Raw genomic sequence first — 69,224 nt, forward strand, 5'->3', positions numbered from 1 at the left:
CCTCCTACATGTTCACTAACCTCTAAGAGAACAGATTCCTGACTTATAAATGAAAATACTGGGCCAGGATAACGCAAAGAAAGGGCTTATGTACGTGCTTTGCATGCAGGAGACCCAGGCTCAATACCTGGCATTGCATGGTTCCCTGAACTCTAGTAGGTAAAGCCCAAAATTCCACAATAAGTAAATGTTGCATCATTATAGGATGGTGGTAAGGCTTATGTCAATAAATCTAAATACCTAGCCAACAGCCAAAATAGGTGGCTCTTGGGGCATCTGGAGTTAGGCATCCGGTCCTCCTTTCTCCTTAAGCCAATAATACAGCAAGTAGAACACTTGCCTTGCACGCAGTGGACCTGGGTTTAATCCCTGGCATAGTATATGTTCCCCTGAGCACTTCCAGGAGTGATCCCTGAGCACAGAGCCAGGAATAAGCTCTGCGCACTGTTAGGTGTGGCCCCAAAACAGAAGAAAACCAAAAAAGTAGCCATAGCCATCACTATTTGCATATAGGCATTTGGGATACGTTCATTAACTCCCCACAATTCTGTAAGGTTGTTTTTAAGAACTGTTGGTTCTCTGTTACATAAATAAGGAAAGGTCCAGAGAGGTGAAGTTCTTGGCTAAGTCAGATGGCCATCAAGTGACAGCTGGGGTTTGGGCACTGGTCTGTGAGACTCCACAGTCTCACGTGGCGGATGGAATTGCTGAGCTGCCTTGCCTGCCACAACAAAGGCAGCTGAGGCATATCCCTGGAGACGCTAATTATCCCTGGTCCTTAGCAGCAGCTTCCTAAATATATGTGGATGGATGCATGGATTGATGGATGATGGATGAACAGATGGGTGAATGATGGATGAATGGATGGGTGGATGGATGGATGGATGGATGGATGGGTGAGTGAGTGAGGAATATATGGATAGACAGATAAAAGGGTGTATATTTCAGATATGTTCAACATTCGTTAGCAAACTTGACCCTAAATTGATCCTTAACTATCTTCATATTCCCTGGATAAATTTTCTTACTATTTTTTGGGGAGGGGGTAGCCAGGGCATCATGCCAAGTACTGCTTGTAGCACCACGTGGTGCTGCAGATGAAGCCTGGACCTCCGGCATGCAAAGCTTGCCCTCCAGCCCTCGAGTTAGGCGTCTGGTCCTCCTTTCTCCTTAAGCCACTAGCTCTTCAGTGGCTTATTCAGGATTTTTTTTTTCGCTTTTTGGGTCACACCCAGCGATGCACAGGGGTTACTCCTGGCTTATGCACTCAGGAATTACTCCTGGTGGTGCTTGGGGGACCATATAGGATGCTGGGAATCAAACCCCGGTCAGCCGTTACCAGCTCTGCTCCAGCCCCATGATTCAGGAATTTCTAACATGACTTGGAACTGTCTCCCTGCATACAGGCAAGAAAGGCCTGCAGCCTGCATCACCTCCACCCTACCTAGGGTCCAGGATGGTGCTATTCTAGCTTTGTCTGGCAATGACTTTTTTTTTCTTTTGGGGTCACACCTGGTGATGCACAGGGGTTACTCCTGGCTTATGCATTCAGGAATTACTCCTGCTAGTGCTCAGTGGACCATATGGGATGCTGGAAATCGAACCCAGATCGGCCACGTGCAAGGCAAACGCCCTATCCACTGTGCTATCACTCAGTCTCAGCCCTGACAATGACTTTTAAAGAAGGGTTTCTTGCACCCTGAGCCCTTTCATGATTCCTGTCTTTTGGTCACCAGCTCCAGACACTCTTCAGAGATGTATCCTTTCTGGCCCTGGAGCTGACCCCAGCACCTTTGCACAGAATGGAGGGGTGAAGGGGGCAGGATAGTGCTATGAAAGAGCACAAAGGGCCGAAAAGCTTCCTCCCCAAGGAGGAGGCTAACGCAAAGGAGGGGCTGGCAGGAGAACTGAGTTTTAGAGCCAAGGACTGTTCTGCAGTGCAGGGAGAGAGAGGCCAGACAGTCTGGGACAAGTCAAAGAAGGAAAAGTTCCCTCTGTCTGTGAGCCACGCCTCGCCTAAGTGGACAGAGAGCCTCGAGGCTCATTACTCAGTCTCCTGCCTATGGACACAACAGCTACACACAAGCACCTCCAGAGAGGCTGCTTAAGACCTTCAGTTAGCAGAGCAACCCAGCACAGACACTTAAATTTCATGGGCAGATCGACCTGTCCTCCTCATTCTGTTCCTACACCGGGTGACTTTAAGTGGGTCAATTTTCCTTTTTGACCCTCAGTTTCCTCCGTGGTAAAGTAGGGGTGGCAGCAGTCCCTGTTTCTCAGGGACAGTTTGAAGACAGACAGTATGTGTCAAGTGTGTGCTGTAGGACTTGGCACTTCTATAACGTAAATGATCCTGACGATGGTGCTTGTCTTGCATGCAGCCAACCCAGGTTTGAGTGTGGTTCCCCCCAAAAACAAAACAAGAGTGTGAGCTGTCTGCGGGAACAGGAAGATAACTGAAGAACAGGAGAGAGACACAGGTGGCTTGACCAGAAATATGGGGGGAGAGTGTGTGTTTAAAAAAAAAGTATGATAAGGCGGGAGCAATAATACAGCGGGAGAGCTTTTGCTTTGTTTGTGGCTGACCCAGGTTCAATCCCCGGCATCCCATATGGTCCCTCAAGCACCACCAGGGGTAATTCCTGAGTGCAGAGCCAGGAATAACTCCTGAACATGGCCAGGTGTGGCCCCCAAAACAAAATAAATAAGTAAATAATAAGTTAAAAGTATGAGGAGAGTGGTCAGACTGGACTATTCAGAAGGTGCGGGTGGCACATTTGCTAACTGAGTGAATATAGGGTGGAGGGGAGAGCAGAGACACACGGAGGACTGTGATATCTGTGGCATGAATAGTGGTCAGAAGAGATTGAGGGGCAGAGGGAGATCCACAGGCCAAGCACATGCTCTGCCTGCACAAGGCCTGGGTTTAATCCCCAGCATCACATGGTCCTCGGAACACTTCCAAGAGTGACCCAACCACAAGCACCACGCCAAGCTGGGAGTGGCCCCCCGAGTGTGGTTCAAAAAGAAGCAAACAAACCCAACCGAGAGAGAGAGAGAGAGAGAGAGAGAGAGAGAGAGAGAGAGAGAGAGAACAAAAGAATAGGTAGAGATGGAAGAAAGCTGGCCAAAACAGAAGCAAAAAGTTGTTTTGGCAAAGCCAAGTTCACGATGCCTATGTTTGATAACACTGCAAACCAATGCCAGTGTTAAATATGAGTTAGATGTAAGTGTTCTGGGAAGATATCCAATTTAGAGCTATAATTTGGGGAGTCATCAACTTAAGGTTGACATTTAAAGCCAGGAGGGCTGGGTGAGATCACCAAGGAAGGATCGGCATAGATGGCAGAGGGAATGCTCACTCAGTTTGCTGTCTCTGAGATTTCTCCCTGGGCTAACCCCTGAGGGAGGTGTGAGGTGAAGAGTTGTGCCTCCCTTGGCATCTGCCCATGAGAAGCCCCGTTGCTCATTTAATTTTTCCTGCCTAAGTGCTTTGGCTGGCTAGAATTTAATCATTGAGAATGCCTTCCCTGCTTCTTAAGTCACACATTCGATTTTCCATTAGACACCTTGTGAGTAACCATTAGGTAGGAGGCCCCCATCTAGACACTTAGAGAAAGGCAAGTCACACATGGCCTGTACCTTCACCATTTACATTTATGTATGGCAGAAATAGTAAGATGCAGCAAAAGATAACTGTGGTGACAAACGCAATGGAGAAGGATGGGCTGGTGTTTGAGCTGTTAATGGGGACTCTGCCCTTGCCTGGCAGGCAGGAAAGTAAGTCACGCTCTGGTAAGTCACCTGAGAAGCAACCTGAGGAGCAGGACTGCTAGGCTGAGGGAGGCTCCAAAGTTGGAAGGCATCTGACAGCTGAAGGAAGGTCCTCCTGGTTATGGTGATCTGGGTGTGGGAGAGGAGGCTGGGGGCAGGCAGTAGTCAGAACTTCAGGGCCAAATGAGCCTGATTACACACACAGATGCTAGGGCCAGAGAGAAGGAAATGTGGGAGGTGTAAGACACTTGCCTCACCTGTGGCTGAAGCTAAGTCAATCCTCGGTACTGCATATAGTCCCCTAAACCCTGACTGGAATAACCTTTGTGCACCACTGGGTCTGGCCTAAAGAGCCAAACCTCCCAACCTCTAAAAAGGAAATGATAGGGGCTGGGGCAATAGCACGGTGGATTGGGCGTTTGCCTTGCACGTGGCCGACCCGGGTTTGATTCCCAGCATCCCACACGGTCCCCCGAACACCGCCAGGAGTAATTTCTGAGTACGTGAGCCAGGAGTAACTCCTGTGCATTGCCGGGTGTGATCCAAAAAGAAAAAAAAAAAAGATAAACTGGCTTTGTCCTACCCTGAGGCTACCAGTGCCCAGTGCCTAAGCGGGGAACCAGTGTGGCACAGAGAAGACCAATGAGAAGTTCTTACTGTTGCTCTCCTTCTTCCTTTTCTTTTTTTTTTTTGTAGGAGTACTGCTATTTATTCAGCCACTGATTAGCTGATTGAATTGTGCATGAACTCCACCTTACTTTTTTTTTTCTTTTTCCATTTTTTATAATTTTATTTATTGAATCACTGTGAGAGCAGTTACAAAGCTTTTGGGTCTAAGTCTCAGTCATACAATGAAACACCCTTACCTTCACCAGTGCCCATTCTCCACCACCAAAAATCCCAGTATACCCCCATCCCACACCCTCCCCCTGCCTGTGGGGCAGATGATTTCTACATTACTCTCTCTCTACTTTGATCACATTCACTATTTCGACACCAGACCCACCATTATTTAATATTTTACCCCAACACTCAGATCTGCTGAAAAGGCAACAATAGACAATTTGTGTTCTATTGCTGGTTATGAATAACATATGATGTCGTGTGGCTGCAGTAGGGCCATGTGGTTTTGAAGTTCTGAAATTTTAACACTTAAATCTGGAGGGATTTCTGCCAAAAGTCACTGGGTTTAGAGATCTGCTCCTGAGTCTTTGGGATCATGGCCGTTGAGCAGTTTGATGAGGAGCCAAAGAGGCCATTCGTGGGCGATGACTTGGGGTCTCATTGGGGTGGGGAAGACAGGCCCGGCTCCACCTCCCCCCCCATCCCGTGAGACCCAACAAGTTTCGTCACTGTGGGCCCAAGCCTGACTGTCCAATGGCCTCTGGAGGATGACAGCCACCAAGTCGCCAAGAGGGAGCAGGCGGAGGGACAGCACCCATTCCCCCCTGGGGTGGCCCGGTGATAGTAACCTACTGCGGGGTCCGGACACATTTCTGACAAAAGCCGCTGGGTTTCAAGATCTGTTTCTGAGTCTCTGGGATCAAGGCCATTGAGCAGCTTGATGAGGAGCCAGAGAGGCCGTTTGTGGGTGATGACTTGGGGTCTCGTTAGGGTGGGGAGGACAGGCCCGGTTCCACCTCCCCCCCCCATCCCGTGAGACCCAACAAGTTTCGTCACTGCGGGCCCAAGCCTGACTGTCCAGTGGCCTCTGGAGGATGACAGCCACCAAGTCGCCAAGAGGGAGCAGGCGGAGGGACAACACCCTTTCCTCCCTGGGGTGGCCCGGCGACAGTAACGTACTGTGGAGTCCAGATGCATTTCTGCCAAAAGCCACTGGGTTTTGAGATTTGTTTCTGAGTCTCTGGGATCATGGCCATTAAGCAGCTTGATCAGGAGCCAGAGAGGTCATTCGTGGGCGATGACTTGGGGTCTCGTTGGGGTGGGGAGGACAAGCCCGGCTCCACCCTCATCCCGTGAGGCCCTGTGTGTCTCGTCACTGGGGGCCCAAATGTGACTATCCAGTGGCCTCAGACGGATGGCAGCCACTGGGCCTCCAGGGGGAGTAGGCCAAGGCACGAAACCTATTCCCACCTGGGTTGGCCCAGCACCGGTAGCCTACTGCAGAGACCAGACGCATTTCTACCTAAAGCCACTGGGTTCTGAGATTCGTTTCTGAGTCTCTGGGATCATGTCCATTAAGCAGTTCAATCAGGAACCAAAGAAGCCTTGCCTCCAATTATATAGCTGAGCCGGAAGTGGTTTGTGGGTGTGTTTCCCACATACCTAACTTTTGGCCGTTTACTTTCTTGGTAAACTTTGCCCCAAGTTTTTGGGGTCTGGCCAAAGGCACAGCAGCAATTTTTGGGGTATCTGGAAGTCTGAAGGCGCCATGAGGCTGCTGATGCACTCGCCTCACAGGTACAGACTGACCTGCTGGCGGCACCATACCCCCGACCTTCTTCCTTTTCTTTACATCTAAGTGCAGTCAGATCTCTAGAGGGCAGAAACCAAACAAAAGAAGCTGTCATTCTCTCTGTAAGAGCAAGGTCTTTTCGTTTGTTTGGCATTTTTGGTTTGTTTGTTTTGGTGCGGGTGGGATTGGGGGCCATACCCAGTGATGCTCAGGGGTTATTCCTGGCTCTGCACCCAGAAATGATTACTCCTGGTGGTATTCATGGGATCAGATGGGATGCTGGGGAGATCAAAATTGGGTGGGCCACGTGCAAGGCAAGCGCCCTTCCCACTGTGCTATCTCTCTGGCCCTGCAAGAACACAATCTGGACAATAAAACTTGTCACCTGAAAGTACAAGGCTGGAGTTTAAGGCTAACAGTAAAACGTGTTTCTTGTAGGCTGGGGAGTATGCAGCAGTCTAGCAGGTGAGGTGGTTGCCTTATACACAGCTGACCGGGACCCATCCCTGCCACCCCACATGGTCCCTCAAACCTCACCAGGAGTGGTTCCTGAATGCAAAGCCAAATGCAGGTCCTGAGCACTGCTGGGTGTGGTCGCCTCCAAAAACAAACAAGAAAACCCAAACTCTAATGTGTTTATTGCGCTGGAGAGATGGGCTCACTGTGAATGCTTTGCAGCCTGGAGTCCCAGGCTTGATCTCCTGCATCTCATGGTACCCTGAGAACCTCTCTGGCAGGCACTGCCCCACCTGATCCCAAAAACAAGCTAACAAATCTGCCCCACAAGATTACTCTGCCACATACATACCTCCCAGAGCCAGCGTGGCCCAACCTGTCATTACAGTCTGGCCACTGGCTATGGATTGGGGTTCCCAAGACCCTCTCTTTGGGTTTGCTTAATTTGCTAGATCTCATCACAGAACTCATGGAAACTCATGTTCAGCATCTCATTCAGGGATGCAATAAAGAATACAGATGGGGAGCTGGAGAGTAAGACAGGGGGTCGGCGCTTGCCTTGCACACAGTACCTCAGATTTGACCCCCAGCACCATATATGGTCTCCTAAGCCCCTCCAGGAGTGATCCCTGAGCACAGAACCAGAAGTAAGTTTTGAGCACAACCAGGTGTGGGCCCCTTCCGCCTCCCCCAAAATCCCCAACAAAATAAAATGTAGGTTGGGGAGATGATTCAAAGGGCTGGAGTAACTACTTTGGATATGGGAGTCCTGGTTCAATCCTCAGTATCACATGTTTCACTGAGCACCACTGGGAGTTATGCCATGAGCACTGAGCTGGGAGCAGCTCTCAGGCACCACCAGATATGACCCACAAACAAACAAAACAGACGGGCCAGAGCAGGTAGTACAGCAGGTAGGGCGTTTGCCTTGCACACAGCTGACCTGAGTTTGATCCTTGGCATCCCATATGGTCCCCCAAGCACCGCTAGGAGTAATGCCTGAGTGCATGAGCCAGGAGTAATCCCTATGCATCACCAGGTGTGACCCAAAAAGCAAAAAAAAAGAAAGAAAAAACACCAAAGAAAAAAACCCAGACAGAAATATGTATGATTAGATGAAGAGATCCAGGGAGCAAGATCTGGAAGGATCTGGAAGGGTCCTGGGCATAGACATTTATTTCTGTCATTGAAGAAATAGATAGGGCACATTACCCTCCTGGTTCACCTGGAAGGAACACTCTGTAGAATCCCCACCTACTGGGATTTGGTGGGACCAGAGAGAGTCTGTACCATGCACAACTTTTGTTCTCCTCTCTCAGGTCTTCTCACCTGATTCCTGCAAATCTCTTCGTCACGCACCATCACTTTCCCCTGTCTACTGGGTGATTCCCATCCGTGTATAAGCATGCTGTGACATTCTCCATTCTTTTGAAAAATAATGAGGGGGCAGAATGATAGTACGGCAGGTAGGGCACCTGCCTTGCACACGGCTGACACAGTTCAACACCTGACACCTCATATGGTCCCCAAGCCTGGCCAGGAGTGATCTCTGAGTGCAGAGCCAGGAGTAAGCCCTGAGCATGCCGCTTACACTCCTCTTCCCCCCTAAAAAAAAGTGGACAGAACCGTACCTCTCTTTTATTGTTTGTTGGCCTTCGGCCATGCTTGGTAGTGCTCAGGTCTTTGTCCTGGCTCTGCACTCAGGCTTCACTCCTGGAGGGACTTGGGATCCATGTATGGTGCTGGGGATCGAACCTAGTTTGGCTACATGCAAGGGAAATGCTGTTCCTGCTAGACTATTTCTCCAGTCCTTCTCCTTTAAAAAGATTTTTTTTTTTCTATTTTAGGCCAAACCCTGATCTGGAGCGATAGCACAGCGGGTAGGGCGTCTGCCTTGCACGCAGCCAACATGGCCGACCCGAGTTCGAGTCCTCCGCCCCTCTCGGAGAGCCCGGCAAGCTACCAGGAGTATCTCGCCCGCATGGCAAAGCCTGGCGAGCTCCCCGTGACGTATTCCATATGCCAGACACAGTAACAACAAAGTCTCCAATGGAGACGTTACTGGGCCCGCTCGAGCAAATCGATGATCAATGGGAGGGCCTGATCTGATGTGCGGGGCTTACTCCTGTGCTCAGGAATCACTCCTGGTGGGGTTTAGGGAACCATATGCAGTACCAGTTGTCAGACCTGGGCCAACTGCATACAAGGTAAGTGTCATCCCTGATGTTTGATTTCTCTGGCCCAGCCCTGTGCATTACTTTGTTTGTTTGTTTTAGGCCAACACTTAGTGATGGTGCTCAGAGGTTATTCCTATCTCGGCATCCAGGAATTAATTACTCCTGGTGGTGCTCAGGTGACCATGTGGGATATTGGGATTAAAACCCAGGTTAGGGGCTGGAGCAATAGCACAGCGGGTAGGGCGTTTGCCTTGCACACGGCTGACCCGGGTTTGATTCCTAGCACCCCATAGGGTCCCCTGAGGACCGCCAGGGGTGATTCCTGAGTGCAGAGCCAGGAGGAACCCCTGTGCATCGCCGGGTGGTACCTAAAAAGAAAAAAAAAAACCCAGGTTAGCTACATGCAAGGCAAGCACCCTGCCAGCTATACTCTCCAGCCCTCAGACCTGTGCATTTCTTAAGTGACAATTCTCTTCTGGGTGGACTGGAAGTGAAGTCCACTTATTTTTTTTTAATTATTATTATCAATGAATATCGTGGTATTGTGGAGCGATAGCACAGCGGGTAGGGCATTTGCCTTGCACGTGGCTGACACGGCCGACCCTAGTTTCATTCCTCCACCCCTCTCGGAGAGACTGGCAAGCTACCGAGTGTATCTCGCCCGCACAGCAAAGCCTGGTAAGCTACCCATGATGCATTCAATATGCCAAACACAGTCACAAGTCTCACGATGTTACTGGACCCGCTTGAGCAAATCGATGAACAATGGGAGGACAGTGACAGTGACAGTGAATATTTAGGGGTGTTGAGCCACAACCAACTGTTCTTGGGAGTTATTTCCAGTTTGGTGTTTGGGCGTTGCACCCGGAAGTATTCAGGAGTTCTGGGGATCAAACCTGGGACTCTAGCATGCAAAACATGCATTACAGTTCTTTGAACAGCCTCCTCACACACACACACACCCCGCCCCCCCGGGTTTCTCGGTGAGCTTTCTTTTTTTCTTTTGGGCCATATTGGTGATGTTCAGGGGTCACTCCTGGTGGTGCTTCGGGAACTATATGGGATTCTGGGATCGAATCCTGGTCAGTGGTGTGCAAGGTCAGTGCCCTACCTGCTGTACTCTCTCTCCAGCACCCCTGCCCTGGTATTTTGAATACTGCCCCCCTCCCCTTCCTCGGGCTCAGAAGGGATCACTGGATTTTGGCCGGTCCAGTTTTCCTCTTGACTCCCACACATGCACCCTTCGCCTTTGGCTTCCACAGGAGACTGTGGGACTCTCCTCTGAGGCTCTCCCCCGCCCCCCCAGTCGTCGCAGTTTGTCCCCTTTACAATCATCCTATTCAGGGACAGACAATAAACATTTGTATGGTAAAGGCAGCGCACACTGATTCACACTGAACAGCTGGAATACTTAGCACTTCACATGTAGAATTTAGGCCAGCCAGGCTCTGATTTGGAGTCCTAGGTCCTAACTTGGCTGAGCCATTTAGGGTTTCCAAAGCAACAAATCTTTTCTGCTCTGGGGGCCACACTTTGTCAGTGTTCTAGTGTCGCTCCCAGCAGTGCTCAGGGTACTGGGATGAGCCTAATATCAAGCCCACTCTCCAGCCCATTGAGTCTTCTCTGGCCCCAACTAAGTTCCTTTCTGTCCACCCCTCATTCTTTTCTTTTTTCCTTTTTGGGTGACATCTGGTGATGCACAGGGGATACTCCTGGCTCTACACTCAGGAATTACTCCTGGTGGTACTCAGCGGACCATATGGGATGTTGGGGATCGAACCCGGATCGGTTGCATGCAAGGCAAACACCCTCCCCGCTGTGCTCCAGCCCTGCACCCCTCATTCTTTGCAAGGCTTTTCCTTCGGCTGCAGTGGTCCTCTGCCCTTCCTCATTGACCCAGCTAACACCAACCGGTTCTTCAGGTCTCTGTGGAGAAGCTGTTCTCTCCAAGACATCTCCCCTGAACACCTCCTTCTCCCCTCTGAGTTACGAGCTGCAGAAGCACCCTGTATTTCTCAGAACTCCTATCTCACTTTCTTGTCACTAACTTTTTCGTGGTTCATGAATGGCAAAAGGCAGACTTCATGTCTGCTCTCCTGTTTATGTGTCGTGATGACCAAGACTTGCTCACACGCTGGGTTATACACACACATCTTTATTTGTATTTACTTATTTGGCTTGGGGGCCACACCCAGCAGTGCTCAGGGCATACTCCTGGCTCTGCACTGAGGGATCACTGATGGCAGGCTCAGGGGATCCTATGGGGTTTCGGGACTGAACCTGGGTGGACCGCATCCAAGGCAAGCGCCCTACCCACTGGACTATCTTTCTGGCCCTCCATTTTTCAGGGCACACAATCTTTAGTACTGGTGCCAACCGGGCAGGGCCGCGCATCAGAGCAGAGTGCTCTCCTAGGCAGGTACTCTCTCAATTGCGCTTGTATCTGTGCTTGCCATGGGTCACAGTCTGAAGTGTACAAGTTCTGGTTCTGGTGCCCACCAGGGGTTGCTATGGTGCTCACACACTTGCTCATCAGGGATGTCACTTCCTTGCCATTGTGCTCACGCATCTCTCATTAGTTTTACTGCTCACCAGAGTCATACCCCTTTTGTGTATCTTGCTGGCTGCGGAATGGCCAGCAATTGCTTGTCCCTGCCAGGTTCAATGACCACAGAATGGCCAGGATTTCACTCAGTTCATGTGGTGGCACCTGCAACTTGAACTCATGACCAGATGCTTTCAAAGCACCCATTCTAAGTCACTGCACGATTCCTTCAGACCCTGGCACCCAACACAACTGCGTGGTTCTGTGGCTCAACAGATACGAGTTGAATGAATGAACAAGTGTGAAGTGACCAAAGCCTGGGGAAGTCAACAAAGCCCCGATGCTGCCTCCAAAACCTTGGACTCTCTTGGAGCTGGATGTCAAAGCAGTCTGTGAGGGGGAGAACCCTGGTCTCCTCCTTCAAGGAGTGCATCCCAGCAGGCCTGAAGGATGGAAGAGCAGAAGAAACCTGTCCCCAGCTGCCTCGCTCCAGGGAATGTTTGTCATGTGACATTCACAGAAGCCCAGTACATGTGCAGGCTGGCGGAGTCTTACCCAAATGCCTCGCTCAGCTCCTGCGCATGTGTGGGCAGTGGGCATGTGTGGCTCCCGAGCTCCTTGGCTCCTCCTGGCTGCTTGTGTGTCTGTTTGTTTTTTGCTTTTTGGGTCACACCGGAGCTGCACAGGGGTTACTCCTGGCTCATGCACTCAGGAATTACTCCTGGCGTCACTTGGGGGACCGTATGGGATGCTGGGAATTGAACCCTGGTCGGCCATGTGCAAGGCAAATGCCCTGCCTGCTGTGCTATTGCTCCAGTCCCTATTTATTTATTTTTTTACTTTTTATTTATTTATTTATTTATGCTTTTTGGGTCACACCCAGCGATGCACAGGGGTTACTCCTGGCTCTGCGCTCAGGAATTACCCCTGGCGGTGCTCAGGGAACCCTATGGGATTCTGGGAATCAAACCCCGGTTGGTCGCGTGCAAGGCAAATGCCCTACCCACTGTGCTATCGCCCCAGCCCCTATTTTTTTACTTTTTTAAAAAGCTCAGTATTTCTCATATTTTTTTATAACTTTTAAGGAATGTGTTTACCTTTGAAGTGATGTTTCCAAATTACTCATGAAGAGAAAATCTGCTTACTTAAACCTATAATATTATAAATCAATTTAGTTTATGAAAACAATTTTAATCAGCTTAGTACAAAATTGATCTGAGTCCAAAAAATGTTAGGGTTCAATTATATAAATGCATCCTTTGGCAGCAACAAAATAGCTAATTAGGGGCTGCAGATATAGCTCTGTGGAAAAGCATGTGTCTCATATATCTGAGACCTTGGGTTTGATACCTAGCGATTGGGGCTGGAGAGATCGGATAGCAGGTAGGGCATTTGCCTTGCACATGGTCGACCTGGGTTCGATCCCTGGCATCCCAGTGGTCCCCTGAGTACTGCAGAGCCAGGAATAATACCTGAGCATCACCAAGTGAGACCCAAAAAGAAAAAAAGAAAAGAAAAATCCGCAGCAGTCCCCAACCCCTGCCAAAATACTAGCATGATATTTTACCATTTCATGCCCCTTCTATCCTTTGCTGATATTTCTGGCTTCCAAGGAATACAACAGTGGGAAAAGTATAGGGAAAGAGTTCGGAGTGGACAACAAGGAAGTCCAGGTGTAGGGTGGGCATAAAATGTAGACCAGGGACGTTCCTTAGATGTAACGCAGACGCTTTGCCTGTGTGAAGCCCTTGGTTCAATCCCTGGCACCAAAGAAAGAAAAAAGAAAACTTGGTGAACTTGAGGAATTCATTTATCGTTTTGTACCTTAGTCTCCTCTACCCTCACCTTTTTTTCCCCTCTGGAATTAAGAGTGATTTTTCCAGAAGTTGTTGAGGTGGGGTAGGGGGAATGAGGGGACACTAAGACATTAGTGGAGGAAATGAATGCTCTGGTGTGCACTTGGAATATTCATGAAATCTTATCATTGCCAGTGCTGCAAGATTGCAAATCACAGTGATTATAATTTTTTAAAAAAAATTTAAGAGTAACTTGGGGTTGGAGCGATAGTACAGCCAGTGGATAGAGAATTTGCCTTGCACGAGGCCCAAGAGAACTTGGGTTCGATTCCTGGCATCCTATATAGTCCCCTAAGTACCACCAGGGATGCAGAGACAGGAATAACCCCTGACTGAGCATTGTCATCATCAGGTGTGACCCAAAAAGTCAAAAATTAAATAAAAAGAGTAACTTGTTGGTGGGGGGTGGGGTGAGGAAAACTGGGGGTGTTGGTGGTAGGAAATGGACACTGGCAGAGGGATGGGTCTTGGAACGTTATGTGGCTAAAACCCAACCAGGAAGTTTTGTGACTGTGTATCTCATGGTGATTCGGTTTTTAAAAAAGTAATTTTTCTTCATGTACCAATTTATAAAACTAGACACCCCCCTCCCACAGAGGATTCTATGACTCCTTGTGAGCTTAAGATTGTGAGTTTGATCCTTTGTGCTACTATGTAAGCCAAGTGAAATCCCAGAAGCTCTGCGGTGTGTCCGGTAGCTCCGTTGTCCATGATCCCAGCATTACAATAAATTTTTAAAATCTATTTTGGGGCCACCAGCTGGAGGCGTGCAGGGCTTCCTCCTGGTTTTGTGCTCAGGGATCATGCCTGGAGATGCTCTGGGGGACGAACTGTTAAATTATAGGTTAACCCCTTTTCTTCTGGGGTGTGGTTTCTGCCCCTCGGGAACGGTGGACTACACTGTCCTGTACGCTAACCACTAGCCATATTTGGCTATAATTTAACAAATACATTTGAAAGTTCCATTTTTCAGAGGCAATAGCCATATTTCAAGTGCCCAGTAGCCATATGTAGGTAGGGGCTACTGTAGAAACACAGATGTGGGGGCTGGAGCGATAGCACAGCGGGTAGGGCGTTTGCCTTACACGCAGCTGACCTGGGTTCGATCCCCAGCATTCCCTATGGTCCCCCAAGCACCGCCAAGAACAATTCCTTGTGTAGAGACAGGAGTAACCCCTGTTCATCGCTGGGTGTGACCCCCAAAAGCTAAATAAATAAGCAAGAACACAGATGTGGAATGCTTCCATCATCACGCAAAGTTCTCTTGGAAAGCAAAACGTGGCTGTTCTCTCCAGAGTAAACACTCTTTTCTTCGCCTGTATTCTGCCTCAAGCTTTGCGGGATTGGGGCAGTACTGTGCCTTTGTGTCTTGAAGCCCATGCACCTTTGAGGATTTCATCTAGAGAGCATAACAAGCTGAGGAAAAAACAAAGCAAGGAAGCTGCTACAAATTCGGTATGCTCAGCGCTCTAAATGCAGGGGCCAGGAAGATGGTTCAAAGGGCTGGAGCTTTGCTCTGATCCCACTTGGCCCCTAAGCAGGTCTGAGTATAGCTCGAAAGAAGCCTATTTTTACTTAAAACCAGACCCTCCAGTTACCTTCTGGCTCCTTTCGAAGCAACATCACTCCATTATCCAAAAAGTAAATGAAAAATAATGGTAAGGATTTTCTGCAGTTTCTTAAGAAAACATCAAAGGAGGAGTAAATTGCCAACACGGCAAATCTTCATATCCATCATTCTCTTGTCATCCTCCCACACATGGCACTGATTTCCCTAAAACTCCCTTGCGCCCCCATTCCAGACTCTCTCCAAGCCTCCCAGCTCTGCTGTTGCCTCTCCCTCCCTCCCCACACCCCCCTGCAGCCTGTCTGAATATATTCCCTTTCTGGTTTTGTTTTGATCTGATTGATTTGGGGGCCAGAGTCATGGAACTTCTTGCTCCATGCTGAGTGGTTACCCCTGGTAGTCGGGGGGCGGGGGGGGGGGGCACTGGGTGCCAAGGATGGAAGCTAAGGCTCCTGCAGGCCAAGGATGCTCTCTGGCCTGTGAGCTCCATTCCCACTCCTAGAATATATGTTCCTTTACCCATCACACGCAGTCGGTGGCAAATAACCAGAGAAAGCTCCCAGGGTGCCGGGACTAGAAACACATTCCACGGCAAACCAGCCCACGGCTCTCCCTGCCAGCCTGGACCAGTTTCTCCAAGATGACTCACTTTCGCACTGATGGTCTACACCCCCATCACTTCCGCTCTGCCTACCACTCCCAAGGGCCAGGGTTTGGGAGGAGCCCATGACTGGGCCTTCCAGAAAAAAAAAAAAAAACCAAAAAACTTCTGCTGGGCTGCAGAGGAGACTGATGTCATCAGGAAGGGAGAAAACCAGCCTAGCAGGCTCACAGAACCTTTTATCCCAGTGTTAATTGTTTTCACTATTATTTTTTATTGGGCAGGTCCCCCTCCCTGATAGTGAATAGCTTACTGTAGGAAGTGCGTTGAATCTGAATGGTCAGCTACGGTCAAAGGCTTCTTATTGATTTGAAGATATCTAGGAGTGCCATTCTTTTTTTTTTTTTTTGAGGGGGTGGGGTGGGTACATCAAGCCATGCTCAGGGGCTACTCCTGGTTCTGTGCTCAAGTATCTCACATAGTCCTCGGAGTCCCTCCAGGAGTGATCCCAGGCACAGAGCCAGAAGTAAGCCCCGAGGAGCTGGAGCAATAGCACAGTGGGGAGGGCATTTGCCTTGCATGCGGCTGACCCGGGTTCGATTCCTAGCATCTCATATGGTTCCCTGAGCACTGCCAGGAGTCATTCCTGAGTGCAGAGGCAGGAGTAACCCCTGTGCATCGCCGGGTGTGACCTAAAAAGCAAAAAAAGAGTAAGCTCTGAGCACAGCTGAGTTTGGCCCCCAAACCAAAGCGAATAATCTCCTGAGCACTGGCAGGAAAGGCCCCTGAGCACTGCCAGGTATGCGTCCCCACTGCCCCCTACCCATCTAATCTCCCTAGTATCTCTCTCTCCTTACTTTCAGGCCACAGGCTTGTCTGGCAACAGTAGTACTGTGGTCTCTGAGGCCTGGCAGGATCCGGTTCCTTTTCTCTCTTTAAACTTTTGGCCCCAGCTACACGGCAGGGTGGTGGGGGTGCGCCTGGCCCATCATGCTCCCATCTATCTGGGCCAGAACTCCTAATGCCCTTCCTTTCTTCCTATGGTTAAGTCCTACCAGTCTCTCAGCACAAAGCCTGCTGTGTGTCTGTGTGTCTGTCTGTCTGCTGTTTGTTTTGGATCATACCTGGCAGTGCTTGGGGGCTACTCTCAGCTCAGTGTTTAGGGTACTCACTGAGGAACCCTGCAGTTCCAGGGATCGAATCTGGGGCCCAAGCATGGAAAGCATGCCCACTAGCCCTTCGATCTAAATCCACGGCCCTGGAAGCCATCTTTATGATCTTTAAGACTGCATTCATGGGGGCCGGAACGATAGCACAGAGGGTAGGGCATTGCCTTGCATGCGGCTGACCTGGGTTCAATTCCTCGCATCCCATATGGTCCCCTGAGCATTGCCAGGAGTAATTCCTGACTGCGGAGCCAGGAGTAACCCCTAAGCATCACTGGATGTGACCCAAAAAGAAAAAAAGAAAAAAGACTGCATGCACGGGCAGGAAGTGACCCCCTGAGCACAAAGCTAGGAATAGCCCCTAGGCACTGGTGGGTCTTGCCCACCCCACTCCCAATAAACAACTCTATTCACTGGTCTCAGTAACCATACCTGTCACAATTATATTCTAAATAATGCAACTTGAACATCTGCCCAGAGTTGTATTCCTACATGCTGTAGGCTATATGCAGGCCTAAATTATAGTATGATATTAAATAACTAGAGGAAGAAAAGCTCAAAAGTGTATCCCTTGCCTGAGGTTCGTGGGCTTAGTACATGGATCCCTCATGCATGAAGTCACAAATTTCACCTGGTTTGAAATTCAAACCTGGGCTTAAAGGAACAAAATCCACCTCTGTCTGTGTAGGGCTCAGCCCACTAAGCCATCTCTCTGCCCTTGTTTTGTTTCTGCTTTGGGCCACACCCAGTTAGATACTGAGGAGGATTGTTACCTGCTGTGAACCCAGGACTCCCAAATCCCATGCTCCAGCCTTCGGAATGATCTTTCCCCACTTTCCCCAGCCCTTTAGCTGTGTAGCTTTTTTTTTTTTTTTCTCTTTGGGTCACACCCGGCCTTGCACAGGGGTTACTCCTGGCTCATGCACTCAGGAATTACTCCTGGCAGTGCTTGGGGGACCATATGGGATGCTGGGAATCGAACCCAAAATAACATGCAAGGCAGACTCCCTACCCACTGTGCATCGCTCCAGCCCTAGCTGTGTAACTTTTAATCGAAAAAGGCTGCATGTGCCCCATTCCCACATCTGGGCACATTTCTCTTTTCCTTTTGGGCTTTTGAGGCCACGCCTAGTGATACTGCTCAGGGCTTAGTCCTGGCTCCACTCAGGAATGACTCCTGGCGGTGCTTGGGGGACCATGAGATGTGGAGATCCAATTTGGGTTGGCAGCATGCAAGGCAAATGCCCTGCCTGCTGTACTATAGCTCTGGTCCCCTGGGCACATTGTCTGGGTTAGGTCAGACCCCTTTAGCAATTACCCACTTCTGGATAGCACAATACGAAATGAATCCTAACTACTGACCAGCAGCTTCTGCCTCGAGCACCATTAGGCCACATGGCTGTTTCTCCCAAGACTACCCAGTTGTCAGCAACAGCTCCTTCTACCACCACACTCTTAAGCCCCATCTTTTGCAGATGACAACTCCATAAGAGTAGCAGGACTCAGCGTCACTCACACGCCTTGGCACGCCATCCAAAATGAGCAAGCGAGCATGGTTTATGAGGCTGTGCACTTAGACTTACGATCATGTGTGTCTGATTTTTTTAGGTGGAGGAGGGCCTTCCCAATGACACTGGGAGCCTTTGGCAAACATGAACTCCGGTCCTTTCAATTCTCTCCCCTGTCTTTTTTTTTTTTTAAGTTTTGGGGCCACTCTGGTGATGCTCAGGGCTTACTCCTGGCTCTGTGCTCAGGTATCACTCCTGGCAGTGCTCAGGGGACCATATGGGATGCCAGGGATCACACCTGGGTGGGCTGCATGCCAGTGCCCTACCTGCTGTACTACCCCTCCAGCTCTCCTCTGCCTTGTGGTTTATTTCAGAGCTGGGGATTAAGCCCAAGACCTGACACATGCAAGGCATGTGCTCTACTGCCTATCCATATCCCTGGTCCTCACGATATCCAGCCCGGAGCTAGGGCGATAACTCAAAGGGTTAGTCAGTACACTTGCCTTGCATACTGGGCAATGCTGAGTCCCAGAAACAAGCTGGATGGACCCCTAGCAAAGCAGTGAGAGAAGCCCACAGTCAGGTGTGGAGTCCAAACTAAACAAAATGAGATGACCCTTGGCCAGGGCGATTCCCCTCTTGCCTTCGTCTAGCAAAAACAACTGTCAATTTGGTGGGGGGGGGGAGAGAGAGAGAGAGAGAGAGAGAGAGAGTACAGCAAGTAGGGCGCTTGCTTTGCAAGTGATCAACCTGGGTTTGATCGCCAGCACCACATATATGGCCCTCCTTATACTCCCCCGAATCAGCCAGGAGCGATCTTTGAGCAAAAAAACAAATAAACAAAAAGACCAACCCCTCCAAAAAAAACCCTCACCCAAAATACTAGAAGTTTTACATAATCCAGACTATAATAGAGGGTCCTGTTTTATTTTAGACATAATTTATTGTGTCTCAATTTAATTATAAAAGCAGTACACATTAAATACAATTTGACAAGCGCGGAAAATCAATAAAAACTAAAATACAGAAATAATTTCCAGCAAGAAATGTCTCCACAAACACTTGGAAAACTGTCTTCTATGTTTCATTACAAGTAGTGAACAAAATATTTGGGTTTTTTATTGCGGGGGGCACGTATCTGGAATATGGGCTTACTCCTGGCTCTGTGTTCAGGAAACACTCCAGGTAAGTGCTGTAGCAGTTGTACTATCTCTCCAGTCCCTATGTATGTAAACATAAATTCTCTAATTCAGAACGGAGGTAATAGTGTATAACATTTTCATTCCTTTATATATATATACATATATATATATATATATTTTGGCTAGAGCTATAGCACAGCAGGTAGGGTGTTTGCCTTGCACACAGCTGACCCGGATTTGATTCCTCCGCCCCTCTCGGAGAGCCCGGCAAGCTACCAAGAGTATCTCGCCCTCACGACAAAGCCAGGCAAGCTACCCGTGACATATTCAATGTGCCAAACACAGTAACAACAAGTCTCAAAATGGAGATGTTACTGGGCCTGCTCGAGCAAATCGATGAACAACAGGAGGACAGTGCAGTGCTATGTATATTTATTTTGGGGGGCAAACTTGGTGGTGTGCAGGGATTACTCCTGGTCCTATGCTTGGGGATCATTCCTGGTGGTGCAACAGGGACCATCAGTGGTGCAGGGATCAAATCAGAATCCACCAAGCCAACTGCCTTACCCCATTTTGGAGAACATAGTTGCACTGTATTACATCCACAATTGAAATTGCATTCTTTTTGGGTTTGTGGGCACCCGCGGTGGTGTGCAGGAATCATTCCTGCAATGCTTGGCAGAACTTATGCGGTGCTAGGGATTGAATCTGGGTTGGCTGCATGCAAAGGAAGTGCCTTAATCCCTTACTATCTTTCTGGTCCCCACAATTTTATTTTTTAGAGACAAATGGCATTTCTAAAGTTTATTTATTCTGGGGCTGGAGAGATAGCACAGAGGGTAGGGCATTTGCCTTGCACGCGGCGGACCCGGGTTCGATTCCCAGCATCCCATATGGTCCTGTGAGCACCGCCAGGAGTAATTCTTCAGTGCAGAGCCAGGAGTAACCCCGAGCATCACCAGCCGTGACCCAAAAAGAAAAAAAAAAAGTTTATTTTTATTTTGGGGCCACACTCGGTAGCGCTCAGGAGTTACTCTTGGTTCTGAACTCAGGAATTACTCCTGGAGGTGCTCACGGGACCATATGGGATGCTGGGGATTGAACCTGTGCTGGCCGTGTACACGGCAAGTGCCCTACCCACAGTGCTATCTATCTCTCTGGCCAAACCTTCAAAACAATTTTATTGAGTGACATTCAGTATTATTGTTCTGAGCCACTCCCTTATTATCAGGAGTTAAGTTTTTAAATTGCACATAACACAGTGGACATACATAATTTGTGGGACTTTCTTATTCACTGATGATAAAATTCCACAAGTAGAATAACTAGATGGAGAGGTATATTATCAGGGTCTGATTTAGACCATCAAGTTGCCTTCCAAAAAAATGTTACATGCTTAGTAATTATTGTAGGTGCCTATTTTTGCTGGAGTGATAGTACAGCCTTGAACATGGCCCACCTGGGTTAGATCTCTGGCATCCCATATGGTCCCCTGAGCACTACCAAGAGTAATTTCTGAGTGCAGAGCCCAGGAATAACCCCTGAACCTTGCGGGATATGACTCAGAACGCAAAAAACGATAGAAAAGAAAAGAAATTACACATCTCAGATGCGTCATTTACCTCCAGAAAAGGCGTTGTCTGAATTAGGGCAGGGAGGGGCACCCTATGCTGTGTAGGGGATCCTCTCGGTTCTGCCTTGGGATGGTGTTGGGTGCTGGGGCAGGGGGCATGCAACCATGGGACCAAATCTGGCAGTTGCTGTGCGGTCCTGAGCCCCAGTACTACCTCTCAGGTCCTTCTATTTGTTTTTTATTTTTTCGTGAGTGTGGCACACCCGATCTAGCCCAGGGCCTCCCAAACTGATCAGCCCTTGGGCTATGCCCTACTCCCTCATTTGGATTTTAAAGGGCTTGAGGGTAGTATGAGGAGAAATCAGCAACTTCAGATGAAATATTTGGTTTTATTCTTTTGCTAGTGTTTATTGCATTGTTTTTAAAGTAGGCATTTCAGGCTGGAGGTATAGTCCTGCGGGGAGGGCATTTGCCTTGCACCCACGGCCAACCCGAGTTCAATCTTCCACATCCCATATGGTCCCCGGAGCACTGCCAGGAGTGATCCCTGAGTGCAGAACTAGGAGTGAACCCTGAGCATCACTGGGTGTGACCCAAAGAGCAAAAAATTTAAAAAAAAATTTAAAAAGAAAAAGAAGCTTCCGAACGCCAGAAAGAAAGTACGGCGGTAAAGGCGCTCGCCTTGCAAGTGACCAACCTGCGTTCAAAATACAGAAAGAACTGCGTGAGGTGCAGGAGGTAGGAGTAAGCCCTGAACGCAGCTGGGTGTGTTCCCCAGATCCAAACAACAAGAAAGTCTCCCCTATTCCCCTCCTGTCCGCATCGTGAAAAATGCAAAATGCACAGGAAGAAGGGCACGGCGAAGGCGCGGAGTCCAGCACGAAGGCACTGAGTCCAGCACACGAAGGCACGGCGTGCAGCAACCGCGGGCGGGACCCGCTCTCTCCGGCAGGCGCCCACTCGGGGCAGAGGCCGGGTTTGGGCTCGGAACCGCGTGGGCCGAGAAGCCGCTTCCATCGAGATGATCCAAGCGGGCAGGCAGGTGCCACGCGGGGCTCCGCGGTCGGCCAGCGCGCGGGGGCGCAGGGCGGGGCTCGCGGACCCCTCGGGCCGGGCGCGGACCCCGGGCACCGAGCGCGGGGCGGGCGGCCCCAGCGGCGCACGCGGCGACCCGGGTTCGATGCCGGGCATCCCGTTCGGTCCCCAGAGCGCCGCCGGGAGCAAGTCCTGAGTGCAAGAGCCAGATGGACCCCTGGTGGACGCCGGGATCAACTCCCGAGACTCGCCGGGACTGCTATTCCTGACAACCGTCAGGCGTGGCTCCAAAATAGAGACAGGGCAGAAAAAAGCAAACAAGAAGAAAATCGGTCCATAAAACGAGGTCAAGTGCAGGGTCAGCGGTCTCGTCCTCCCGCCCCGCCTTGGGGAACGTCCAGCCGAGTGCTCCGGGGACTCGGACGCCCCGAGCCGGGGTGACCCGGGGGCGGGAGGGGAGGGTCTCTAAGTGCTACCGACCGGCGGCTGGGGGCGCGACGGCCCGCCCAGCCCGGCCGTCGGGGACACGCGGGACCTCGTCCCGGCCGCAGCGGGGTCCGAGGGGCGCCCGGATCGCCCCGGCCTCGCGGGCGCTCGCAAAGGCCGGAGGGCAGCCGCGCCGCGGGGGGAGCGGGCGGAGGCCGCGGCCGCGGGGCCCCGGCTCGCCCGCCGGGAGGGGCCGGGCGCGCGCCGCCGCCGCCGCCCAGTGCGCAGGCGCCGGCGGGCCGCCGCGCCGCGGCCCCTTTAAGAGGCTCCGCGGGCCGGCGCCGGGCCGGGGCTTCCGCTCCCCTCCCACAAGGCAGCGCGGCCGGGCGCCTCGGAGCCGCGGGACGCTGCGGGGCCGGCGGGCGGCGGCGCGGGCGGCGGGGCCGGGGCTGCGGCTGCGGGCGGCGGCGGGCTGGGGCTGCGGCGGGCCGCGGCGGCGGCGGCGGCGGGCGGATGTCGGGCTGGGCGGACGAGCGCGGCGGCGAGGGCGACGGGCGCATCTACGTGGGGAACCTCCCGACCGACGTGCGCGAGAAGGACCTGGAGGACCTGTTCTACAAGTTCGGCCGCATCCGCGAGATCGAGCTCAAGAACCGGCACGGGCTCGTGCCCTTCGCCTTCGTGCGCTTCGAGGACCCCCGGTGAGCCCCCGCCCGCGCGGCGCCCGGCCCGGCCGCGGCCCGCGCGCGCGCGTCACTTCCTCCCGGCCGGCTCCCCGCCCTGCACGCCCGGGTCCGATCGGAGGCGCGCGCGCGCGGGGCCGGGGGCCGGGGGGCGGCGGGGGGCCTCGCCGCCCCTCCCCCGCCCGCGCGCCGTTGGCGGGACGTCCTCGGGGCGGGGGAGCGCCCCGTTGCGCCCGCTGGGCCCGCGCCGGGCGTGGAGCGGAACTCGGGGAAAGGGTCCGCGGGGCCGGGGCGAGCCGGGCGCCCCCTCCCGCGTCGTCTCGGGGAGCCGCGGGGGCGCCTTTCCCGAGGGGTGACGGACCTCGCCCTTTGGGCGGCGGCCGAGAGCCCCCCGGGGAGCCGCGTTTTACAGCCCGCGGGGGAACCGCAGGTCGAGGGATCGCCGCTGGGAGGGCGGCCGGCCGGGGTTCAGGGCTGGGTCCGGGTTCTCTCGCGCGTTCGAGGAGGAGGCGTGTCGTAAGACGGTGCAACATTGTCGGCTTCCTGATTGCTTGCTCAAGACCCATCTTTTGACATAGCTAGAAGGCACGTTTCGGGCACTGCGCTGCCCTGCACACATCGTGTCTTACGCGTGCCCCGTGGCAGCCTTGGGAGATGGGCACGTGGCTCGCGTTTCGCGATGGAGAAACTTGGTTGCACACAAACACAGCTCTGAGCAGGGAGAAGAGTTCGAACTCGGTCCGTTTGTCAAGTGGCGCTGCGGCTCCCTGGTTTGTAAAGATAGCCCCCAAATATAGCCCCAAGTATCGGTGTGCTCTGGTAGCTTGTTTTGTTTGTTTGGGGGCCACACCGGCAATGCTCAGGGGTTACGCCTGGTTCTGCGTTCAGAGTTGCTCCTGGCTGTGCCGTGGAGACTGTACTGGACGCCTGGGATCGAACCAGTTGTGCTTTCTCAGGCCCCTGGTGTAGTCGCTTTTAGTTCTCGAAGACCTTCGTAAGCATTTGTGTGAAGACCAAGTCGAAACCTTTGTTTCTAAAGCATTTGGGCTCTGCTCCTCTCCCCAGGCGCTGAGGCTCTTTCTTGTGTCCAACACTAGGAAACTAAGTTTCCTCTATTAGAGCCCTTGGAAAGTAACTTTCTTTCTTTTCTTTTTCTCCTCCCCTCTAGTGATGCTCAGCGCTTACTCCTGGCTTCGTGCCCAGGAAGGGCTTGGGACCACAGGGTGCTGGGGATGGAACCCGGGTCAGCGGGTGTAAGGCATGCTGAACTGCGTGCCCACTGTATTACCTCTTTTTGCCCCTGATACCAAGATTTGTTTTTGTGTTGGGGCACACTTGGCAGTGTTCAGAGGTGACTCTTGGTGGTGCTCAGGGCATCATATGGGGTCTGGGAATCAAACCCCGGTGACTGTGCAAGGCAAGCACCCTACCCACTGTACTTTCAGGTTCCTGAAAGGAACTATTTAGTTTTTGTTTTGTTTTTGGGCTACGGCTGACAATTCTCAAGGGCTACTCCTGGCTCTGCACTCAGGAATCACTCTAGCTGTGCTCAGGAGATCATATGGGATGCTGGGGATAAACCCGGTTGTTGGTGTGCAAGGTGAGAGCCTTATCCACTACACTCTCCCTCTCTAACCCCCTAAAAGTAACTTTAAATACTTCACCCTGCGGGTACCTTTTGTACTCAGTTTTGACAACTAAGTCTCCGAATCATCCTGAAAAAGTCCATCTGCGAATTAGTAGAGCCTAAGAAAACACTCAATTTGCATTTGTCTTTGAGCCTCGCTCAGCTATATAGGGGTGAGGTGGGGGAGGTAGAGATAAAACACAAACTCATACATGTGACGCATGCACTGTGTAGTTCAACTCTGGCCCCCACCTCTGTAATTGGTTCTTGGGCCGTCACAGCTTAGTGCTAGTAAGAGTTACTCCTGGTGATGGTCACAGGGCCTTGTAGTGCCCGGGTTTTGACAGATGCCTTCTAACTCTATCTTTATTTTTATTTATTTATTATTTTTGTGGGGTGCTCAGGACTTAGTCCTGGCTCTTTGCTCAAGGACCATACCATATGTTGCCTTTTTTTTTTTTTTAGTTTATCCCTCTTATTAAAAAAAAATTTTTTTTTCCATTCTTTCAACTGATGGAACTAGACCTGGTAGAAAAACTAAAAGACTAATCACACATAGTATGCACTTTGAGAACTTCTCACCAAGATTAGAGCAGTGGTTTTATTAGCAAAACAAATCATCTGTCTATGATTGTGTGCCCCTCCCCCTTAGTATTCTTTCAATGGACTTGTCTGTTTTAATGAATATTGCCCGCCTACTTTTAGTGCTCCATACCTAGGAAACTGTGTGACACCTGTCAAGCTTAATGCTAGTATGGCCAATACCATTTCACTATCAAACCAAAGCAAGATACACCAAGTTCCTGTTCTGGCCTTTTTTCTTTTGTTTTGTTTTTGCCTTTTGGGTCCCACTGGCGGTGCTCAGGGTTCCTCCTGGCTCTCAGGAATTCCTCCTGGTGGTGCTCGGGGGACCCTATGGGATGCTGGGGAATCAACTTGCAGTGTGCAAGGCAAAGGCCCTACCCACTGGGCCCCAGAGTTCCTGTTTCATAACAGTATTTCATTTCCCTCTTCGTGTCCCTTACTGTGAAACAGTTCAATCTTCTGAGCAGCATTAACTTAAACTTTTCTTGCAGAGATGCCGAGGATGCGATTTATGGAAGGAACGGCTACGATTATGGCCAGTGCCGGCTTCGAGTGGAGTTCCCCAGGACTTACGGAAGTCGGAGTGGGTGGCCCCGTGGTGGGAGGAATGGGCCTCCTACGAGAAGGTCTGATTTCCGAGTCCTTGTTTCAGGTATGTTGCTTTCAAATGGAATGAAATGAAGCATGTAAACTACTTAGCAGAGTCTGGCCTCCAAGAAATGTTAGGTATTAGTTTTCAGTGCCTGGGCTACCTAGGGCTTTCATTCCAGTAACCTGTGCAGGGGGAAAGCTGAAGCCTGCCCTGCTCGTCAGTGAGCCTGGATCTTACGAAGTTGCATTGTGGCATGGCACTGGCAAAATAAAGGCCTTTCTTATTATTTTCTTTTTAGTTTTTGGGCCACACCCAGTGATCTCAAGATTTACTCCTGACTCTGTGCCCAGGGATCACTCTTGGCAGGCTTTGGGGACTATGTGGGGTACCAAGGATTAAACCTGGGTTAGCCACCAGCAAGGCAGGCACCCTACCCACTATACTATGACTCCAGGCCCCAAAGCCCATTTTTTAATCAGAGTTTTCTTGTTGTTTGTTTCTGGGCCACACTTGGTGGTGCTCAGGGCATACATCTGGCTCTGCCCTCAGGGATCACTCCTGGTGGGCTTGGGGGACCATATGCTTGAACTTGGTTCGCTTTGTGCAAGGCAAAATGCCCTATTGTTGCTCTGGCCCCTAATTTGAGTTTTTGTTTTTGGACCACACCTGGCAGTGCTCAGGGTTTACTCTGTGCTCAGGGATCACACCTAGTGGGGCTCAGGGAACCAGATGCGGTGCAAGTTTCTAATATCAGGGCCAGAGTGATAGTACAGGCAGGTGGGGCTTTTGCCTTGAACACGGCTGACCTGGGTTCGATCCCCAGCATCCCATATGGTCACCTGAGCACTGCCAGAAGTAATTCCTGAGTGCAGAGCCAAGAGTAACCCTGAGCATTGCCAGGTGTGACTCCCAAAAGGCAAAAAAAAAAAAAAAAGTTTTTAGTATTGAATGGATGAGGGATAAAAAAGTACTTTGATTTAGAATTCTAGAGACATTCTCTTTTGAAATGTCTGTCATTGAATTTGCTAGGAATATATTCCATGAGTCAGATTTCTTGGTGTTTTTTAAATGATATAAAAATGTATTAACTGAGCCAGAGAGTAGTACAGTGGATAAGGTTTTTGCCTTGTATCTGTCTGACCTGGGTTCAATCCCAGGTACCAATCCCTGGTACCACATACAATTCTCTGAACCCAGATAGAAGCCCTGAGCACAGCCTGGTGTGGCCCAAAAACCAAAAAGAAAGCAATAACAACTTGAAGTTCCATGGGTTATATTATAAAGTGTAGAATAAAATGCCTAGGTTAACAGTGATAAAATGCTAAGCTCGGAGATTTATGCATTATTGTGTTTTTTTTTTTCTCTCCTTTTTGGGTTACTTACACCTGGCAGTGCTCAGGGGTTACTCCTGGCTCCGGGTGTGGCTCAGGGTACCATATGGGATGCCGGGATCGAACCTGGGTTGGCCACATGCAAGGCAAACGCCCTACCCACTCCAGCCCCAGATTTATGCATCTTTGATATTTTTTCAAAGGTGAACCAGGAAATGAGCCCAAGGCATGCCCTGGGTTTGTTTTTCAAAGTTGTGCCAGGGATTGACGCCAAGGCATGCCCTCTACCACTGAGCCACGTATGCAGCCTCTCTTCAAAATGCTAACACAGTGGTAAAGATGTGAGATCTTGGGCATTCTAGGGCCCTGGTGAGATGAAAGAAATGTGTAAAATGACTGGCGTGGGGCCTGGAGGAAGAGGACAGCAGGTAGGGAGAGTGCCTTGCCACCCGGCTCACCCCGGTTTGGTGCCCTACAGCCCATATGGTTCATTGAGCTCCACCCGTAGTGATCCCTGAATGCAGAGCAAGGAGTAAGCCCTGAGCACAGCCAGAAGTGGTCCAGAACAGCAATAAAAAGAAGTCTGGTGCTTCTCAGACAAGACTGTCCCACACAAGCATGGCAGGCGCCATTGTGCGTAAAGTGATGCTCTGGGCGAAGCCATAGTAGACCGGGGTAGGGCATTTCTTTTGCACACAGCTGGGTTCTAAACCAGCATCCCAGTGGTCCACTGAGCAATGCCAGAAGTGATTGATCCCTGTAAGCACAGTGCCAGGAATAAGCCCTGAGCCAGGTGTGGTCCAAAAGCCAAAAACAAAAGAGAAAAGGTGACACTCTCCCTATCAGACATAACCGACCTGGCGTGTGTTGTGTTGGGCCACACATCCTTTTCTCCTTTACCTCTGTAGTTGTTTAATCCTAGAACTCTTAACCTCCGCACGATGTCATACAGAACTTTACTTTTTCTTCTCCATGCTCCTCTGAAATCCTGCTTAGGAAATTATCAGGACATGGCTGCGGTCCTGAGCAGGTAGGAATAAACAGCCTTTGAGAGCAGGAGTGATTTTCTCTCTTGACACCAAGTAGGGCTGTAGAACTCCCAGCTAGTTCTAGCATCTGAGTCTTACCTTATCCTCCCACTGTACTGAAGAATATTGGTGGTCTTTTAAGAGGTGCTTTGTCAGTCATTCGTGCTACACAAAAAAAAATCCATATGTTTTTGTTGTGTTATATGTACTTTTGTTTTATCATTGGATGGCTTTAGCATTCCCATGACTTGGGTGTTTAGTTAGACAAGAAATAGATGGCATTATACATTTCATAATGGAAAGCAGTAGGACCTAGGAGACTCATCTACTTGGAACTCAAACACCAAATTTGGTAATACCAGATCTCTTGCTCATCAGATTTCTTGCTCTGTTGAAAGGCTTTGCATCTGAATGATTAACTTAAGACCAGCTTTTTTGTGTATGTGTGGGTGCTTGGCATAGAACTCAGGGCCTCACGTACTGCTCCACTGCTGAGCCAAGTCCCTGTGTCACGGCCTGCCTCTTCTTTTCTGTTTTGGGCCCCTAACCTGTGTTTCTTGGGCTCTGTTCCCAGCTCAGTACTGGAGAATTGCTCCTAGAGTGTTCAGGGGATCATGTAGTGCCAAGAACCAAATGTGGGCCTTTGCAGGACAAGCATGCGCCGTGGCCCTCTGCTCTCTCCCACGCCTTATAGTCACTTGAGTGTGTTCTGGTCTTGTGTCACCCACCAAGATTTGTGATACGGGGAGCCTGGATTTAAAAGTTGTGATCAGGGGCCTGAGAGATACTCGGGATGCTGGGGATGGAATCTTGCCTTGGCGTGTAGCAAACCCCCTTTGATCCCTGGTACCGCATATTGTCCCCTTAGTACTGCCAGGAGTGATACCTAAGTGCAGAGCCAGAGTAAGGCCTGAGCACTGTTGGGTGTGGCCCCAAACCTCCAAATTTTTAAGATATGGGGTGTGTGTGTGTGTAGTGGTTAACTCAAAAATTACTTTAGGTAGACTTTTTCTTTTTGGGTAACATCCGGCAATGCACAGGGGTTACTCCTGGGTCATGCACTCAGGAACTACTACTGGCGGTGCTCAGGGGACCATATGGGATGTTGGGACTCGAACCCGGGTCGGCCACGATCAAGGCAAACGCCCTACCCGCTGTGCTATGGCTCCAGCCCCCACTGCTGACTTTCAACAGGGCATTTTACATGTGTAAGGGTGTAGTCTTCTCTTGTATTCTCTGTGCCTAGGACTTCCTCCGTCAGGCAGCTGGCAGGACCTGAAAGATCACATGAGAGAAGCTGGAGATGTCTGTTACGCTGATGTGCAGAAGGATGGAATGGGGATGGTTGAATATCTCAGAAAAGAAGACATGGAATATGCCCTGCGTAAACTGGATGACACCAAATTCCGCTCTCATGAGGTAGGTCCTCACCTTCCGCTAAGCTAGTACCCCGGCCCCTCCACACGAGGCTAACTTAGCCAAGTAGCAGCAGGCCAGGCATTTGCCACTTGAAGACCATTAAAAATCTACAGTGGACAAAGCCAAGGAATTTAACATGCCTAAACCTGCAGTGTCATAACGAGAACACTGCAGTCATAGTATGTCTGACCCAGAGAGAACACTGATGCGTCTGTCGTCATGTGGTCAGCTGTTCTGCGACAGCACCCATTCACTGCTGATCCACTGATAGCTGCCCTGTCCTGGGTCTGCTCTGGGCCTTGCAAGCCAGCCTCCTCACCCAGGTAATGCTGTTGGGGCTGAGTAGCCATGTTCCTTTCCACTAAAGTAGTGCAAGATCCTCTTTGAAATCCGAGACACCTTAACGGTTTTTTTTTTAGACTTTTTCTTAAGGGGCTGGAGCGATAGCACAGCAGGTAGGGCATTTGCCTTGCACATGGCTGGCCTGGGCTCGACTCCCAGCATCCCATATGATTCCCTGAGCACCGCCAGGAGTAATTCTTGAGTGCAGAGCCAGGAGTAACCCCTGTGCATTGCCAGGTATGACCCAAAAAGCAGGGGAAAACAAACAAACAAAAAGAACTATTTTCTTAAGATTGACCAGTTGACACTCACTGAGGACTTAGCTCTTGGCATTGTGTTGTTCCTTTTAGAAAGATGGCTGTAACATTGAGACTACATACAAATTAGACGTGTCCGTGATCTCGCTCTGTAGTTTTGTTCAGTTTGTATTTTGTTCTGGGGCCACACCCATTGGTGGCTTTGCAATCAGGGGTCACTCCTGGTAGGCTGAGGGGACTATATAGGTACCAGGGATCAAACACAGCTCAGCCACATGCTACCCATGACACTATAGTTCCAGCCTCCTCCTGCCCCTGCTATGTTCTCTATTGAGTATTTCTCTTTTTCTCCCTCACAGCTAAGTTCTGTTCAATAAAAATTGCCCTCACTAAAAAAATGTTAGACATCTTCCCTTGTCTGGTTATCCAGCCCTGACTTGCTATGAAGTTTAAGGGCATCTGAGGGCTATAAATTTCCAAAAGCCCATTTAGTTCTCTACAGATCTTTATAGATTCCCTAATCCAGTGCCTTGGAGGCTTGCGTGGCTCACCATTGATTTTTTTACTTAGACTGTTCTTTAGGACTTACGAGCAGAAACAAAACAGCATTTCGACTGCAGTTACATTGCAAACTAGGGCCTCAGGAAGGGCAAATCCTAATTAATGACTTGACAGGGGAAGTGAAGTTTGTGTTTTGCCTCCTTTCATCTTAGCATCTTTAGATGTCTCAGAATACTGACTGCGGGCAAAGGGGTAGCTCGGCCGGCCTGAACATGCCTTGTCTGCTGTTTCTTCACTTCTTAGCGTGGCCTCTCTGAAATTGGTTCTTCCCTATGTACTATGACCAGAACAGTAGCACCACTTTTAAGGACTGCCAGAAGCTAAATCATGATAATATCGAGGGCATCTAGCTATAAACCTAGCTGTATTAAGTACATGCTAACTCCTTGCTCCACAGGTCCATCCAGAGGTTGCAGAAAACGAATATATGGCCTTTGACATCCTTGCCTGTTCTTAGATCGAAGAACTAGTAGCAGTAATTCAGCTATCTTAATAGTAATAGCTAATGTTGGAGCATTCATCACATAGGAAGCTAACATTTAATGTTTCTGTCACCTAGAGAAGACAGTAATGTCAGGCTGTTCTCATGTGGGGGGTTGTTCTGCTAAGTAGTGCTCACGGGGCCTGGGGGCCACTCCCAGTGATGCCTTAGCCCACTACTGATTGGGTCCTGCAGCACTGGGAACCAACCTGACCACCTTGGTGGGGCTCAGGGAAGGTCATGCTGCCAAGGATTGAACCAAGATCTCTGCGTGCCAGGAATGTGCTGGAGTCCTTTGAGCGAACTCTCTGGCCCCAGCTTTCCTCATTCTTAAAGTGGGCAGGTAAAGGGACCAGGGATGTGCTTTGCATTTTTTAGACCTTAGGTTCAATTCCTGATGGGGCAGAGGAGGGGAAGCCAGTAGTAGTGTCTCTTGGTAGCATTAGGGCGGGGTTCAGTAAGGAAACACTGGGCTGAGCAGACAGTTCATGTTATTGTCGACAGCTCTGTTGTCTGGTGTGCCTTGTTTTCTGAGTCTTATTTTTTTTTTACCTTTATTCCTCTCTTGAATTTCAGGGTGAAACTTCCTACATCCGCGTTTATCCAGAGAGAAGCACCAGCTATGGCTACTCACGGTCTAGGTCTGGGTCCCGGGGCCGTGATTCTCCATACCAAAGCAGGGGTTCCCCACACTACTACTCTCCTTTCAGACCCTACTGACACAGGTGATGGGAATTTTTTCTTTACGTTCTAGGTGAACTGAGTTGCTTTAGGCTCAGAATCTACATTCCAGATTGATGGTTTAGTGTCTTAGGAAATTTTTTTAATTTTTTTTAAAAAGGAAATAAAACTACATAATTTCTACCAGGGCCATATTAGCAGTAAAACATTTTAAACTGCAGAAATTGTGGTTTTGGTTCAGAAACAAGTTGTATATTTTTCACCCCTGATTATGGGGGGGGGGGGGAATCAATGCTGTGTCTTTGTGGATTGCTCTGCTATGGAGATCAGCAGTTACTGTGACTGAGTCGGCCCATTCTGTTTAGAAATATATTTTAAACGTTTAGTAATTGATATGTGTGGTTGTCCTTGATTAAGTTCATAGATATTACCAATAGGCACACTCGGTTTAGAAAATAAAAAATCAATTAGTGGTGGCAACTTGTACCCAATTGGTACAGAGCAGGCAACTTTATTTGTGAATATAGGTAACCGCTTTGACGGTGCATTAAGAACTTCAACCCGCAGGTTAAAGGTTCTCCTAATTCAAGGCCAAGTTTATAAATTAAACCGCCTTAAAAAGGAAAAGAGTACTGTAACTCTGTAGAAACAGATTTTATTTTTCCACTTATTTATTTTGGTTTAGGGCCACTCACAGCAGTGCTCAGGGCTCATCCTGGAGGGGGAGGAGGGGCCATATGTGATGCTGGGGATTGGATTCAGGTCGGCTGCATGCAAGGCAAGTGCCTTACCCACTGTACTGTTTGCTCCAGTCTCAACAGAACCAGATTTTAGATACTTGGGAAATTCTCTTATCCTTAAATCTCTCACATATCTGTTTGTGCTATCTGAACTTTTTGAAGACCAAGCCCCTCCCATCTTGATGCAGCTCTGTTCGGTAATACTTGGAGCGGAGGGAGGCTACTTTGTCCCAGGACTTTTCGGGGGGGGGGGGGGACACACGGACACAGAGAAGCAGTGTTTAAGGTGCTATGTAGGTGCTGGGCATTCAGGGAACATTCCTGGTGGAGCTTAGAGGACTGTCTGGGGTACCACGATGGAGCCCAGGTCGAATGTGTGCACGGCAAGCGCCTTACCTGTCCTATCTCTTTGGCCTGCCTTTTTACATATGATCAGGAACACACCATGAAAACCTGTTCTTAACAGGGAAGGGACTGGAGCACTCGTAGAGCGGGTGGGGTGTTGGCCAACCTGGCACCCTCTCTGGTATCCCAAGCCCTACAGGTGTGACCCCAGAGCACAGAGCCAGGAGACAGCTCTGAGTACAGCCAGGTGAGACACACCCCTCTCCCCCAAATTATCCTTGATAAATTTTAGATACCCAAATTGAATATTTTAACAGCCCCAGGACTATTTTTGGGATTATTTTCAGAAAGAGAAATTATAAGTATGACTTGTATCTATGTATACTTCATTTTCGGAAATAGTGAATAATTCTAGGAGTTTCTGAACTGGTCCATTTGAAACACCCTACAGAAGGGCCGAAGATACAGTGCAGGTTTGTGACACGCCCTGTTGGATCCTAGACAGCACATACGCCCCCCTGGCTTCCAGGAGCGACCCCTCAGCAGTGCTAGGTGTGGCCTAACCTCCCTCTCCCCATCCCCTCCAAAATAAGAGTACTTCACGAGAAAAAAAAAAAAAACGCTTGAGAACAGTGGGGTGCCTTGTGTTCCTTAAAGATAAAGTCTCTTATCCTGCTGTGGTCACCGCAAACAGCGACTACATGGAACAGCTGGGGTCGGTACAAAGTGTTCCGGGGCCACATCTAACGATTACACTTAGAAAAACTCAAGTGCAGCTTGATAGTCCTTCTCGGAGGAGACTGGGGTGCAGGATGACTTTTGTCATATTAAATAGCTTTTGAGCAAACACTCCATTTCCTTTGGAAACTGACGAAGGATTTTACATCTGGAACTCACTGCCTCATTTTGACCAGATCTTGGCCAATTCTATCTTCAGACTATTTCTGAAAAACACTAAGCCAGGCTAGAGAAGGGGATTACCCAGCTCTGTTACCCAAATAACCCATTTGGTCCCCCAGGTCTGGCCTTTGGTGATCCCTGAGACCAGAGCCTTAGGACCACCAGGTGCGGTAAAGACAAACAGTATTTAATCATCAGTTTATTTTTAGGTTACTGAGGCGGGGGGAATATCAGCATTCACAACAAAATACTAGCACGCTCCCATGTATTCATAGGACACTCCTACCAAGAGCATTCCTCCTGTTCAGCCGCGGGAGAAGGGCTTTTGTTCATCCAGCGTGGGCAGAGAGATATTGCCTGTTTAAAAATAATAACAAAAAAGTATTTTACAAAGCCTGCTTTCCAGCTGGCTCTCCTGAGTTAATAATCACTTGGATTGTGACGGAAATAAGCAATGAAAATAAGCGTAGATCTGTGGGGGGTTTGGGATGCGGGGATGTACGTGGCAGCTCAGGCATCACTTGTGGTGTGCCTTGGGGAACCACACGGGGTGTCAGAATCGAGTCCAGGTCTGCCATGTGCAAGGCAAGCACCCTACTCGGCTGTACTATCTCGCTGGCCTCAGCTGCTTAAAACAAAAAAACCAACTAGAATGAGAAGAAAATCAGAGTTTATAATAATCAGTCATATTTAAGTGCTGAGTTCAAATTTTGTTTGGGGGTTGTACCTGGCAGTGTTCAGGGCTTATTCCTGGCCCTGTGCCCAGGTATCACTCCTGGTAGTGCTCAGGGCAGCCAGGGATGGAACCGGGGTGCACGCAAGGCAAGCTCCTTAATCCCGTACTATTCTACTCTCTGTAGTCCTGAGTTCAAGTTAGTGTGCCTTTTCCCTCCCATTTTGCAGTGCCTTCTTTTAACTGGTAGGTCTTGAGTAAAAGGATTAACTAGAGGTGAAGGGCTAATGATTATCTCTGCCACCTATTCAGAATGAATCTTCTCTGAGGGAATCTCTGAACTTGAAGTTGGCACTTGGAAAGCTATATGGAACAGACAGAACCCATCTATCTAGAACCCGCCTATCTCCAGAAGAGAACAGCTCAGCCTAGCCCATGTTCAGATTTTTATCATTATTGACCCAGTTACTTAATTTTACTATCTTCTTGGGGTGGGGGCAGGGGTCAGATAGGGGATAAAATGAAGTGTCACATCCATGTGAGGAATGTGCTCTATCACTGAGCCAGACAAGTATTTTCAAAGATGACCTGTTATTTTAAAGCTTCCCTTCAAGGGAAAGGGGATAGCTCAAAGGGGTAGTGTACGTTCTGCATGCAGGAGGTCTGTGTTCAATCCCTGGCACTCACGGTTCCCCAAACGCTGCCAGGAATACCTGAGCACAGGTGTGCCCCCTCCAAGGAAAAAAGGTCTTGTTACAGCAATAGTTTAAAATGCAAAATTTTACCCACTTTAGTTATAAAGTTTTTGCTTATGGGATGCATCTGGCTTGTAGATATATTTTTTGCTTTAAAAATTTTTTTTTAATTTTGTTCCCAATACTTTCTAATTTGGGAAACATACAAGATGCCAGATATTTTTTGGGGGAAATGCGCTCTCTTCTGCATAGCACTGAATGAAAAGCAATGAATGTCAGTTGCCACTGTGGACAGAACTTGAGTCCTGGATTTGCCGCTCTTCACCCCAATTCTCTTTTGCCCCTCCTGTTACCTGGCCTCTGGGAAGGAGTGTGGTTCTCGACTGTGCTGCCACCGTAACGCCACCATCTATCTTTGTGCACTATTTTTCCCATTAGTAATAAATTTTTTAAATTACTTTCAGTACTGATTTTCAATTTTAATGATAAACAAAAAAAACCTGTGTAAGTTAAACATTCACAGTTCCACAGATTCCATCCCGAAAACTTGGTGGTCTTATCGTCAGAAGTCTGCTGTTGATCACCTTTCACTCAGCTCTTCCTATTTTTCGGAGTGCATTGCATATTTGGGCTTCGGTCACGGGCCCTACCTTGTTATTTGTTCACTGAGGAACAGTCTCCAACCGCTTTGGGCAACATACCTGGGGGGGCTACAAAATAGTCCTCCACAACTCGCTGTGAGTTTTGAAGTAGTTCTTCTGCACAGTTGCCTTCTACCACATTGTCGGATCTCAAGTATAGACATCTGCAAAACCAGAAGCTCCAGGTTACCTTCCAGGGCACGAGCGCAGTGTCGAGTGGCACAGGGGAGCACATTCCCAGCATGCTCGCTCCCTGCTCAGACGGAGGAACTGTAGCAGCGGCAGCCTAACCAGCAGCCCGGTGAGGTAAGTGGGAATGGCTCCTTGGAATTGCTCTATCTAATGTTTTTGAACGATCACTATGGGTGGATCGCTTTTGTTAGCGGTAAAGAGACATAACACAGCGGTAACCGTAATGGCATAAGCAAAAAGCCTGCAAGGGAGTAAAAGGGGCCACAATCCAGTCAAGGTGAGGAAGGGGTACTCCAAGTTGATGTCCCTGCTCTAAATGATGAGAAACAGCTGGGCGAGCAGGTGGGAAGTGAACTTCCTGCAGGTGCAGAAATTTGCTCCAGCATGGTCTTTCAGTTGACTTCGAGACAGTAGTTCATAAGTGATAGGGCTGGGATCCAAGGACAGTTCTGGTACTTCTAAGAATGACTGTTTTTTTTTCCACCACAGTCCTTAGGGACTTAAAACTAATTACTCTTGTAAATAAAACAGCTCAATAATCTGCTGTTCCCTGGACCTAGTATCTGAAAGCATCCAGATGGCAAACTGACAACACAAAAAAAGTTGAATATAAGACTCCATACTATGTGTATAAAGCATAAAGTTTCATGGGGTTAGAGTGATAGCACAGCGGGTAGGGCGTTTGCCTTGCACGTGGCCGACCTGGGTTCGATTCCCAGCATCCCATATGGTCCCCCGGGCACCGCCAGGGGTAATTCCTGAGTGCATGAGCTAGGAGTAACCCCTGTGCATTGCAGGGTGTGACCCCAAAAGCAAAAAAAATACATAAATAAAAATAAAACATAAAGGTTCATAGGTCTTAGAAGAGGTCTGCGCGTGCCTCTTGATACTCTGGCTAAATCGGCAGTGTGTTCAGTCATGTCTGGGAGAACCAGGCTTTGTCAGCCCTGTGCTCCAGATGGAGGGCAAAACCAACGTTGACAGCACTGAGTACCATTAACATGTGGGCAAAGATTGCATAAGTTATCAACAAAATTCTTTAAGAAAGAAAAAAAAGTAGCACTTCCACTTTGATACCAGCCAAGGGCTAGATATGACACACACTTATTTGTGGTTTAAAAAGTAGAGGATTTGGGGGTCTGGAGAGATAGTACAATGTTTGATCCCCTGGCATCCCATATGTTCACCCAAGCACTGCCAGGAGTGATCCCTGAGTGTGACCAGCCAAAAAAAGTCAACTGGAGTCAGCCAAGATCTGGCGTTATCTTAACTGGCCTCGAGCAAATAATGATCTTTGCAGACCAACAGAAGTGAAGGCTGCACTTTGTTTTTAATTTTGGGTCACATCCAGCTGTGCACAGGGCTTACTCCTGGCTCTGGGCTCAGGGTACCATATAGGATGCCAGAGATTGAACCTGCGTCAGCTGCCTACAAGACAAACTTACCTTTTACTATACTATATCTGCACTTGTTATCTTTTTAAAAACTTAAGGCGGTTATGCACTCATTTCAGAAAACATTGGAGCAAAAATAAAAATCATCTGTAAAGGTGACCATTGGACCATCTGGAGTTTATATTTCTGTTGGGCAGAAAATAACTAAGATCTGGGGTCCTGAGTTACGGCTGAATTTTAATCCCAGTGTTACCCCTGGCATATGCAGTCATTTTTTACTTTCCATGGATCAGTTTTCTCATTTGTATAATACAGAATTACTAAGATTAAAATTTGATAGTTCTGGGCCTGCATTCTTCTGGCAATAAGTGGAGGGTGGGTCCTGGCCTTTTCGGGTGTGCCCACCATACTTAGAGAGTATACTCAGGCGTTTAACCTGCATGGTCCCGATGTGCTGGCGGGTTGCTGCTTGTTCTAGTGTTGTGTGTGGTGCCAAGGATGAAGCACTATTTACTGCTGGGCCACATCCCTGGCGCCCAAGTCTGATGAAAATCTGCTGCTGGAGATGGAGCTCAGCCAAGAGCACTTGCCCTGCGTTTGATTCACAGCATCTACCGCTGTCTCCTCCCCTCACCTGCCCTCCACCCTCAAAAAAAAAAAAAAAAAACACCAACCATGAACTGCTACCACCACCCACAGGTGGTTGAAAACCCCCTGCTTTCCAATAGATCTAGCAGTGATTGGCTATTCACTCATGTAGAGTCGGGTTTCCTATCAAGTGATGTTTCCAGAGAAATAACAAAATTCACTCTTTTACTTTGCAGACCAGGGATGTGGCTTAGGCTCTGTCCTGGGCACTGCATACAATAAATCACACATATTTCTGATAACGTTTATGGAACAAACCCACATTCCTCCCAGACAGGCTGGAGAGAGTGCACAGTGGGTAGGGCATCTGCCTTGCACGCGGCCAGCTAGCCCGGGTTCGATTCCCAGCACCCCGTATGGTCCCCAGAGAACCACCAGGAGTAGTTCCTGAGTGTGTGAACCAGGAGTAATCCCTGTGCATCACCGGGTATGATCCAAAAAGCAAAGGAAGTAGACATTTCTCCCAGACATGTATGAAGCGTGGCACACCAAGTAGGTGCCAATTTGTCACGCCACTTTTCTTTGCCTCAACTCATGCATAAAACACTGAACGGGACCAGATGGGGTCTTAGCTACCTGTCAATTTGCCCCGTCTCAGGGTCCACAAGGGACTTCAGCCTAGTCAGCACCAGATCATAAGTCAACTAATGGCCATCTGGGCCAATGAATCCTTGGGAGATTAACATCTGTATTTTTTTGGGGCAAATCAAGTCATTCGAATCTGTATTTCCGTTAGAAGGAAAAATCGGTCGAGAAACAACTTGAAAGCAGCCCGGCCCCTCCAAAGCTCGGCTCGGCACCTAAACCAGGATTTGTGCAACGTCCACCGAAGCGTGCGGTTCAGTCCGATGAAGACTGGCAGCAGCTGGCTGGCCAGGGGGCGGTCCTACGCCCGCGGTCTGCGCCCCTGGCCCTGGCCCCAGGCTGCCGCTCGACTTCGGGTCCCGAGCTTCGGCCCTCCTTCTGGTCGAGCGCCGATCGATCGAGTCCGTTTCACGGGAGCCGAACGCGGCGCCAATGCCAGAGCACCGAGCCGCCCGGCCGCGATCGGAGGCCACGTCCAGGGGGAGTCCTGGGAGACGGGCAGGACGTTCCGGGGCCGGCGGAACGACGGGGCGGGGGCTCCCCGGCACGCGGCCCCCCAAACGCTCGCTCGCCCCCCAGCCCGCGCCCGGGGTCCGCCTCGCCCGAGCCGGCGCGGGCTCACCTGTCCTCCAGGACGGACTCCATGGGCGCCACGTGCTCCGCGTCCAGCGAGCGCAGCCGGCCGGCGAAGGCCACGGCCTCCTCCAGCCGCGCCACGGCGTCCCGACCGCCGAAGCCCACGAGCGCCAGGCGCTCCAGGCGCGCGACCACCTCGGCCGGGACGCGGCCGCCGCCCTGGCGGGACAGCGCGGGCGCAGGTCACGGCGGGGCCGGCCGACCCCACCCCCCTCCCCCCACCCCGCGCCGCGCCCGGACGCCTCCGCGCGTACCTGCGGCCCCCGCGAGGCCGAGCCCCGCCGCCCGCCTCCCCGGGCCGGGAGGCGCCGCCGCAACGCCCGCGCCCACATCTCCGCCCGCGCCGGCCCCGCAGCGCGCACTCCCCGCGCCGGCGCCCGCGAGTGACGTCATCGCGGCGCGCCGCCCCGTCCCCGCCGCCGCCGCCGCCGCCGCCGCCATGAACAGCGTCGGGGAAGCGTGCACCGACATGAAGCGCGAGTACGACCAGTGCTTCAACCGCTGGTTCGCCGAGAAGTTCCTCAAGGGGGACGGCTCCGGGGACCCGTGCACCGACCTCTTCAAGCGCTACCAGCAGTGCGTGCAGGTGAGCGCGCCCGGCCCCGCTCGGGCTCCCCGGCCTGCGGCTGGGGCCGGGCGGGAGGGGCGGCGCGGGGAGCCGGCGGCGGGAGCGTCCCCCTCGCGTCGCCGCCGAGGTCGCCTGCGCAGCCGTCCGAGGGGCCGGGGCCGGTTTCGGAAGCCGGCCAGGGGGCGTGGCGGTGCGTCCCCGGGGCTGGACGCCAGCCCTCCCCGGCCCGAGGGGCCCCGCGCAGGAGCCCCGCGTTCCGGTCGTGGCGGCGCGGCCTTCTCGCGGTGGTCGGGCCAGAAAGGACGCCGGCTTCCGGGCCGGTGGAGCTGGAGGGTCTTGGCTGGACCCCGTGACTGGCCGTGGCCGCTTTCTCTGCCGCCCCGTAAGGAAAGCCCCACCCCCGCCCGAGCGAACGAGTTTTAAGAGCAGGCCTGAAGGAGGCACCCTCTTTAAGACTTCCTTCCTCCGGACAGTTCCGGGGAGGAAAGGGAGACTTGCTCGACGTCGTAGAGGTCTTCGCCCCGGGATCGAGGTTGGAGCCTGCATCTGCCACAGAGTTGCTGCTTTCCGAATTTCACTTCTCAGTTCAGCGATTCCCTCCTGGGTGGGGAGTTCTGACAGTTCAGTGTGATTTTACTTTTGTATTGTCGTGTGATTTACGAAACTTGATCTTTGACCTTCAGGTGTATATGTGTGTATATATATATTTTCCTTTTTGGGTCACACCCGGCGATGCACAGGGGTTACTCCTGGCTCTGCACTCAGGAATCACTCCTGGCGGTGCTCGGGGACGTACGGGATGCTGGGAGTCGAACCCGGGCTGGCTGCGTGCAAGGCAAATGCCCTCCCCGCGGTGCTAGCTGGCTCCGGCCCCGACCTTCAGGTATCTTACTGCTGTATTTTCTCTTCCTATCAGAAAGCCATCAAGGAGAAGGAGATTCCCATTGAAGGACTGGAATTCATGGGCAATGGCAAAGAAAAGTCTGAGAGCTCTTCTTGATCTCGACAGTCACCTTAAATTTGACTCTTCTGAGGAACTCTGGTTTTTGTCAGTTGAGACCGTGAAGATAGCCACTGGTTTGAGGAGGAATTTATGGGGGAGTTTTATTTTCTTCTCCTCGAGGTTTTCCTCTTGTAAAAGATGATGGACCATCACTGCTTTGGGACAATTCTCTCACAGCTTTGGCACCTTGAGAAACTCAGTAAGCTAAAACGGAATTATTTCTTGGGATTATGGTTGCAATAACTTGATCTGGAATCAGCTTTAAATATATACCAGTCTGTAAATGATGATAAACCTGTCAGCGTCGCCTGACCTTGATTTATGCTGCCAAAAGGACTTGCGGTACACTCAACCTTGCCCTTGCCTTGGGGCACTGCTCACAGATGCGATTGATTAGGACATCTCTTTTTCTCTCAGGGAACTAATGGTCTGAAACGGGATCGTGGCAACAGTTTTAATCAATGCTTGAGAGCAGTTTTATTTTTTATATACTCTAATGCTTAATACTGCTGGTGGGAGTTAGCCTGGAGGAAGACAACTTTTAACCCAGTTAACATAGAGGGGTGTCAGAGCTCCGATTAGCACTTGAAAGGTTGCAGTGACTACCGCGTCAGCTCTGTACAGTTCGGGAGTTCTGGCCCTTGAAGTAGCTATGGAGGAAGCTAAAACAAAACTATTTATTGGGATTACAATTATAAATTGTAAAGATTTGCTGTTGCCAGTTTTCAACTCAAGGTCATGAATTAAGTCAAAACCCGTAAGATGCCAAAATGCTACAACTGGTTAAGCAGGGAGAGGGAAGAGTTTTGCTTTATTTGCCTCATTTATCCACTTTACCCTGCCCTTGAAATCATGAAAATGGAATAAACATTTATTTCTAGCATTACTTGCCCCTGGAACTCTGCACTTTAAGTTATCCTGCAACTCCACACACCCCTATTTTCCTGGGAAGCATTTTCTAATTTAAAGGTGAAGATCAGACTTAACTCAGATAGTATAACAATTAGAAACCACTGGTTTCAGAATGCCCTAGGCAGATACTGTGGAGGGCTGGGTGTGTGTGTGCGCGGGGGAAGGGGGTCCCTGCTGCTGTCCAGCACAATACAGCGCCCTGACCACTGAGATGTTGCAACGGCATACTCAAAAACCAGCCAAAACAAGGTAACACTTATTTGCAAAGTAAAGCACACGGTCTGGAGCTAGAGCACAGGGGGTAGAGCATGCCCCTGGCCGACGCAGATTCAATTCCCAGCATCCCATATAGTTCCCTGAGCACCGCCAGGAATGATTCCTGAGTGCAGAGCCAGGTGTGACCCCCCCCCCCCAAATAAAAGGTAAAGTGCACAAACCTTGTTTGGGTGCCCCACTTTGCGCTGCAAAGTCCCATTTGATGGTGCTTGGGGGCCATGTGGTATTGGGGATCCAAACCAGGCCTCCTGCATACAAAGCTTGTGCCCCCAATCCATTAACTTTCTGGCCCTTAATATCTTTTTTTTTGTTCGTTTTTGGGTCACACTCCTGGCTTATGCGCTCAGGGATTACTCCTGGTGGTGCTCAGGGGCCAAATGAGTTGCTGGGAATCGAACTCAGGTCAGCCGCATGCAAGGCAAACGCCCTACCCGCTGTGCTATGGCTCCAGCCCAAATATCTTAAAATGTTTCATAATGACACAGTCAGGAGAGGCAAGTGTTTACATACTTCAGAATGTCCTATTTTTTACAGTTGCTTCGTTTGGTCCAATTTACCATATGCTCAGATAGTGTAGAGCTTCATTTATTTAAGGCATCACTAAAACCTTGTAAGTGGTTGTACACTTAAGAGTAAACCTGCTTTAAGCCAGCCATGTATGCTTCTCTCCTAATTGCTACTGGGGAAATGATTTTTGAAGATTACCTTCTTACTGAGCCAGGGTTTGAACCAAACCAGTGGTAGTCAGGGGACCATGGGGGATCCTGGGGATCAAACCTGGGCTTCCTGCACACAGCATATGCATCAGCCCTTTGAGCTGTCTTCCGGTCCCCTTACCTTTCTGTTTCTCCAGCTGTCTAGGATCAAACCCAGGGTCTGATGCAAGTGAGGCCACATGCTCTACTTCGGAATCACATCCCAGCATGATTTCTCATTGTTGTTCATGCTGTGAGCCGTGGGGAGGTGTGTGGGGTATTTCTGGCCACACCATGCGTGCCCCTGGAACCAGCCCTGGGATCGGGCCAGGGCTCCCACATACAAAGTATGCATGCCAGGGGGTTCTGCCAGCAGGTCAGTCTGTACCTGTGAGGTGAGTGCATGAGCAGCCTGATGGCGCCTTCAGACTTCCAGATACCCCAAAATTGCTGCTGTGCCTTTGGCCAGAGCCCAAAAACCTGGGGCAAAGTTTACCAAGGAAATGGCCAAAAGTTAGGTATGTGGGAAACACACCCACAAACCACCTCCAGCTCAGCTATATAATTGGAGGCAAGGCTTCTCTGGTTCCTGATTGAACTGCTTAATGGCCATGATCCCAGAGACTCAGAAACAAATCTCAAAAAAGAGCGGCTTTTGGCAGAAATGTGTCCAGACCCCTCAGTAGGTTACTGTTGCTGGGCCACCCCTGGGGGGAAAGGGTGTTGTCCCTCCGCCTGCTCCCCCTTGGTGGCCGTCATCCTCCAGAGGCCATTGGACAGTCAGGTCTGGGCCTGCAGTGATGAAACTTGTTGGGCCTCACGGGATGGGGGTGGAGCCGGTCCTGTCCTCCCCACCCCAACGAGACCCCAAGTCATCGCCCATGAACGGCCTCTCTGGCTCCTGATCAAGGTGCTTAACGGCCATGATCCCAGAGACTCAGAAACAAATCTCAAAACCCAGCGGCTTTTGGCAGAAATCCCTCCAGATTTAAGTGTTAAAATTTCGGAATTTCAAAATCACATGGCCCTACTACAGCCACGTGACATCATGTTATTCATAACCAGCAATAGAACACAAATTGTCTACTGTTGCCTTTTCAGCAGATGTGAGTGTTGGGGTAAAATCTCATAATAATGGTGGGTCTGGTGTTGAAATATTGAATGTGACCAAAGTAGAGAGAGAGTAATGTGGAAATCATCTGCCCCACAGGTAGGGGGAGGGTGTGGGATGGGGATATACTGGGGTTGTGGGGGTGGAGAATGGGCACTAGTGAAGGGACGGGTGTTTCATTGTATGACCGAGACTTATACCCGGAAGCTTTATAACTGCTCTCATGGTGATTAAATAAATAAAATTATTAAAAAATGAAAAAAAAAAGGTGGAGTGCATGCACAATTCAATCAGCTAATCAGTGGCTGAATAAATAGCAGTACTCCTACCAAAAAAAAAAAAAGTATGCATGCCAGGCCAACAACAACGAAGAGACAACACAGGCTCAAGTGCAAGCTCTCCCGCTCCCCATACTGTTTTTTTTTTGCACTTTGGGTCACACCTGGCGATGCACAGGGGACCATATGGGATGCTGGGAATCAAACCCGGGTCGGCCACGTGCAAGGCAAACACCCTGCCAGCTGTGCTATCTCTCCAGCCCCCCCATACTGTTTTTGACTTCATCCTCCCCAGTAAGATGGCTGCAGTTAGCTACTTCCAAGTTTTTTTCTGGGGGTGGGGGTCTCCCAAGCAAGTGCTCAGGGGGCCTGGGGCCCCAGCAGTTCTCTGCCAACCAGGACGGCAACTCAATGCAATGGCCTGAGCATGTGGTGCTGTTTGGGCCCTGCAGTACCGGTGTACCCTGGCCACTCCGGTGGGCTAGGGATCTCCAGTGCTACACCTTGGGCTGCTCAGGTGACCACTGGGCCCTGCAGTGCTGGGTACCCAGGCCACCCTGGGGGCTAGGGACCTCCTGGACCGCACCTGGGGCTGCTCGGAAACCTGGGTCACATGTGCCCTAAACACTGCACACTGCCGCCAGAATTGTTTTCTATCAACTACTGTTGTTTCTCCCTGACTGTTAACAGCTGCAGAAGGTCAATTCCAGAAATAAAGCCAGTACTCTAATAGGGATGCCACAACGTGTCTTCCTTCCAAGGTTTCCAAGCCTTTGACAAATGTCTCCAAGGTGAGAATTTAATGTCTTTGGAGAAAATGAGCTGCCCACAGGAGTATTCCCCAGCAAGCACCGGTAGAGAGGCTGGGGTGTGTCTCACGTGGTTGAGCACATGCCTAGCCAGAGCTCATACCCAGGACTGAAGACCAATTCCAGTGAACAGGACGGGAAAGCTGAGATCTAGGCAGCCTGAATGAGGCTCACAGGGGACTCCCAGGAGTGAGCCAGATCCAGGGGCAGCTCCCTCCGGAGCCCGTCTCAGAATTTCCCCAGCCCACCTCAGTCCCTCTGCCTTACCCAGCCCCAGAATCCTACTAGAAATTTAGTCAGGGCCTGAGCTGGTAAGGTACAGTGGGTAAGGCATTTGCCTTACATATGGCAGACCCAGGTTCGATCCTGGCACCTCATATTACTCCCAAAGCACCACCAGGAGTGATCCCTGCGTGCAGAGCCAGGAGTAAGCCCTGAGCACAGCTGTGGTGACGTCACATCCCCCCACTCATTCAGAGGCTTGGACTGGAGAGGGACAGTGTAACACAAGACCTTAATTTCCGAAGGTAAAATACCACCAAAGAACATAACTTGTGACCAATCTAAGGTTTATTTAAGCCACCCCCTGCCATAAGCTGAGGAATGGAGGGTGGGAAACTGGTCAGTTTGATACTCGGAGGTGAGCTAAGGTCCCATGCACTTTCCTGGTCCATGTGGAGGTTGGTCCAACAAGCACTGTGGTCCCGAGCCTGGACACAGGTGCAGGTTCTCGCATTTCAGTCATCTTCGTAGCCGGTTGGCAGTGGGTTCACGTGGGAATTATGGAACAGAGTATGGTTACCATCTCCCCAGGGAAAGGGCTGTGAAATAAAGGTGTCGATTAGGCAATTCCAGTAACTAATGCAGCAATAGCATGGCCATGCATGGCTGGAGGTCTAGTGCAGAGGGGACATAAAACAATGAAATTAGACCCCACCTGCGGCATCTCCCAGTCTTTCATCAAGGCACGTTTTGATAATTAGTACCTGGGTGCTGTGTTTATGAACGCGTAATGAAGTCACCTGCACTGTAACAGGCAAGGTGGGAATGGGGGAGCCGCTTATTTAAATGGGTGGGAAGAGGGAACCATGACTTCCCCTCGCCCCTCATCTACTTCGCATATTCTCCTCCTGACAAGGCCCCGCTGCAGTGATCTGCACCCCAGGACATGCTGGCCTCGCTTGCTTCTACCACTCGCCGAATGCCGCATGTCCTCAAGCCACACACGCTGGAACAGCACGGAGGGCAGAAACTCGCTCCGTAGGGCTTTTGACCTAACGGACAAAGGAGTGGGGCTTAAAGACCTAAGTGGGTTTGGTTTTTTGGTCTGGGGCCACGCCCAGTTGTGTTTGAGGGGCCTTATGGGGCGCCAGGGATCGAACTAGATACCCGCTGTACTATGTCTCTCGCTTCAACACAATCAAGTTCCTTCCAAAAATGAGACTCAGTGAAGTTTTCTTTCAGAGGCCCAGGAAAAACAGAAGAGGCAAGCCTGACAGCGAAGCAGCGGAAGACAAGTGCTGGTCAGACACCTGCATCGAGCGGCCCGAGGAGGAGCGAGGGGCACAGCTGCAGGATGCCGCCCTGCGCCCGGCAGACCCGGCTCCACCCTCAGCAGCCCCTGGTCCCCTGCCGCGCCAGGGGCGAACGGGGTGCGACCCCCGAGGCACGGGCAACAGGGATCTGCTCGCTCCAGAGTCGCCGGGTGCTAAGCTCGGAGTTCTACGCCCGTCACCCCAGGCGCCCGAATGCTCGCGCTCTCTGCGTACGCTGGTGCGGACCCCACTCTGCACACGAAGCGCAGGGACGAAGGGCCGGCGACTCTCGGGGAGCGCCCGGGGGAGGGCGGCTCCCAGCCCCGCGTCGCCTGCAAACTCCCGGCGGCGGGCGGGCACCCGAGCAGTCGCGGCGGAGGGCGGGCGGGGCACGGGCCGGGCGGTCCCGGAGGAGACAGAGGCGGCGCGGGGCGGCAGCCTCCCCCGCAAGGCCGGGCAGGGGCGCGCAAGGCCTCGGCCGGCGCCGGCTCTCCGGGACGGGCGGACGCCCGACGCGCCTCCGGGCGTACCTTGGACCTGATGCGGAGGTGGGGGTAGGCGACGAACTCGGGCCGCTCGTGCTCCTCGTGCTGCGACTTCAGGAAGACGTTCAGCATGCTCACCGCCACCCCGGGGAGCGCCACGAAGTAGGTGAGGGCCTTCCACATGCGAGCTGGGGGCGGGCGCGACGCCTCAGCGCGGCCCCCGGGCTCCCCCGCCCCCACCCCGCGGCCTCAGCCAAGGTCACCGGCCCCCGCGCCTCGCCCCGGGAGGGCCGACGCGCGCCCGCAGCCCCCCGCCCCGGTACCTGAGCCCTCCTCGCCGTGGGCATGGCTCGACATCGGCCGGCCCGGCTCCGGCCGGGACCAGCTCAGGAGCCCGGAGAGCCGCGACCCTCGCGCTGCCGCCATCTTCGACCGGGACAGCCGCGGGCCGGAACCGGAAATGGCGAAGGGCCCTGCGGGGGCGGGACTACGCCGCAGACGGGGATTCCTATTGGGCGGCGCGGAGCTTGCGCAGCAGCCTCCGGCCGAGACGGGCGCCGTCCGACCCCCGCGCGGCGGCGCGCAGCGAGCGTGCGCCCTGCGCCTCCTGGGTCCCCGCCGCGCCCGCCGCGCGCCGCCCGCTGGGTTCCGGGGCCGAGCGCGCCCTGGCCTCGGCGCCTTTCCCCGACGCGGGCTCAGCGCGTCGCCTCTGAAGAGGTGCCTTCTCGTGCGTCCTGGGACACCACTTCTCGGGACACCGGCGCGGAAGCGTGGGCGCGACGATCACGGTCGTTTGCGCCGCTCCCTCTGCCGGGAGGAATTCCGGGGGGGCGGGCGTTCGCCGCGGCAGCTTCCCCGACCCTCGGAATCGAGCCTGCCGCGTAGCCAGGGGCCGCTGCGAACAGGATGACGGGCTTGAGTGGTCGAGCAGACCAGAAACAGCTCTGGGATGGTTTCAAAAGACGCGGATCCGATGCCTTGTTCCGCATCCTGGATTGTTGGCTTGTTTTGTCCACCGTGAAATTCTGGAAATAAAAAAAAAAAGAAACGCACATGTAAGGGACTGGAGATAGAGCCCAGCAGGGAAGGCCGATCCCCCCCTGCCCCCCCGGTTCCATCCCTGGTACCACGTTGATCCCCAGACCTCGCCGAGCGCGATCCCTGAGCGCGGAGTCGGGAGTGAGCCCCGAGCACCGCCGGGTGTGGCCTAAGGGCGAGGCAAAACGGGGCCAGGGCGCTGGGACCGCGGCGAGGGCGTTCGCCTTGCCGTCGGTCGACTCGGCGGTCTCGGGCATCCCGAGGCAGTGCCCCGAGCACCACGAGGGTGATTCCTGATGCAGAGCCAGGAGCAGCACTGTGGCACTGTCGTCCAGTCATTTTGCGCCCGCAGGCACCAGTGATGTCTCCGTTGTGAGACTTGTCACTTTGTCACTGTGTTTGGCGTACCGAACAGGCCACGGGAAGTCTGCCAGGCTTTGTCGCGCTGGCAGATACTCTCAGTAGCTTGCTGGGCTCTCTGAGCTGGACAGAGGAATCGAAACCGGGTCGACCGGGGCTGGCCAGGGCGAGACAAAGGCCCTACCCGCTGTGCTGTCACTCCAGCCCGGAGCCAGAAGTAACCCCAGAGAATTGCTGAGTGAGGCCCCCAAGCAAGCAAGCAAACAATCACAAACTGGAAAGACAGTGCAGTGGGCATAGTGACTTACATGAAGCTGACCCAGGTTCAATGCCCATTAGGTCCACCGAACACCACCAGCATGACACCTACCTTGCTTGTTTGAGGTGCTGGATTTAATTCCCAACACTGCACCATCTCCCACGCACCCAGTAGTAACTCACAGAATCCATGGGGGCCAGGTGGCCTGAGGCCAGCCGCTCCCAGCATCACTTGGGTGTGGCCCCTAAATAAATAAATAAATAAATAAATAAATGGCATATAGAGCATATACAGCAGTTAGGGCATTTGCCTGGCGCCTGGCCAACCTGGGTTTGATCGCCGGCATGCCATATGGTCACTGCCAGGAGAGATTCCTGAGCGCAGAGTCAGGAGTAACCCCTGAGCACTTCAGGATGTGACCCAAAAAGCCAAAAAAAGGGGGGGGGTCTAGTTTTCTTCCTACACTTTGTTCTTGTCTTTGGAGCCGCGCCCTCTGAGGGTTGTACGTGCCAGCCCTGTGGTTCTCAGGGCTCAAGCAAGGGCTCTGCTGATGCGGTACATCCCTCACCCTACAATTCTGTGTTTTCCCCACATCTTCCCTTTTTCTTCAGCTAAAAGTCTAAAGCTAAATCTTCTGATTTTTTTGCCTAAAGCCCTTCACCTACAAGTGTTCTTTAAATATCTTGGAATGTTAAGTGAAATATTTTAAATATAAAAGCACAAAAAGAGACATCACATACAATGAAAGTAGACTTTTCAGTCATAGGTCACTAATGTAAAGGGGGCTGGAGAGATAATAGAGTAGGAGATAGAGCAGCTGGAGAGATAGTTTAGCTGGAGAATTAGTAAAGCATTTGCCTTGCACACAGACAACCTGGGGTCCATCCTTGGCATCCCATATGGTCCGGGAAGCCTGCCAGGAGTGATCCCTGAGTCCGGGGATGGGAATAACCCTTGAACATCACCAGGTGTGGCCCCCGAACAAAACAAAAATGTAGAGGAAAATCTGAACCCTTGGAGCAAGGAGATCCCTCAGAGGACTGAGTCACAGCTCTGCATATGGAGTTCCTCCCCACTGCCCGGTCCCCCGAACACTCCTGGCAGTGGCCACTCAGCACCAATTGAGTATGCCCTTTCCCTACTCCATAAAGAGAGATATGAACTCTTTTCCCCAAAACACATCGTTCCTGAGTCTACACGCTTGTGCAAGAGGTTACCAGCAGCCCCCTAAGAGTCACGCTCCCTGGAGGTGGGAGATGGTGCACAGTTAAAGCTCTTACCTTCCGCGTGGCCAACTTAGGCTTCATTCCCAGCCCCACGTATGCTCCTCCAGCCCAGCCCTGAGCACAGAGATGCAAGAACGCCCTGAGCACAGCCAGATGTTCCCCCATATTAAATAAAATATAAAAATGAAATACGAAAGTTCGTAAATTTGTAACTGTACCTCACGGTGATTCACTAACAAAAAAGAAAATAAAAAATTTAAAAATAAATAAAATTTAAAAGTAAATCAAATAAGATAAAATAAAGATCATGTCTTGAGGCTGGAGGGATATTGAACAGGTAGGGAGCTTGCCTAGCACAGGCTGCCAACCCGGGTTCAATCCCTGGCATCCCATATAACCCCTGAGCCAGGAGTGAGCCCTGAGTGCAGAGCCTGGAGTCAGTATGGCCAAGCATGGCCCAAAACCCCAATAATAGCAATAACAATGATAAGCCACAAGATTTCCCCACCAGACAGCCCGGCATTGCTTCCGTTTTTCACTCCGAGGCTGCTCAGGACTCATTATCAGAAAGGCTTCCCAGGACAGGAGAGAGCAAGCCCCCCCTCCCCCACAAAAAAGCGGGTACGCGCATGCCAGGAGGCCTGGGTTTAATCCCCAGCACCTCAGGGACCCCCAGCCAGCACTAGCAGGAGCACCACTTTGGTGGGGCCCACCACCAGAAGGAGAAAAGGAAAACCAGAAAGAGGTTCCAGAGCGACCATCTGAAATAGAAAGAGCCCCCCGCCCCCCGCCCGACACTCTATCCTCCCGCCCGCTCTTATCTCTCCCCCTTGCGCTCAGCACCATCTGCTGTATGAAATATTTATTTATTTATCACCAGCTCTCCTTCGCCGAACACCAGAGGCGCAGGGACTATGTTCTCTTCACCCCTGTGACCCCGACTGAGAAGCACTCACTTTTTTTACATTTTTTAATTTTATTTTTATAAAGTTGTTCACAATATTTGATTACATTTAATATTTGAACACCAATCCCGCCACCATATTTCCATCCCGAACCCCAACCCCTATCCCCAAAGCAGAACCAAAATAATTTATTTTGTATTGCTTCTTATGAATAATCCGCTAAAATGATCCAAAAAAGGCTTCTTAGAAGAAAGTGTGTGAAGATTGTTGTATTTCACTTAGGAGCCATTAAGCCCTTCTAAAAGAGATTAGTAACATGTTGTTAAAGGTTGAGCCTTATATGTGTGTGTGTGTATGTGTGTTTGTGTGTGTGTGTGTGTGTGTGTGTGTGTGTAGATTGGTTGGAGAGGCACTCACTTAAGTCTACATTAATCTTCACCATGATCCTGTTGGACTCAATGTCATTCTCCCCATTTCATTTTTCATTCTCCCCATTTTTCACTGGAGGAAATGGAGAATCTGCAGAGCTTAGGAAATCGCCCAAGATCATGAAGCTTGAGGCAAAGTTGTCAAGACAGTTCTTTTCCTTTCTTTGCTTGGGGTTTTTGTTTTAGGCTGTACCTGACAATCTCCTGGTTCAGTGCTCAGGGTACATGGGTGCCCATGCGGTGCCAGGTATCCAACCCAGGGCCCCCACATGCAAAGCACGTCCTCCGGCCATTTAGGCCATATCCCCAGACTCTCCCCATCTTTTTTGTTTTGTTTTGTTTTGTTTGGGCAGGGACGAGGGGCTCACACATTGTGTTCAGGGCCTACCCCTGGTTCTGCACTCAGGGATCACTCATGGCCCTGGGGACCATATGTGGTGCTGGAGATCCAACTCAGGTTGACTGCATGCGAGGCAAGAGTCCTACTATTGCTCCAGCCCATGAGTTTGTTTTTGGTTTTTTGTTTGTTTGCTTTTTTTGGTCACACCTGATGATGCTCAGGGGTTACTTATGGCTCTGCACTCAGGAATTACTCCTGGCAGTACTCGGGGGACCATATGGGATGCCAAGGATCGAATCGGCTGCATGCAAGGCAAATGCCCTTCCTGCTGTACTATCACTCTGGCCCCATGAGTCAGTTTTTTTAACCTTAAGTTTACACAAAGCTATTCAGAGAGATTAATCTGTCCAAGTTCCTCAGGAACAGACTGGGTAATAAAAAGATCAATTTCATATCTCTCTCTCTCTCTCTCTCTCATACAGTTTTTGATTATTGGGCCACACCCAGGAGTGCTCAGGCCTTACACTCAGGGACTCATATGTGATCCTGGGGGTTAAACCCTCGTGGGCTGTGTCAAGGCAAGTGCCTTACCCACTGTACTATCCAACCCCCAGTGATTTTATTTCTGACTTCAGTGGGTTGGGGGAAGGGGAAGTCTCAAGGGTTGCTTGCCTTGCACATGGCCAAACTTGGCTCAATCCCTAGCACTGCACAGGGACCCCGGGCCACTCTAGAAATGATTCCTGAGCACAGAGTCAGGAGGAAGCCCTGAGCACTGCCACGGTGGCTCCCAACCCCTACTCTCACGGGAATAAAAGAGTCTCAAGTCCTGAGGTCCTTAACAACATCGAGGGGCTGGAGCGATAGCACAGCGGGTAGGGCATTTGCCTTGCACATGGCCTACCCGAGTTCGATTCCCAGCATCCCATAGGGTCCCCCGAACATCTCCAGGAATGATTCCTGAGTGCAGAGCCAGGAGGAACCCCTGAGCATCGCTAGGGGTGACCCAAAAAGAAAAAAACTCACCAACATTGAAAGAACCTTCAGCTGTGCCCTTGGTGCTGGGCTGGGGGGGGCCTGGATGGCTGTTCTCCACTTGTGCTGCCATTCCTGACCTGCCCCGAGCTGGGAGTCTCCCCAAGGCCATGGCCGGGCATCCTGGCTTTGACGTCACTCTCTCTGGCATCTGGTGATGTTTATGCTCCAGCTGATGCTCGAGGCACTCCCTGGTGCAGACTTTCCTTGAAACGGGGCAGGGGTTGAGGGGTGCACCTCAACCTCAAGGCCCGGGCTGATGGGGGGAGGTGTTGGAGTGAGATGCGGCAGGAGGCTGCCTGGCCAAGGCCAGGGCTGGCCGGGGGAGAGCTTATCGGGGGCGCCCGAGCAGCCCAGCCTTCAACTGAGGCGTCTCCCAGCAAAGAGCAGCTCCTGGACAAGACAAATCTATCTGCCAGGCGCCAGAGCAGGGGCAAAAACAGCCACGGCATTTTTTTTCCCCAGCGGGGCTGGAGGGCGCAACCACTGCCCCATCATCCCTGTCACCTGTCCAAGCTGATCCTTCCCTCATTCCCTCAGGCCTCTGGTGGGGGGTAGCAGACATCCTGGTGGAACACAGCCTGGAGGCAGAGGCAGACCAGGGCAGGATTACTATGTGGGGTCAGCAATTCGGCAGGAGGAAGGACCACATGGGCCCCGGGTGGTGAGTTCAAGCCCCGGGTCTACTGCTAAGCTGTGCAGTCAGGGACAAGCCGCCTCTTGGCATCTCATCCAACAATGACACATGCGGAAAGCAAGATTTCAAGCCCTGGGGCCCGAGAGAATAGGCAGAACCCCAAGCTGTGTCTTTAGGGGGCTGAGCTTGGGCTGGGACCCTATGAATAGGAGTGTTAGAGACTTAACAGATAGCAGTGTTTAGCTAGCATTTATTAAGCATCTACTATTCACTGGTTCCTTTGTGTCTCAGTCATTACAGCACTCTTCTGATAGAGTTCTTTTTTATTATTATTATTTTGGCGGGGGGGGCAGCTGTTTTTGGCATTCCTCTCAGTGTCCAGTGGTTTTCAGGGGGCCACTAAAGCCACACCTGCCAGTGCCAGGGATTGTGGGGGAAGGGGATCTAACCCCGGGTGTCAACAAGCAAGGCATGTGCTGTAGCAATGAGCGTCTTACTGAATCCCTTTTTTTTTTTTTGTGGGGGGGAGAGGCAGGATAAAAAACGTTTTATTTGGAGGATTTTAGGAAGGGGAAGGAGGGAGAGAAAGTGAGAGAGAGAGTAGAAAGTAACACGCTCGGGGCTGGAGCAATAGCACAGCGGGTAGGGCCTTTGCCTTGCACGAGGCAGACCCAGGTTTGATTCCCAGCATCCCATATGGTCTCCTGAGAACCGCCAGGAGAGATTCCTGAGTGCATGAACCAGGAGTAACTCCTTTGCTCCTGTGCATCGCTGGGTGTGACCCAAAAAAGCAAAAAAAAAAAAAAAAGAAAGTAACACGCTCAAGAGAGAACACGGGCTGGGGCTGGAGTGATAGCACAGCAGGTAGGGCTTTTGCCTTGCATGCAGCAGACCCGGGGTTTGATTCCCAGCATCCCATATGGTTCCCTGAGCACCGCCAGGAGTAACTCCTGGGTGAAGAGCCAGTAGTAACCCCGGTGCATTGCCAGGTGTGACCCAAAAAGCAAAAAAAAAAAAAGAGAGAGAGAGAGAGAGAGAGAGAGAAAACACGGGCTTCTTCACATATGGAGAGAGCGCTCCTATGCACAGCCCAACATTAGATATGAAGTTACACATGTGGGTGCCACATGTGCTCCGCCACATGGACACAAGCAGCACATGGGCTCGGCAGCATATAAGCCTGATCCTCTTCTTGCAAATGAGAAACTGAGGCATAAAGTGGTTAAATCATCGAGTTCCACAATCTTCTAAGTGATAGAGTCAGGGTTCATATCCAGACTCAAAGCTGGAATGAATATGTAACAATTGTAAAATAAATGTGGTCTCAATAAGTCATGTGTCCTTAGCACAGAGCCTGGTTCCCAGTAAGTACCTAGTAGTGGTTCTCTATCATTACTGCTATGATCAGGGGAGAAAGTTACATGGGGAGAGGTTAAGGAAGCAGAGGTGAAGCATGTGACCTGACTTTGGAGAGGCAGCCAGAGAAGGCTTCCTGTAGGAGGTGACATCTAAGTCACAGCTTCCTTCATAAATATGAATAAAACTTCAGATTTATTATATAAGTGACTCAAGGACAAGCTGGAGTTGGTGGGAGACAGGAAGATTTTGCCAGGCAGACATCACCTCAGAGAAAAGATCTGGGTATCATATCCAGAATTTCAAAAAGTCTGAAGGCCGGAGGTGTGAGGGGAGGAAGCAGGCAAGAAGTGGACCTAGTGGGCTAGGAGGAAAAAGGATGGGAGCTCTTGCCTTTGCAAGCTTATGGTCATGAGTTCAACTCCCTGGTGTCCCACATGCACCAAGTGTGATCTTGGCAGTTCTGCTGTCTGATTCCCAGTGCCGCAAGCAATTGCCACCTGCACCACACCAGGCATGTATGAGTACCACAAACTTGGGGTGCACCCCCTAAAACCATGCAACAAAAAAGGCATGTGAGCCTCATGGCCAGGAAGTGTGACCTCTGGTGAGCACCACAGCCACAGGCGACTGTGCTGCCCTGGTCATTGCAGAACAACATCAATAAGGAGGAGAAGGGAGGCCGGAGTGATCGTACAGTGGGGAGGGTGCTGGCCGGCATGCGGCTGACCCAGGCTCCATCCCAGCATCCCCTATTGCCCCTGAGTCAGCCTGGTGTAACCCCTGTGTGCAGAGCCAGGAGTCAGCCCTGAGCACTGCTGGATGTGGCCCCCATAACCAACTGGAAAGAAAAGTGGGGAGGAAGGAAAGCAGGGAGATGAGGGTTTAAAACAAAAGTGAAGTGAATTTTAATGGGTCCCATAGGTGTGCAGAGTTAGGATTTTTCTGGGGGGGATTGGGCTTTGGGGCCACATCAACAGTGCTCGGGAACTACTCCCGGCTGTGTGAGGGTTTGCGTTGGGTGGTGCCCAGTGTACCATGTGGCGCTAAGGACTGGGGCAGAGTCGGCCATGCGCAAGAAAAACATCCTATGCTCTGTTCTAGCTCTCCAGTCCTGCGTTAGGATTTTATCGAAAGGCTGTGGAGGGGCTGGAGCTATGGTACAGCGGAGAGGGCGTTTGCCTTGCACGCAGCCAACCTGGGTTTGATTCCCAGCATCCCACATGGTCCCCTGAGCCTCGCCGGGTGTGACCCAAAAAGGAAAAAAAACAACAACAACAACAAAGCTGTGGAGAAGGCTGAGTTGAAGCAAGGAGGGAAACGATGATCCGGCTTTGCAGATTATAGCGATCCCTGGCTGTGGCACCCGGGAGACTTGGGCATGAGGCTGGGAGTGGGTGTTTCTTTGGGGATTGGGGCGCACTCAGGGCAGGCAGCTGTGTCCAGGGGAGAGCCCCCAGCTGGGAGCTGCAGCCCGTGGCTCAGTCTCTCCTGATCCTCTCTACCCAGAGGACCGAGAGCAAGCCACGTGCTTCCCTGGGGCTCCGGTGCCCCACCGACAGACTGCTTAGCTCCCCGGGCTGCCGCCTGTGAAATGTGATGGGACAGAGAGCCTGGCATGTGGATGATGCCCAGGGAAAGGTAGTTATTACTCCCGTCTACAGCCTCTTGGGCCCCGCCCCCGCCCACGCCTCTGCCTAGCTAGATTGTCTGCTTTTGGAGGTTGACCTCAGGCCTTGTTCTCTCGACCCCATAGAGCTTGAATATGTTCTACTGACAGGATTTGAACTTGGGCGCCCACATGTACCCCAGCCACTGAGCTCTCTCCGGCCTGGGTTCCACTGCTTGGACCAGACAAACCATCTATCTTTCCATCAGTTTCTGTGCCCTATTAGCACCTTATTCAACAAATCATAGCAATTCAGATAATACACACACACAAATACTTGCTTTTTTCCTTTTTACACATACCTAGAGGCACTCGGACTTACTCCTGGCTCTGCACTCAGAAATTGCTCCTGGCGAAGATCAGGAGCCACATGTAGTACTGGGGGTGGAGCCCAGGTCGGTTGCATGCAAGAGAAGCATCCTACTGGCTGCAGAATCTCTCCAGCCCCTATATTATTATTAATCACCGACTGTAATATTACGTTAACATAAAAATGAAGTATATCTCAGTAGTGCCATTAAACACAAAAGGCGGGCTACAGAGCATTATGAACTGTATATTCCCACTTTTGTAAAAAGCAGAGGAAAGTGCTGTGAGGATTATCTCATGTCATTAGAGGTTATGCATGAGTTTCAATTACATAGAAATATGTTACTTGCATAACAAGAATTTGAAGGGTGTTTTTCCACCAGGACAGCTCGTGAGGCTCGCTGCCGTTTTCTGTCCATTAGCCGATCAGCCCCGCGAGGGCAGAGACCCCTTTTGCCTGCGCGGGGGAGGCGCTGAGCCAGGTCCTGCCACGGTTGGGGGCTTCTCCGGCGCCCACGCTTGCAGTACCGCGCTCGCCCTGTGGGTGGCAGGCTCCGCATGTGCGGGCGCCGCCCCCGAGGCCGTCCGAGCCAGGCAGGTCCGCGACCTTCAACGTGGCCCTGGGATCTCCGGGTCCCCTAGGGAGAAAGGGAGGCGGAATGAGAGAGGACGAGGGCCAGCCCAGCCCGGACCGCAGGGTCTCCTTCTGGAGAGAGACCTTGGTCCCGAGACTCCTGCCCGTTGCACGGCCTGGACAGAGAAAACTTCACTTCCAATATACAGTGACCGTCCCCACCACAGCGGGGCTGAGGTCAGGGCGGAGAGCAGGGCCTGAGAGGCGAACTGGAGAGCGTTGGAGCGGGTGGCCAGAAGATCCCCATCACTTCCAGGGCGGGGGCTGGAGACTAAGACACTTGCCTTGCATGCAGCTGACCTGGGCTCAAGCTCCAGCACCCGCAAGGAGTAGTCGCTAAACACAGCCGGGGGTGACCGAAGAAAAGAAAGAGAGACAAAAGTGTAACTCCCGGGGGCTGGAGAGATAGTCGTAGGGTGCTTGCCTTGCACCTGACTAACCTGGGTTTGATTCTCCGCATCCCATAGGGTCCCCGGAGCGTCGCCAGGAACGATTCCTGAATGCAGACCCAGGAGGAGGCCCTGAGCACCGCCAGGTGGATCCCCCCCAAAAAATACATAAAAAACTCAATGGTCTGTGCACGTGACACTCGACTGACCAGTCCCCCTGGAGGACTCCAGCACTTGGACCCCCGGGGCCTGTGCAGTGCCAGTGAACTACACTCCTGTGGCCCTCAGTAGCCCGTGGCACTGTGTGTGTATGTGTGTGTGTGTGTGTGTGTGTGTGTGTGTGTGTGTGTGTGGAGCCTGGCCTCACACATGGCAGGCAGAAACATTTACCATTCTGCAGGCAGGCCCTGGCTGCTGCCACTGCTCAGGGCTTTGATCTTAGCGGGGAGGCGGGTTAAGTACCTCCACTTTGCAGGAGAGGCCAGGGTGCCTGAGAGGCACAGAGCTCAGCTGTTGCTGAGTCTAGGTCACTCCCCTGACCCACTGCTGTGTGTCAGGCTGAGTCATCCCTGGCCAGGGTGCCCACTGCTCTGACCCTTATTAACGATTAATACTGAGAGCCTCTCTGGCCTGTTCCGACTGCAGTGCTGGCCGTCACATCTATGATCTCGTTTGAGCCTTCCGAGAACCCTCGAGGAGCGTCTCTCCTCATTCTCCAGTGAGAAGGAGCCAGTCGTCCAGAAAGCAAAATGGACGAGCTTCAGGGAAGTCCAGGCCCCTGCAGGGCTGTTGGAGCCCCATGTCATGCCCGCTTTCTCTCTGGGTAATCATGGAACTACAGCAGTTAACGCATCTCTGAGATCAAGTCACACACACACATACACACACACACACACGTGCGCGCACATGCAGAAAGATAAAGAATGAAATGCTTTGGGGCTAGAGAGAAAGGATAGTAGACATTTGCCTTGCACGCAGCCAACCCGGGTTTGATCCCAACATCCCATATGGTCCCCCAAGGGCCACCAGGAGTGATTCCTGAATGCAGAGCCGTGAGTAACCCTTGAGCATCCCCTGGTGTGGCCCCAAAACAACAACAACAAAAGATTGGAAAATCTCTTTAATCCCTTCTCTCCAGCTACCCACTTTCTTCTTCTTTGCTTTTGGGTCACACCTGGCAATGCACAGGGGTTGCTCCTGGCTCTGCACTCAGGAACTACTCCTGGGGGAGCTCGAGGGACCATATGGGATGCCAGGGATCGAACCCGGGTCGGCAGTGGGCAAGGTAAATGCCCTCCCTGCTGTACTATCCCTCCGGCCCCATAGCTACTCACTTTCACTCCAAAGAAGGTCACCAGACTGGAGATTCTAGACGATTCTTCCAGAGACACTGGGGTGCATGAACCAGACCCGTATTTTACGGACTCTCACACACTCCCCTCTGGCTCTATAAAATGCAAGAAGGGCCATTACCGTTCTCCTTTTAGAAGGGGCATAATTTCTCCACACTGTCTTCTTGGATCAGCCTTTGGACCCGCCACGGGCGCCTCCGCCCACTTTATGTGTCAACCACGCAGGACTCTCCCAAGCTCAGCTTCGTGCCGTCATCTGTCCAGCCTCCCTGTCTCCATGTACCCTGACCCCTGTACTCTTGGCAGCTCCCCGACCACAGTCTTCCCCCTCCCTTCCTGCCCCCAGAGCCCAGCCAGCATCACTCTGAGCACGTGTCATTGTACTACACATGATGGACATCCGGTTCCCACCTGGCTCTACACTCTAAGTGATAGATGGTCCTTTTAGGCACCGCTTGGTCGGGGGGGGGGTGGGGGGGGAACTTAAAACCGGGCCGGCGCCCACCCAGTCCCAGGAGAACAAAGTGAATCTTTCCAGTTTCTCCTTGTTCGTTCTCACATCCAGTCAAACCGGATGTGGATCCTACCTGAGGAGGCTCTCTGGAATCTTCTCTTTGGTAGGCATGGCGGGTCTGCTCTCACAGCCAGGGCAGCCCTCCTGTGCCAAAGACGCCCCCGGTCTCCTCTTTGCCACCCTTCGGTGACTGTCTATGCCTTTGCGTTTTGCTCAGGGGCCTCTCCTGAGTCATTCACAGAAGCGGTGCTCAGAGGACTGTCTGGTTCCAGATGTCAATCCCTGCTTTGACAAAGCCAGTCAAGACACCACTAATCCCCCAGCCCCGAACCCTGCTTTCTGTTTCTTTAGAAGGACCCCCCCCCTTCATACCTGGCTCTGACCTCTAAGGAGGTCATGTAGATGCTCTTTGTCCTGCTCCTTTGCTTCCCCAAGGATACCTCACAGCTTCATGTGCTGGGCAGCCGCGTGCTAAAGGCCGCACCTTTGTCTGCACTGTGACAGGCTCAGCAGTAATAATCCTGATTGTTGCTCCTCTCCATTCCTCTACTACTCCTGGTGGACTAGGGGACCATATGGAATGGCAGGGTTCGAACCCAGGTCAGCTGCATGCAAGACAAATGCACTACCCTCTGTGCTACCTCTCCAGTCCCCAGCCAACACCTTCTTTCTTATTTCAAGTAGTACAGTCCCCCCACGTGTGTGTGTGTGTGTGTGTGTGTGTGTGTGTGTGTACTGTGGTGCCAGGAATGAAACCCAGAGCTTCACACATACAGAACAGGCTCTCCTACCACTGAGCTCCATTCTAAGCCAAGCATCACTATTTTTGTCTATGTGTGTTTTGTTTTGTTCGTGGGGTCACACCTGGCAATGCTCTGAGGCTACTCCCAGTTGTCGCTGTGGGCACTCCCGGCAGTGGTCAGGGGACCATGTGGTGCTGGGGAATGGACGTGCAAAGCAATCCCCACTGTTTTTCTTTTTCTTTTTTTTAACACAGCACAAGTTCTTCTTTTTCTTCTCCTTTTCCCCACCTTTTCCTCCCAGGAGCCCAGGAACCCAGGAACCACCCCTGGAAATGCTCAGAAGGCCAGATGGGAGGCTGGGGATCGAACCCGCCTGCAAAGCAGGAGCCCTACGACCATCTTCTTGCTCCGATCCTGCGTCATTTCTTTACCCTTTGCTTTGTCGTTCATCTCCCCCCTTCGAGTACAAGTTCCACAAGGGTATTTAATTCTCTTTCGTTGCTGTATCCCTAGCGCTTTGCACCGTTCCTCGCTATTAGCCAGACTTTGCCGACGTCGGGCTGTGCCAGGCACTCTCCTGAGCATTTCATAGGAAAATTCATTCCATTTGCAAAACAACTCTTCAGACAACACTGGTTCTATTCTTAGCCTCTTTTTGCCAGAGAAGGCTGTGGAGGCATTGATAGGTCAAGGAACAAGTATTGAAGGTCATGGAATTGGAAAGTGGCTGAGCCAGGATTTGAATCCAGGCTGACCAGAGCTGGTCGCTCACTCACTGGCAGTGGCCCGGATCCTGCCAGAGGAAGAGGCTGGGGTGGCTGGAAGGGCAGGTGTTCAGCTGCGCCCATTACAAAGGGATCCACTTAGTCAAATGTCGCCATTTACTGCTGGGCACTAAGGGCCAGATAGAAGGACTCAGTTCAAACAAACAAAAGCTTAGCGTTGACAATGTAGTTGTGAAAACAGCTTCCAGATTAGAGGCTGATTGTGCTTCCACCTACCATTATGGGCTGATAAGAGGCCTCTAACCGTCCTGGGAGACCACACCTCCCTCCTGCCTGCCGCGGGTTCGCCTCCACACCCTTTCTCTACACCCCCAGCAGGGGCAGCTGAGGCTTTTGCCTGAGCCTTGGAAAACACCGCAGCAACCTCCCAGAGCTGTCCCTCCCCCTCCTCGGGCTGGCCGGGTGCCTGCATCATTCTAGGAGGTGACCCTTTCCTGGCTGGCCCTCCCACCGTGACTCCCCTGAGGACAGAAGTAGGGTTCTTCTCTTGTCCTGGTCACTCCTGCTTACACCTGAAGTCTCATTCTAAAGCCACTCCTCTAGGAAACCTTCTCTGACAACTGCCCTGTGTCCCCTTCCCCACAGCCATGAAGAAAACTGTCCTCCTTGGACAGACCTGGTGCTGGTGCTTGTGCTCCTTCCTGGTCCGTACGTCTCCCAGGGAGCGTGTGAATGCAGATTCCCGGGGCCCCGGGCGATCACTTGCTATGAGGGAAGCACAGGCTTTCTTTACACGCAGGTACCCCAGGGTTGATCCCGGTGATGCTGGGAGTAGCCCCCGAGCTCTGCACCAGGAGCAGTCGGTGTGGCCCTCAAACCAACAAAAGTGCCAATTTACAGGTTCCAACCTCAGAGAGTTGGCTTCCAGAGGCCTGAGAACCTACACAGTGTATCTAGCACTCGGGATCTGTTTCTTTGGAGTTGGGGGTGGGGTGGGGGCACACCCCGCAGTGGTCAGGGCTTACTCCTGGCTCTGCACTCAGGGATCACTCCTGGCAGGCTCAAGGAACCATAAGGGGTTCTAGGGCCAAACCACGGTCAGTCACAAGCCAGGCAATTGCCTTATCCGCTGTACTATGGCTCTGGACCCCCTTCCCTACTTCTTTTTTTTTTTTTAAACCAAACACCTGGGCTGGAGCAATAGCACAGTGGTAGGGCATTCATTCGCCTTGCACGCGGCCGACCAGGCAGACCCTCCCGTTGATCATCGATTTGCTCGAGGGGGCCCAGTAACGTCTCCATTGGAGACTTTGAAGTTACTGTGTCTGGCATATCGAATACTCTTGATAGCTTGCTGGGCTCTCCGAGAGGGCCAGAGGAATCGAACTCGGGTCGGCCATGTTGGCTGCATGCAAGGCAAACGCCCTACCCACTATAGCACCAGGCAGACCTGAGTTCGATTTTTCCTCCCCGCTTGGAGAGCCCGGCAAGCTACCGAGAGTATCTTGCCCGCACGGCAAAGCCTGGCAAGCTCCCCGTGGAGTATCCGATATGCCAAACACAGTAACAACAAAGTCTCACAATGGAGACGTTACTGGGCCCGCTCTAGAAAATTGATGAACAATGGGAGGACAGTGACAGTGAACCAAACACCAAATATTTCCCCAGGGACTGCTGGGGCTGAGGGCAAAAGGAGAAGCCAGGCTTGGTCACTACTCTGTATTTTTTATTTCCTGCCTCCTGCCCCAGTGTCTCCTTCCCACTGGGAAAATGCTTCAATTCCAGGAGCTTTTCATTACAGCTAACACAATGCTGAGCACTCATCCTGGGAATGTATGTCTTCACAGCAACCGAACACCTTCCCTTACGGGAAGCTTTTCTTGAAACCTTCTTTTTCCTTCTCTGAGGCTCAGTTTTCCAGTCAGTAGAAAGGGGTTGCAAATGCCCAGTGCACTCATGTAAATGAGCTTGATTGACTTGACTTGTGGTTTTTTTTTTTTCATTACTTTGGGTTTTTTTTTTTTGTTTGATTTCACTTTTTGTGTCCAGGCATTGCTCAGGAGTTGCTCCTAGCTGTGCAGTCTGGAATTGTTCCTGGTGGTGCTCGGGGGACCATATAGGATGCCGGGGTTTGAACCCAGGTCAACCAGGGTGCAAGGGCAACACCCTACCCACTGTACTATCGCTCTGGCCCAAGGTTGGCTGACTTGAGAGTTTATAAACTATATTGCGTCAGAACAATACTTTATTGCCTGGAAATAAAATAGGTACCAATAAATAAGCCCTGAAACGGGGGCTGGAGAGATAGTAGAGTGGGTAGATCTTTGGCTTTGCATGTGGCTGACCTGGGTTCCATCCCTGGCACCGCAGATAGTCCCTGGAGCCCCACCAGCAGTGCAGGTCCATGAGTAAGCCCTGAGCATTGCTGGGTGTGGTTCCCCCACCGGAACTACAAAAACTAAACCAGAACTGGAGGGGAATAGATAGTACGAAGGCTAAAGACTCGTGCAGGGGGCCAGAGCAATAGCACAGTGGGTAGGGCATTTGCCTTGCACGCAGTCAACCCGGGTTCAATCCCTGGCATCCCATATGGTCCCCCAAGCACCGCCAGGAGTAATTCCTGAGTGCAGAGCCAGGAGTAACCCCTGTGCAATGCCGGGTGTGACCCAAAAAGCAAAAAAAAAAAAAAAGACTCATGTAGCCAACCCCTGTTTGACTCCTGACACCATACGGCCTCACAAGTGGCATCCCTGGGGGCGAGCAATAATGCATGCAGTCTGCAGGGTCCCAAGCATCACTGGGTGGCCCAGATAACCCTGGAATGACAAAGTCTGAGGAGCACCACATTGCGGGCCCTTGCACGGAATCAACAGGCTGAAACTTGCCAGGAGGCAACCTCAGGAGAACCCCTGAAGTGAAGAATGACACCATACCATATCCTTCCTCTTTTTTCAGTGGGGGGTCACTACCAGTGATGCTTATGGGATGCTCCCAACTCAGTGCTCCAGATTTGCTCTTGGTGGTGCTTATATGGTGGAACCATATGGTGTCAGGAATTGAACTCGGACCTTCCATCTGCAGAACATATGCCCCAGTACACTGAGCCACCTCTTCATCCCTTCCTCTTTTTAACTAGAAAAAAAAGATTTAAAAAATATATATAGGGGCTGGAGTGATAGCACAGTGGGTAGGGCATTGGCCTTGCACGCGGCCGGCCAACCCGGGTTCAATTCCCAGCATCCCATATGGTCCCCTGAGCACTGCCAGCAGTAATTCCTGAGTGCAGAGCCAGGAGTTAACCTCTGAGCATCGCTGGGTGTGACCCAAAAAGAAAAAAAAAATATATATATATGCATATATATATGGGTGGGGAGATGGTTCTGAGAGCTGGGGCACATGCTTTACTTCAGCAGTAGTACAGCGGGAAGGGCTTTGACTTTAAACAAGGCTGACCCGATTTTGATCCCCAACATCCCATGTGTCCCCCTGTACCACCAGGAATAACCCCTGAGCAACTTTGGTGTGACCCAAAAAGAAAAAAAAATCTAAAAACCGAAAAAACCTTAAGTTTCATTCACCGTAGCACAGATTCCCTGAAGCACTGAGAGTGACCCTAGAAATGTTCAACCAGAAAAAAGTTATGGTGGAGGGGCTGGAGTGATAGAATAGCAGGTAAGGCATTTGCCTTGCACGCAGCCAACCTGGGTTCGATTCCCAGCATCCTATATGGTCCCTCAAGCACCGCCAGGAGTGATTCCTGAGTGCAGAGCCAGGAGTAACCCCTGAGCATCTTCAGATGTGACCCCCCAAAAAAAGCCAAAGGGAAAAAGAAGTTATGGTGGAATGTTCTTTTGTGTTAGTTTTTATTTGGGGACTATACGTGGCGGTGCTTAGGGCTTCTCCTGGCTCTGTGCTCACTCCTGGGGGACCGGATGGAGTGCTGGGGATTGAAACAGGTCAGCCAAGGGCCAGGCAAGTGCCTTAACCCCTGTACTATCTCTCCAGCCCCAGGATCATTTACGTGATCAGTTGAAGGGTTGGTGAGTGTATTCACACATTTTAGTCCATTGAAACGGGAATGATGAAAAGAATACAACTTTTCAAACGTTCTCTTTAACTCCAACCCTCCCTGCTGTGCATTCCCTCACCCATCTTTTGATGTGTGGCCAGAGTCTGTGCTTCGAGGTGGAGCTGAGCGGTTCTTTGGCTTCCCCATCTTTCCTGCACAAACCACGCCCCTGGGTTCCAGCTTGGGCTTCTTAAAAGTCGGTGCAGATCGGAAGAGCCTAGTTGTTCAGAATTTTAGAATTCCACCTCCGTCCCCACCCAGAAGTCTCTGGTTGTCCAGCGCACACTGAACCCACCAACTCTGCCTGGCCCCTCAATGGGCTCACGGCAAAGGATGCTCGCTCATGCAACGTGGCCATGGAGCTGGGACTTTTGCGCCCCCTTTCTTGTTAGTTTATTTGGTTTTCTTTTCAGAGAAGTTTTAGATGCTCAGGATTGTTAGACGTGCTGACACTGCTGTCTCTTGCACTGCTCACTCTTGCACTGTCTCCTCCATTAATAACATTCCTCGCCAGTGCGAGACAAGCATTACCACACAGCCACATCCCATCGTCCAAGGACCCTGTGACATCCAGGTTCTTGCGGTGTGTACATTTGGTGGGTTTGGACAAATGTAGTGACATGGACCATCAAACATTTTTGGGTTTTTTGTTTTGTTTTGTTTTGCTTTGCTTTTTGGGTCACACCCAGAGATGCTCAGAGGTTACTCCTGGTTTTGCTCTTAGGAATTACTCCTGGGGGTGCTTGGAGGACCATATGGGATGCTGGGGATCGAACCCGTGTCAGCATGTGCAAGGCAAATGCCCTACCTGCTCCAGATTCTTGGTTTTGTTTTGTTGCCACACCCAGTGATGCACAGGGGCTAAGGTCCTTTCTTGATGCTCAGGGATTACTCCTGGTGATACTCAGGGGACCATGCCATACTAGGTACCAGGGAATGAACCGCAGGTCTCTGCATGCAAAGCAGGTGCTGTAATCTATTAAGGTAGCTCTCTGCTCCCCTAATTAGTCTGTTTTGATTTAGGACCAGACCCACTTGGAGGTGCTCAGCCCTTTCTCCTGGCTCTGAGTGCAGGGATTACTCTTGTTGATGCTTGGGGGACCTTAGGAGGTACCAGGGATCAAACCCGAGTCAGCCGTGTGCAGGTCTCCTATATTATCTCTGCCTCTCTTCACTAACTTTGTAAATCTTTCCAAACATTCAGCTGCATGGATAGTAACTCTAGCATTCTTTTATTTATCATGTCTATTTTCAAGAGTTTGTCATCTTTGGGGCTGGAGCAATAGCACAGCGGGTAGGGCGTTTGCCTTGCACGTGGCCAACCCGGGTTCGATTCCCAGCATCCCATATGGTCCCCCAAGCACCGCCAGGAGTAATTCCTATGTGCGTGAACCAGGAGTAATCCCTGTGCATCGCCAGGTGTGACCCCAAAAAGCAAAAAAAAAAGAGTTTGTCATCTTTAATGGTATTATTTTTTTGTTTGTTCATTTTGGGGCCATACCTGGTGACGCTCAAGTGTTACTCCTGGCTCTGCGTGTAAGAATTACTCCTGGTGGTGCTCTGGCGGTGGAGCCCTACGGGATGCCCGGGATTGAAGCTGGGTCAGTCGAGTGCAAGACAAATGCCCTACCCACTGTGCTATTGCTCAGTCCCTTTGATGATATGATTTAATGAAAATAAGAGTTGGACTGGAGCAATAGCACAGCGGGTAGGGTGTTTGCCTTGCACATGACCAACCTGTGTTCAATTCCCAGCATTCCATGTGGTGCCCCAAGCACCGCCAGGAGTAATTCCTGAGTGCATGAAAAAAAAGAAAAAGGTGTCTGGAGAACTGACACTTAGCTGAGTCTAGGTAGGAAGTTCCACGGTCAGCAGATGTGTCTGGTCTAAGGACTGGCTCACCTGCTGCCATGCACCTTTGGCAGTGGACAAGGTGAGTATGTTTTGGTTACTCCAAGCAGTTCCAGCAAATTGATGAGTCCACAATGTCCCCACTGTTAAATCAGGCAACGCACACAGGAAGCCACATCCCTGAGTGATGAGACAAGCGGCTTCTGTCCTTTCCACTTACTGATATTTTTTAGTTATTTTTGCAAACTAAAAATGGATGAAAGTTGTTTTGTTTTGTTCTTGCTCAGGGCTTACTGCTGGCTCTGTGCTCAGGGGAACAGCCTGTGGGACCATAGGCAGGGAACTGAACCTGGTCAGCCGGTCCAGGGCCAGTGTCTTAGCTGCTGTACTGTCTCTCCAGAGTGGAAGGGTTTTGAAAAAACAGTTCATTAAGAATATAGGATCACAGATGCCAAGTGCTAACTAAACGCTTTAGACTTCACATTCTTTGAATTGAGCCCATTGTAATAGGCTAGACGTGACATAACACGCCTAATTGGGATAATGACAGCAAAGAAATCTTCGTATCAGCCAGCAGTTCTCCACGTGTGCTCTGGTCCAGTCTCGGCAGTATCACCTGGGAACTCCGGAAATGCAAATTCTATCGCTTTGGGCTAATAGCAAGTGTAATTGTCTGTTCTTATCAGAAATGCAAATTCCAGGGCCTGGAGAGATAATACCTGTAGGTAGCTTGCCTTGTATATGATATGGCTGACCTGGATCTGATCCCGGGCAACTCATAGGGCCCCCCAGGCCTGCCAGGAGTGATCCCTGAGCACTGCTGGGTATGATCCCCCAAACCCAAAAGAACAAACAGGAAAAAAATGCAGATTCTGGACTAGATAGATGATTCCAACGGCTGGAGCACATGCTTGGCATGAGGGTGGGGGGAGTCTCCTTCATCCCTGCCCCTGTGTGGTCCCCCAAGAACCACCAGGAGTAGCCCTGAGCAATGTTGGGTGTGGTCCCCCCAAGAAATCCCCCCTGCTCAAAAATGCAAATTCTCAGGCTCCACTCAGTTCAATCCTGCCCCCTCAGAACCTGCAGATGCCCCCACCCACCTCCTGGCAGCAGCAGAAGCCGCGTGTGTTCGAACACGCCCTCCAGGGAACTATGATGCTGAGTGAAGTGAAAGCAGGGTAACACCCACCTCCTCCATCACCTCTAGGCTGTGGGATCTCAGGCAAGTCACTGCACCTCTCTGAACCTGCTTCCTCTCTAGAAAAGAAGGTCCGGCACAAACTCATCTTAGGAGGTGACTGTGAAGACTCAATGAGAACATGTGACAGGGGCAGAGTCCAGGTGTGACTCACGGCAGGCCCCCATTCGTGTTCGAGGTGGTTCATAATATTAGGAGCCGACAGAGGCTGGAGTGATAGCACAGTGGGTAGGGTGTTTTGCCTTGCGTGCGGCCGACCCGGTTTCGAATCCCAGCATCCCATATGGTCCCCTGAGCACCGCCAAGAGAACCGACAGGGGCATCTAAAAAATGTTTGGGAAAAAAAAAAGGAAAAGATGGATCTTCAGGGCGTTAAATATTTCTAAGCAGCAGCTATGCCTAAAGATGCCCTCACCGGGTCCCTTCCGCCCTGGGAATAGTCACAGTCGCTGTCCACATCACAGATCCTGGTGGGAATGAGCGACAGCTAGGGAGCAGAAGAGGGGAGACTTGACCACGTCCCGGGCCCGTGCACACCCCCACTCCAGCCCCGCCCCCGCCCGCAGACAGATGCAGATTGCCAGCTCCTAGGTTGGGGGCCGCCTCTCCCCAAACCATCTGTCCTCCAGAATCTGGCGGTTCTCCGGCACCCCACCTCTGACCCAGGAGGGGGAGGAGGCAGCGGCTTGAATTTCCTGTGGAGATCACAGCGGGATTGTTTTCTCAAAGTCAGGCTTTTCAACTCAGCTCTGCCTCACGGGGGTTTTCTGGTTCCGTGGCCACGGCCCATTCTTGCTGCTTCACACCCTCGCCCGGCTCCAGCCAACACCAGCTTAAATTCACAGTGAACCCGAGACCAGAACTAATAAACACAGTTCTTTATGAAGGCACCGGCCTTCACCTGCTCCGTCGAGGCACGGGGAATACAGGGAGAAGCAAAATAGACAAGAGCCCTACCGCAGAGACCCTGGCAGTCATGTGACGGACACACAGCCCAAACACGGCACAGTGTGACCAGTGTGTGGCCAGGAATTCAATCTGGCTCTGGGGGAGTTCAGAGGAGGTAACTGATCCAGCGGGAGCGTGGAGGGTGCGGGAAGGCGAGGGGCTGATTTCTGAGCTCAGGGGAAGAAGCTTCCCTCCTGGCCTCTTCATTTCTCATCCTTCGGATGAAGAAAGCGTTATTTAACACAATCACTCATTTTAACACACACCGCCTGTCTCTGTGTTTCCCTAG

The 69,224-nt window shown here is 51.4% G+C and overlaps 4 protein-coding genes across 4 annotated transcripts; 2 read left to right on the forward strand and 2 right to left on the reverse strand.

The window, feature by feature from the left end:
* Positions 1 to 22,727: 22,727 nt before the first annotated feature.
* Positions 22,728 to 32,109, forward strand: SRSF9 (serine and arginine rich splicing factor 9). The gene is made up of 4 exons (XM_056130999.1): positions 22,728 to 22,943; positions 25,629 to 25,789; positions 29,335 to 29,507; positions 31,725 to 32,109. Exons 1-4 carry the CDS (start codon positions 22,756 to 22,758, stop codon positions 31,866 to 31,868), a joined length of 666 nt encoding a protein of 221 aa, XP_055986974.1. The 5' UTR covers positions 22,728 to 22,755; the 3' UTR covers positions 31,869 to 32,109.
* A 1,904-nt stretch (positions 32,110 to 34,013) lies between these two features.
* On the reverse strand, positions 34,014 to 39,664 carry GATC (glutamyl-tRNA amidotransferase subunit C). Its single transcript, XM_056131001.1, has 4 exons — positions 39,533 to 39,664; positions 39,265 to 39,437; positions 35,884 to 35,987; positions 34,014 to 34,171 (listed from the first exon to the last, which is right to left on the reverse strand). The coding sequence occupies exons 1-4, from the start codon at positions 39,608 to 39,610 to the stop codon at positions 34,119 to 34,121; spliced, it is 408 nt and encodes a 135-aa protein (XP_055986976.1). The 5' UTR covers positions 39,611 to 39,664; the 3' UTR covers positions 34,014 to 34,118.
* A 31-nt stretch (positions 39,665 to 39,695) lies between these two features.
* On the forward strand, positions 39,696 to 41,735 carry TRIAP1 (TP53 regulated inhibitor of apoptosis 1). The gene is made up of 2 exons (XM_056131004.1): positions 39,696 to 39,864; positions 40,763 to 41,735. The coding sequence occupies exons 1-2, from the start codon at positions 39,718 to 39,720 to the stop codon at positions 40,844 to 40,846; spliced, it is 231 nt and encodes a 76-aa protein (XP_055986979.1). The 5' UTR covers positions 39,696 to 39,717; the 3' UTR covers positions 40,847 to 41,735.
* A 3,747-nt stretch (positions 41,736 to 45,482) lies between these two features.
* LOC130039140 (cytochrome c oxidase subunit 6A1, mitochondrial) lies at positions 45,483 to 47,402 on the reverse strand. The gene is made up of 3 exons (XM_056131002.1): positions 47,274 to 47,402; positions 46,996 to 47,138; positions 45,483 to 45,751 (listed from the first exon to the last, which is right to left on the reverse strand). Exons 1-3 carry the CDS (start codon positions 47,374 to 47,376, stop codon positions 45,668 to 45,670), a joined length of 330 nt encoding a protein of 109 aa, XP_055986977.1. The 5' UTR covers positions 47,377 to 47,402; the 3' UTR covers positions 45,483 to 45,667.
* Positions 47,403 to 69,224: the final 21,822 nt, after the last annotated feature.

The sequence above is a fragment of the Sorex fumeus genome, unplaced genomic scaffold (assembly GCF_029834395.1).
Source record: "Sorex fumeus unplaced genomic scaffold, SorFum_2.1 ptg000083l, whole genome shotgun sequence".
NCBI classification, from domain to species: Eukaryota; Metazoa; Chordata; class Mammalia; order Eulipotyphla; family Soricidae; genus Sorex; species Sorex fumeus.

What these genes read in the sequence shown, in the direction of transcription:
- TRIAP1 (XM_056131004.1), top strand. Translation starts at nt 39,718, where the DNA reads ATGAACAGCGTCGGGGAAGCGTGCACCGACATGAAGCGCGAGTACGAC. An exon ending in GCTACCAGCAGTGCGTGCAG is followed by an intron (nt 39,865 to 40,762) that starts GTGAGCGCGCCC and finishes TCTTCCTATCAG; the next exon opens with AAAGCCATCAAGGAGAAGGA.
- GATC (XM_056131001.1), bottom strand. Translation starts at nt 39,610, where the DNA reads ATGTGGGCGCGGGCGTTGCGGCGGCGCCTCCCGGCCCGGGGAGGCGGG. An exon ending in CGGCCTCGCGGGGGCCGCAG is followed by an intron (nt 39,438 to 39,532) that starts GTACGCGCGGAG and finishes CTGTCCCGCCAG; the next exon opens with GGCGGCGGCCGCGTCCCGGC. An exon ending in CTATTTTGTAGCCCCCCCAG is followed by an intron (nt 34,172 to 35,883) that starts GTATGTTGCCCA and finishes ATTTTTAAACAG; the next exon opens with GCAATATCTCTCTGCCCACG.
- SRSF9 (XM_056130999.1), top strand. Translation starts at nt 22,756, where the DNA reads ATGTCGGGCTGGGCGGACGAGCGCGGCGGCGAGGGCGACGGGCGCATC. An exon ending in GTGCGCTTCGAGGACCCCCG is followed by an intron (nt 22,944 to 25,628) that starts GTGAGCCCCCGC and finishes CTTTTCTTGCAG; the next exon opens with AGATGCCGAGGATGCGATTT. An exon ending in CCAAATTCCGCTCTCATGAG is followed by an intron (nt 29,508 to 31,724) that starts GTAGGTCCTCAC and finishes CTTGAATTTCAG; the next exon opens with GGTGAAACTTCCTACATCCG.
- LOC130039140 (XM_056131002.1), bottom strand. Translation starts at nt 47,376, where the DNA reads ATGGCGGCAGCGCGAGGGTCGCGGCTCTCCGGGCTCCTGAGCTGGTCC. An exon ending in CCACGGCGAGGAGGGCTCAG is followed by an intron (nt 47,139 to 47,273) that starts GTACCGGGGCGG and finishes GCCCGCCCCCAG; the next exon opens with CTCGCATGTGGAAGGCCCTC. An exon ending in ACCTCCGCATCAGGTCCAAG is followed by an intron (nt 45,752 to 46,995) that starts GTACGCCCGGAG and finishes TTTATTTCACAG; the next exon opens with CCCTTTCCCTGGGGAGATGG.